The sequence below is a fragment of the Zeus faber genome (assembly GCF_960531495.2).
Source record: "Zeus faber genome assembly, chromosome: 5".
Classification (NCBI taxonomy): domain Eukaryota; kingdom Metazoa; phylum Chordata; class Actinopteri; order Zeiformes; family Zeidae; genus Zeus; species Zeus faber.
This window is the reverse complement of record NC_137192.1, coordinates 16,743,862-16,804,864: the sequence shown is the minus strand read 5'-3', so window position 1 is coordinate 16,804,864 and position 61,003 is coordinate 16,743,862. Positions and strand designations below refer to the sequence as shown.

The window sequence follows — 61,003 nt, the reverse complement described above, 5'->3', positions numbered from 1 at the left end:
ACACTATATTTGACATAATGTGGTCCATAGTCTTTTGATCAACGTTATCATGGACAGGTCAGTAGCTAATCTCCCCAAAGGCGGACCAGTTACCTTGCACACATTATGAGCAGCGAAGGGTTCAACGCTCACACATGTTAAATCCACGGTACCGCGGTCTTCCAGCAGGGGGCAGACCTTCACCCTTTTGGGCAACCGAGCCACAATCAGCGACTGCGAGAAGCCCTGAGGCTGGGAGAAAATAAAGGAGGATCGGAATGGAAAGATGGAAGAGAGGGTTCAAATGAAAGCGGGGCGGGGGTGGACCCAGGGAGGTGGAGGTTTCGTTTCTACAGTGCAATGACTCGGTATGATAAGATTCGAGGACCCGTCCTTTCACAATTCTCCGCCACAATACCGACAATACTAAAGTGCTGATTGTTAGAGCCCGTGGACCGGGCCTGCACGCCCGACTTAGTTAAGACAACAGAAACAAAACGGCCATGACGGAATTGGACACAGGTATTTGTAAACAGAACTTCCAAGAAACAAATGTGTGGCTATGGTACATGTGCAACATAGTACTTATTGTATTTTCACACAGTAGAAACTTAACCTTGCTCTTGTATGCATTCAGTTAAAAAAATAAAATAAAGCACTAAGAAAAAAAAAAAAAATTTTATCTGACTGACTGCCAAGCAAGCGTGTGCTTTTTATTTTCTTTTTTTCTTTTTCTTTTTCTAAAGGATTCCAGGTTTAAAATACTTCTCAGCGTAATTTAATGTATAACTGATTTAACTATGAGCACAAATCTTTAACCTGGCTTTTAAACTTTTTGTCTTATTCATAAATCCCTTTTTCCATTTTCCTTGGAGGCAAATTCTTATGTTTGTCACCCCCCCCTCCCCCCCCCCTCCCCTCTTTCTCATCTCATCTCATCCCCATAAATGTGAACGAGGGACCCTGGGTGGCCGCCGTGGGGCCAGACTCATGCGCCAGGGTCTCATTCAGTAGAAGCTCAAGCAAAACGAGGATCAGGCAAAGGAGGGGACGTCGCCCCGCTGCAGCCCCGCCGGGCGTTAGGAGCGGTAGTCCTTTTTACTGTACGGCTTGTTCCCCAGGATGCTGTCCACCTCGTGGGTGATGGACGACGACAGCTTGGGAAGAACCTGCAGCGACGGGGGGAGAGAGAGAGAGAGAGAGAGAGAGAGAGAGAGAGAGGGCAACGTGAGGCTCTAGTTGGAGATCAAAAACATGTAGTCTACACATTAGTGGAGGAATATCCCTGCACGCTTTTTGTATCCAAATTACATTTGGAGCTTCTCAAGAGCGTCAAGTTATGTGTGAAAGATGAATTTCCTTCTTAAAATGTTTACAATACTAATTGTCAAATTCCTTAGTGTTCTAAAAAAATATATGTACATAAATACAGTCCTGATCATAAATAATAGGGCACACTTTCTCTGTCGTTTTGGCTTTCTATGCTAAATGTTTCCATTAACAATCAAACAATTAACATGAGATTAAAGTACAAATTATCTGCTTTGATCGAGTATTTACGTGAATATTGATTAGATCATTTTGAAATAACCCTTTTCATGCATAGACCTTCTTCAGTAACCAAACGTATTTGCAAAGACGACAGTTGTGTTCAAATAAGGCATCATTTTTATTATTTGGTTTAATTTTTTTTTTGTGTAGGTACAATGTTCATGAGGCAAGATGAATTTAAGTCACTTTCCCTGGTTGGATTTCTCCTCTCATGCATTACGTCGCTGCACGCACAGCAAAATGTTTTATTTTTGTTTAATCAAAGGTGTAGAGAGATGTCCCTTCAGGGACTCCTTACTTTCATCTCATCCTCTCCTCCAGTTTTACGTCTGAGGGAAAGTCACTGGCGTCGTGGCAAATGCACGGCCGTGAATTTATGTAAATTGTCAATTACATGCTTCCTGTTTACGACTAATTTGGATTTATTAACACTCACACTTATTTACAAACAAATTGCATCTCACAGAAGGGTCTTGGAATACAGAGTGAGGATTATATTTTTTTTTACGGTGACCTGATTTGCGAGCGCTACAGTTCTGTTCCACTTCGACTCCGTCACAGTATCACGTAAGAAGTGCAGCGCCCGCGGACACTGCCATTTACAATATGAACTATCAAATAATATGCTAAAGAAGATGTGGCATATAGAGTGCACACATGGATGCACATCCAATTAGTGCAGCCATACACACACACACAGAAAAAATAAAACACAAATAAACTAAAGGAAGGAAGAAAATTAAAGACAAAAAATGATGACAAAAGGGTCATCCTTACATGGAGGGGAGATGGAAGTGATTCACCCCGGGCCACGCGTGATGCGCTGGGGAACATAAGCCCCTGTTTCTCTGAAAATCCCATTAAACGAGTTCATCTTATCACCAGAGTGCGCGTCCAGCCCCCCTGGCGACACACACTTCCCTGACCTTATTAAACTGTACAGTGGAGCACCCAAGCATGGACCCGCTAAATACCCCCGAGGCCACAAGAATTTCTGTGCATGAATGCTGACCAATGGAAGGAGGTCAGGTGACATTTTCTTAAATGAATAGTCGAGTTAAGTTTGTGGATAAAGAGCGAGCGGCTCCGGCTTTACCTGTATTGCTCCGATGTTCTCCATCAGCTGCTCGGTGTTGGACGCCCCTAAAAGCACAGAGCTCACCCCCTCGTTCCGTAGGCACCACGCTGTAGGAGAGCGGCAAACGACAATGACGACCCCACCCCGGAACACACACACACACACACACACACACACACACACACACACACACACACACACACACACACACACACACACACACACACACACACACACACACACACACACACACACACGGTGAAAGAAAACCCACAATGCACTACAACCGTCCACACACTTCGCATGAGGCGACACTTCTCCAAATGTAACTGTTTTATCAAATTACTATCAGATTATATTATTACACACAGGCCTCCATCTATAGTCTACATTTCTCTAATAAAGAAAGACACAAATAAAGCTTTCTGCACAACATTCACTGCCCACACACAAAGTGAAATATCTATACGGAGCACCTTGTAAAATACCCAATTGAACATCGCTGCGTACTTGGAAAGCAGAGAGCAGCATGCACAGGATGGAGAACTTTGTGTTTAGAAATAGAGGGGTTATAATTCTGCAGTGGTTGGAGAGTTTCTAGGAATATAATATATTGGCGTTATCAGCTCGGGGAGTTTCCTTTGGATCTGGGTCTGTATGTGCATCAAGAGGGTTCCCTCAGTTCACTCAGGTTGTTGATATTACAGAAGGTGCGATGTTATGTCATTCAGCACCCACGCTAAATCCATTATGCTGATTTACACCACCTCCACCTGACTGGCCAACCCCAGGCAGGAGGGGGTATTTCATCTTTACTTTTTACTCAATATAGTGACTCTAAAGTTGTGTGGAATGGCGTTCGGTGGACATAAATCACCGTGCGCCGCTCACCAGAGTGCCAGTGGGATTTATTGTAATTGGGAGCGACTGGGCTGTCCACTAATGGGCTGTGAAACCGAAATCTACGAGCCGACCCCTGCGTTACAGCCAGGGTTGAAAAGTCTGCCCCTGATCCAAACTGAGATACGACGGAGAGTCGCCGATTTACTCCGTGTGTCCTTCATCTCTGACGCTTTAAAGTCCTCCTACGGAACGGGGATCTTTTCACTCGCATGTTCCTCGCTAACCGGCCGTAAATCAATATCGCCTGCTGCTTTGAGTTATGGACGACATTACACACTGCTGCTGACGCTGGGAAACGCAGGTACCGACGAGACAAATGTGTAAAGTGCAGACACGTCCCCGGTCTCACCACCTTTCTACGGTTTACATCTTCTACACAGATTGTCTTACATGGACTATTTGTTTTTACTTTTATTGAGATCAGCGGGTCTCAACTGGTGGGACTGGATCCAAAACCTGGTGGCACAGGGTGTGTGTATATGTCGACGTCTTCTAAAGTCTACGCATGCAATTCTGTGCTTTTATTTTCAAACACCGGTGTGTGGCCATCATGACTTTAGAAAGAGAAACCTAGGTCACTGAGATGATGATAACAGGATATCCCTGGAAAAATATAAATATAGACATAAAAATCTGTAATAATAATAATTATGATAACTGATTCAGTATAAAACAGCACAACTTGTAATTGTCCCACAGCAGTGCCATGCAGCACACACAGTCAGACACTGTGGCAAGATCTTGTTTAGTAACGTTCATCACTACAGGCGGTTTCAGCAGTGAATGAGGCGTCTATTTATGGTAATGATGTCATATCATTGTACAATTATACATGTATCATTGTACAAAAAAAACAACTGTTTTTTTCCAACACCATCATAAAGCTGTTTTCCAGATCAAATTAAATGTAAGCAAATCTCAGATCCTCACTTCCATTTATTTACCTGCCAATTTCTCTGAAAGAAACTATAGATCAAGACTAACTATGGATGACTAACTAACTATGATAAAACAAACAACATTCAGCAACCACACACACACACACACACACACACACACACACACACACACACACGCGCGCACACACGGCGGCGGCGGCGACAGTCTGGTCGTGCCAGGAGAGGGAGCTGAGAGGTAGAGGGACGGACAGACAGACAGAAAGAGAGAGAGCGGCAGCGTGTATCTGCGTACCGATGGCGAGCTGGGGCAGAGTGCAGCCCAGCCGCTCCGCGATTGCCTGCAGCTCTTTCAACTTCGCCTGCTGACGCCGGCCCTCCTCGCTCAAGATCTTGTCCTTCAACCACTGGTAACCCTGTCGAAAACACAGCACACCTGCTCAAAAACACGGCCCTGGCTCACACGGGTGCACCGAGGCTCCCCTGCCACCAGGGCGGCGCTTTTAAAACATGTGACTCTGTTCCAGCTGAGCTTTGAGGTTGGACGAAGACATCAATCTTTGAATCTTCTGTATTATTAGTATTATTCGCTGTATTATGTTTTGAATCATTCAAATTATACAAAGCGGAAAAAAAGTTAAATGTTAAGAAGGGTATTTGATCTCCACTGAATTACGCAACATTTACTGAATAAGTACAAATTAGCAGCTCAGACATCAGGATCTGACACAGTTATCAATATTCCAATACAAACAAACTAGAACAAATAGGATTGATCACAGAGGTGAAAATCCAAACAATCTATACAACAAACATCCACAAGCAACACTGCACTGGACGAAGGGTTTCACCATCTACACAAGTGGCCGACTACACAACTACACAACACCACTACACAACACGACTATACAATGGAAAGCACGGTGGATAAAGGAGAAGACTCAGGTCCAGACGCAGTCACAGACACAACATGCCACAAATTCACAAATGAGAGGATACATGATCGTGACGTCTAGTCGCATGTGTAGAGTCTGAGTCTGTTGGGAATTACTAGATCGATTTTTTGGGGATTTTGCGTGACTACTTTTTCAACCGTTTGCAATGTTTACATTTTAAGGGTTTGTGGGTTCATATAAATTCACAATGGTGGAATACAATAATGACAAATGTAAAAGGAGCCATGAATGGGGGATCCTCAAATGGTTGCAGTGATCAGAACTCAAAACAGGTAACATTCTGGGTTCATCTTATGCTTGGATGAATACAATTTTTTGTCATCATGAAATGTTCCAATTTGTTTTATCAGGTTGGGTTGAGTAGTTATAGCAGATTTTTAAATTAGAGTTATACGGTTTACACTAGCCAGTGTGGGTTTGCAAGTATGTGTGTGTGTGTGTGTGTTGTGGGGGAGCACAGCGACAGTGCATGTTATAAACATCGCACCGAAATCACACACAACACAAGGGGACACCGACTTGTACAACCTGAAAGACACAAGAAAACAAAACATCCACGTTACGACGACATCCAGTAAAGATGAGTGTTTTGGGTGGAGGACTTTCGATACAGATAACAGAGGGGTGGAAGTGGAGGGTTGGGGTGGTCTACCTTCAGAGAGGCCCGGGAGTAGGCTGGCACCCCACTGTCGTATTTCCCTGAGATGATCCCACAGGCCAGCGGCGACCAGGTCATGGCCCCAACACCTGGTAAGATGGTAGAGAGGAAAAAGGAGATTTTGGATTCACATCAACACCGTATCTCGCGTTTCCAAAAGGGGACTCAACCCTTCCATCTGGACACAACCATAAAGCATTTGATGTGGTCATTTGTTTAGTTTCTGTTTTTTTTCTTCATCTTGAGATTATACAATCTTGAGGTGTTGACATTTCCAGAATTGTATTTGAAGGGGGTTGAAAAAAACCCAACCAAAACAAAAAAACCCCAACATGGTTGTTTTTGATAGTTAAACTATCAGGCTCGCAGGACGACGCCTGTGTTCGACCAGAACTGTTTTAGGTGGTACTGAATTGGGCATTTTTCCTATACACAAATAATTTGTACAAGTATATATATGAGAGACTTGACTTGTTGTACTGGAGCACAGTCAAATTGGTCGTGACGTCATTCCCAGCTCTGACCTCTGAGGTAAATGGGACGCAACATAGCTCTTCTGTCGGATCCGTCTAGATGGGTGAGCCTTTGCTTCCCACGCCCATCAATGAGCCTTGGGCGCCCATGACCCTATTCCTGGTTCACTGGGTGTCGCCGGTGTTCCTTGGACCACTTTTGGTAGATACTAACCACTGCATACTGGGAAAACCCCACAAGACCTGCCGTTTTGGATATGCTCTGACCCAGTCGTTTAGCCACCACAATTTGGTCCAAGCCAAAGTCTTGTCAAAGTCACTCAGATTCTTATGCTTGCCCAATTTTCCTAATTCCAACAACCTCAACGACTGACTGTTCACTTGCTGCCTAATATATCCCACCCCTTGACAGGTGCCACTGGAACGAGATGAGCAATGTTATTCACTTCACCTCTCAGTGGTTTTAATGTTGTGGCTGATCGGTGTAAAGTGGAGGTGTGGCGATGAATATGGACATTCAATTAGGTCATTTACATTGAATGCGATATACCAGAGTATAAGTACAATTGTTCATGTGTCATAAATATTACCAGTAGCTTAGCATCGCTGGTTAACCGTGTGGCAGACAGACGACGGAGTTGAAAACACACCAGATTTATTATAAAGAGTGGGCAAGCTGGAACAAGCCCGGCGCAAATGGACACACATCATGACAAGGGCTCCTTTCTTGTGTGTGTGTGTTGCTCGTTGATTGGTCTAACAAGCAACAGGCATACAGCCACACTGACTTTTGGCACAATTACCTAGACCCAAGACAGGTGTGTCTGCTCAAACCACATTACCCCCACGCCACAAACTGTTAGAGTCCGATAATCCATGCACTAATGCTTGGGTAACATATACCAGACAGCAGAAATGTAACAGTCCATAGCCTGGGTGGTGGTAGTCTTTTGTGATTTTTTGTGCTTTCCTAAGGCATCGAGTGTAGTAAATGCCTTGCACAGGGGGGAGACGGCAGTGGATGATGGGCTCCGCTGTCTTCACCACACTCTGGAGGGCCTTGCGATCAGCAGCGGAGCAGCTACCGTACCAGGCAGTAATGCAGCCAAAGAGGATGCTCTCAATGATGTACCTGTAGAAGTTCATGGGGGTTTTGGCAGACATGCCAGACTTCTTGAGTCTCCTCAGGAAGTATAGGCGTTTTGGAGACATTTTTAATCGCCAAGTCCGCTTGCTTGGACCAGGTGAGGTCCTCTTTGATGAACACAGAGGAACTTGAAGCAGGTCACTCTCTCCACTTCAGCTCCATCGATGTGTATGGGTTAATGACCCCTCCCCTGCTGCTTCCTGAAGTCCATAATCATCTCCTTAATCTTGCAGATGTTGATAGAGAGGTTGTTGTCCTGGAACCATGTTGCCAAGACACTGATCTCCTCTCTGTAGGTAGTCTCATCATGAGACCCGGGATGGTGGTGTCGACTGCAAACTTGAGGATGACGTTGGAGCTGTGTGTGGCCACACAGTCATGCGTGAACACGCCATACAGAAGGGGGACTGATTACCTAGCCCTGAAGGGCTCCAGTGCTTAGTGTCAGTGTAGAGGAGGTGAGGTTACCAATTCTCACCACCTGGGGTCTGCCTGTGAGGAAGTCCAGGATCCAGTTGCAAAGGGAGGTGTTTAGACACATGATCCTGAACTTGGGAACAAGCTCTGCAGGTACAATAGTGTTGAACGCGGAGCTGTTATTTACAAACAGCGTCCAGCATACAATATGTGTATCCCTTATCCAGGTGGGAGAGGGCGGTGTGTACTGACATTTCATTGCATATATGTATGATCGTATGTGTGTGTATGTGACAAATAATCTCTTGAACTTGAACTTTAAGAGCGATGGCATGGTCCATAGATCCGTTGAGGCGGTATGCAAATTGAAGGGGGTCCAAGGTGTCAGGAAGGGTGGAGCAAGGCTTGGGCCCTATGGTTCCAAAATGGGGTTACACCCTCAAATAAAACTGATGTGGATAACAATGTACATGTGCTAACCACTGCTCATTGGTAAATTATCAATATGCCTCGTATTCTTTTTAAGACAATTGTAAAACTGCATTACAATCAAAGATCATCATTTACATTTTTGCAATTTTTAGTTTTATGTTATAAGTCTAATTATCTCTGATTGGTGACGCTCACCTATCTTATGGAAGAGCTCGGGCAGCTGGACCTCCACCTTTTCCCTCTGGAACATGTGGTACTCCGCCTGCTCGCAGATGGGGGGGATCTGGTTGAACTGGCGTGCCACGGAGTACGCTTCCTGCAGCAAAGATGTGGAAGTCACGATTAAAAATCACTCCGCACCGGACTCGGAAAGCGCGTGCAGGAAACACTCATCAGAAAAGAAAGTGAGCCTAAGTGTTTCAAAATATAATTGCTGGTAACATTACTGTGTCCTGTGATTAAAGCAAAGCAAGACAGATGTGTCATACAGAAGACTTTAAGTGTGTGTGTGTGTGTGAGTGTGTGTGTGTAATCAGCTGAAGGCAGTCCCACCATTATCTCCATGGGGCTCCAGCGGGACGTGCCCCAGTACATGGCCATGCCTTGGTTTATCACATGGGTCATTGCTCGCACCGTCTCTGCAAACACAACAAATACAGCACACACACACACACAAACACACACACACACACACACACACACACACACACACACACACACACACACACACACACACACACACACACACACACACACACACACACACACACACACACACACACACACACACACACACACACAGATGTCAGAGAAAATGAAATATGGCCGTCGTCCTCTTCCTCCTCTTCCTTCTATGTTTGTCCCTAATTTTTTGTATATTCTATTATTGGAGCGTATAACGTAGTGAGTGACAATCTTCCAAACTCGCTTCTCATTAAAAAGCTTGGGATAACAGTATTCTCCAGAAATGTCAATGGCCACTGATTGTTTTTTTTTTGTTTGTTTTAATGCATTACTGATCATTCTGGACATTACTACCCATTCACAATGTGGCACATGTGCAGGGGGCACAGCATAAGCCACGTTGAACGAAAGGTGGCAGCCCTATTTCCGCCTTTTTGCATGACTGTAGTTGAAATTATTTTAGATGGTTATACACACCAATGGTTTCCACACAATACACAGGGTTTTCTAATAGCTTTACTAGATTCACTGTTTCAGAAAAATAAACGTGACAAGATCTCAAAATCAAAACACTGCATCCAGTCTTCTCACACATTGTTTATCTTGCGTGTCTTTTCTTCCGCCCAGCTGCTGCTCCTCCCAGCTTTTGACCACCACTAAAGCACAACGGAGACATCGGTGGTAGAGAGGGATTGTATAACTAGACAGAACAGCAATTTGGCTTTTTGCCCCATTGTTTGCTGTCCTTTGGCTACTGCCAGACTCGAAATATCCCAGATGGTTACACTGGATTGTAAGGCATAAACAAAACAGTCTGTATGAACTGTGTGTAATCATCAAAGGCAGATGGGGCAGAGGCGTCTCCCCCCCTCGACATAATCTCCATGAAACAGCACCTGCTCCTTCTGGAAGAGATAAAATCTCCAGTAATGCCACAGAGGTGGGCTTGGAACAGAGCCAGCCTCTGTAGTAACATTAATGTTATGGGTTAAAGGGATGACCCCCGACCCCAGTCTGCCCCAAAGAGGGACTTTGACACTAGGGCAGATGGATCTGGAGTGTCACCAGCTGAATCCACACACGGCGCCATTAAAAAAAGGTCTCGTGTCTCCAGCGTCTGTCCCCAAACCCTGTGACTCAGAGCAGAAATGTAGGAATGCTGCACTTCTGTCATAAAAGATGCACATCTGGCTCCCGAAAAAGGGGACCGTAATGTGATTTTTCTGCACTGTGAAAGCACGTCTGGGAGGTTCTAAACTGCGACACATAAAGAAGTGTTGACGGAAAGAGACACAGATAGGTTTAGTGAGAGAAAGATAGAAGGATAAAGCAGGAAAAATAAATACTTTACCTTCCATAGGAGTATTGGGGTCTGGCCTGTTTGCAAAAACAACATCGACATATTCCAGCTGCAGTCTTTCCAACGACGCTTTTAACCCTAGAAATGCACATTACAGTGACGGTTATTCACTGGAACACCAACAGCCTAATTAATATACTGAGATCTGACAAAGTTCTATCTTAGAATACTCTCAAATCAATTAAACTTTAACATTGCGTTATTCTACGTCCTCAAAATCCTCCCCAAAGTCTTTTCAGTGTTACAGATAATCCAGAGGATCTGACTTATTGGAACGCCACCATAGCGTCCCTGGAGCCAGGGACTCATTAGGAAGCGTTGCTGGAGAGTCAGCCATTAACTTTTCCTGCATAACTGCTGCTTACCTTCTATAATGTGCTTTCGAGATAATCCTCTCTCAGTCTCAGCTCTAAAAACAAAAATGTAACGTGCGTTATGAACAACTCAAGAAAATGTCACTTTTTGTCACTGATAACAACAAAGGCTGGTCTCGTGCTCCATTGTGTGCCCCTCCATGATGGCCACCCACGAAAAATGATATGATAAATGTTTCAGCTTCGCCCCGGAGCCCTTGACAATGTATCATTGAATTGCACATGATCGCATTAACAGGAACATCGGATCCTCCATCAGAGGCCTGGTCGCCAGAGCCAAGAGAGAATTTAAGAGAGGGGTCATTTGTACTCATTTGACGACGCAAATAAATCATGATGGAACTTACTTTCCACCCCAGAAGATTTTCGTTGTTATTACCAGACTGGAACGTCTGAAAACACAAAACAAAGAAACACATTTTTCGACACCTTGGCTTTAAAACAGTGACAAGTTCGAGCAAGGGTAAATAATCAAGTGTCTGAATTGTGCAGATGCAGGCTGTAGTCTGGAATGGATGGCTGGAGGAAGAAGCCTGTGCTCGCTCTCTCTAAAGCGGTAAGGGGATACTGTAAGTCGGCTTGCCAGAATTGGGCAAGTGACACCAAATGGGCGACACAGTATATGTGCCCAAACGCCAATCCAGGATGACAAGTAAAAGAAGCACTCCGAGATGATTAATTATTCAGCTTCTTTGAGCAGCGACACAGAGTGCTGGCATGGTGCGGCCGCCTCTATTCATTTTTTATCTCCTCACCTTCCCCCCGCTGTATTGCCCAGCGTCAGCAAGGATGGAGACGATAAGGACGACCGGGAGAACGGAAATTAAAAAAGAAAAAAAAACAAAAACAATAAAGATACACGGAGGCAGCATACCTCCATCCTTTCTTCTTGATGATGTTTCCGAGCACCACCTCGGACCTGAAAGAGAAGGAAAAGGCAACATTGGTTAAAAGCAGATACTTCTGCAATGCAAGTGCAGCAAACACCAGCTCACGATGCATATATAATGCATGAGCACCAGTCTGGCACCGGAGCTTTTAAATGAGCTACAGGGGCAGAGTAAGTGGGTGGTGCTGAGGTGCAGCAGCCCCGTGCCACTCATTAGCCACAGGGGGGGGGAGCTAATTATGGCCGCCATGGGGCCCATTAAAGCTTCGGACACAACCGGTCGGTGGAAACTCCTGCCACCGCTCAGTGATAAATAAAATCAGTCTCTTTCACGCGGCGTGACCTATCGTGGCTGCGCACAGCTCGCACAGCGGGACCGGTGGCTCAGCTATCGATCTCAGTCCCACCTCCAGCTCTCCGCCTCCTCTTCCCTTCATTACCGTTTCAGTCTCTGTCACTTTCACCCCTATATCTTCACTTTCCCTTCAATACCTCCACCTCCTACATCCCCCTGTGTGTGTGTGTGTGTGTGTGTGTGTGTGTGTGTGTGTTTGTCGGGTACAGCTGGTTGGTAAGGAGAGCAGAGCTTAAGAGAGCGGGGCAGGGCTCCAAGTATTTCAAAACCAGATGTTACTGACCCTGCCTTCAAGAACCGTGTCTCCTCTCCTCCATAAATAGATTTCTCCTTCTCCCTTGCAATCGGTGTATCACAGTAATGGTAATATATGTGGACGTGTGGCCCTGTCTGTCCTATTAGAATAGCATGTCATGTCCTATGTGTGACATGACGTGTCGCGCGACGCAGTCGTTACACCGCCTTCATCCTTGATAACATTCATGAACATGCACTACACTCTTTTCAAAAGTGTTCACAATTAAGATGTATTAATTAATGTGTAATTTCAGATTCAGTTAATAGCACGCTAAAGTGAATAGATGGTGATGTGTGCTGAATCAACACTGCCGCTATCACTGATGGTTAAAGGCAAACTCTGGGGTATTCTCCCTTTTGTTTTTGGTCTGAATCTATTTAAAGATGACACCAATCCTGAAAAAGACACGAATGTGGGGTTGAAATTGGGTTGCATTGCGTTTTTATCCGTACGCCGCTTTGGTCTTCAGCTTAGCAATAACACCATTTTAACAGCGAAAAAGCATCCCCAAAACATTTTTGTTTTAGTCTCAAAATGGGTTGTGGAGGCAGAGGATTTTCACGGTGAATAGTTTCTTCTTATCAGCAAAGATTGTCTGTGAAATTAGAAATGGGGACACAGCCTGGGTTTTAATACCTTTGATGTGTTAATCAAGTCTTAATACTATATTATGATATAGGGATTGAGTACATAGACCAGCAGCACTGAGTGTATTTGACCAGTAAACATCAGATAAACACCACTGTGAAGCCACACATAAGGCTAAGCCACATCCCGGTGCCTCCCAAACACAGCCTGGACCTGAGAACTAATGCAAGGTACGAGATGAGATTTCATGCTTCTCACACAACAAGACTAAATGCACCACTGTAGTGTGCGAGAGAGGAAAAACAAGCAGAGAATAAAACATTTAAATACAGCAGTTTTGCATCACCATAAGCAAGATAACTACATTTATTTTTTTTATTTTTGTCCAGTTCAATGACAAGACAAACCCATTGAAGAATTGGCCAGTGGACAGTTTAGTTACGAAGACTACATAACGCTCTCATAGGATGCCCATTTGAATGGTAGTATAATTTTCAGAGCAGCTTCAAGATCATAAGCCATAACTAAGTTATATTATTACATATTAAAATAGTATTATTAAAAATAAAATAAATAATGAACATTTAAAAATAAGATTAAAATAATAACATATAAAAAAAATTCAAGATTTTTGTGGAGCTCGGATTTGAAAGCTTTTTTACGTTTTTTTATTTTCCCTCTTACAACATTAAAGGTTCCAAAGTTATCAAACCATCCCATGCACTGACCTACACAGCTCTGCAAATCAGGACATTGCACAGCACCCAAGCTGAATCCTTAGCATAAAAGCTCTTTACATCCTAGGATAGAAAGTGCTGGATTTGTTCGACTGGTATTTCTACGCACATCCACTGTAAGCTCCTCAGCGCCGCGTTGCAGAGCAAGCTGTCGGGATTAACACCTGAGTAAGACGCTGCATTATGACAAGTTGTCATGGCCATTTGCACGTGCCCCGCAGATTTTTCCCCTTCTGTAAATCTGCGATGCGGCATCACAGTCTGTAATTCTCACACGTGTCAAAGATCAACATTGTTCTTGTTTTATGGCCGGAGTCAACAGCGAGCATTGCACAATTTGACCACAGGGTGCTGTAATGTAAAGTGATGTTTGTTTGCCAGAGAACAGCTGCCGCAGCGGTCAACATGGAGCTGCTGCTTGTCCTGTTGTGTTCATGTGTGATTTTATTTTAATACATAAGATATTTTTAAGAATGCTGCACTTTGGAATAAAAATGGCACAACTAAATCCTGTGCAACATTCTTGGGATTAAAACAAGACTCTAGAAGCTGCAGGCGTAGCATAATCCCTTCAATTGTTTCCATCTATCCAAGCAAAACAAAGCTTGATTAATCCACACAGAAATAAAACAAAACCCTTATCTGGAGGAGGTCCTGCTTTCTGATGAAGTTAATGAGTTGGAAATGTTGTGAAAGTATGTGAGCAAATTGAGGCCAATTCTTTTTAATTTTTGACTCAAACATTCGACCAGTTACACGCGCTTTGAGATGAAGACCGACCTTCCTTCGATTGTCTGATCAGGTCTAGACCCCGTGTTTATGTCGATGAACCTGCAGGTCCCCACGCCCTCCAAATCCAAAACAATTTTTAGAAAATATTGTTTGCTAGTTGTGTGTTGTTTCACAAGGAAGCCGCCGGAGGCTGCAACACGAGGGAAACTGTAACGATGAGCACCTTCGTTTCACCTTTGACCTCAGGGGTTCTGTCTACTCAATCAGAAAATAAATTAATCTGATTAGAACTTCCAAATATCCCCAAAGCAGTGGTGTTGGTGTGTCTGCTAGGCAACAACATGCAGGAAGCTGCACTCGTACGGTGCACAATAGATAGTGAATGTAGGCGATGCAATCACACTTTGAGACAAAATGTGGGATTTTACCTTTTAATAGTTTCGAATGGTGTTCAGTCACACGTCAGGCTTCCATTTTAAAATAGATATATTGGCAATCTACAGCACGAGCCAATATTTACACTCACCTGAGCACATCGGCCGTAGCTAGGTCACTATCTTTTTGGCACCCGGAGCATTTAGAAGCCGCCTCTCGCTCAGTTGGGCGTCTGATTACTAATACAAGTCTAATATCAGTATACTCACTTTCCAGCAGCATAGACCTCAGCCGTGTCAAACAGATTGATGCCATTCTCATAGGCCAATGTCATCAGCTGCTCTGCCATCTGTTGGGAGAGAGGCGGGGAGGGGAGACGCTCAGAGAAAAGGGGGTGACAGGGGTTATTGGATAACACATATGAAGTGTGACATATTTTTCAATTATTAAGCCTCGCCCATATGCCTTGCGCTGCACGACACGCCTCGGCGACTTGGCAGCGAGGCGTGTTATATGGTTGCATGTTGGTTATCTGGCCGTTTTCCCTTTGTTAATATGTTTGCTGTGCGAGCAGGAATGGATGTCCTGTGTGGCCCAGGAACACTGGATCGTATGGGGAGAATTTGTGAATGTTTGACGGACGGAAGATAACAAAATCCGTCTGCGCTCACCTCGTCCGTTATCTGTCCGCCGAACGTCACCCATGTCCCTGCGCAAATCGAAAAGGAGAGAGCAGAAGGTAAATATACATGTGCAGGCACTAAAGCATGGGTAAAATCTAAACCCACCATGTACTTCTGAAACGTGGGGCTACTAAACATTTTATGCACACATCCTGTATCATATACTGCTCATTTATCCTTCATCGATATTGCTTTCATTTGGGAACTGGACCAGCAAGGCATCCATCCCCCCAGTAGAAAAAAATTTACATTCTTTGGACTTTGAGATATTTCTTTTAAGTATGAAAATGACTTCTGTGATGAGTCACCTTAACTTCACATGCTGAATGTGTTTGGCCAGCATCACACACACACACGCACGCACACGCACACACACAACACACACACACACACACACACACACACACACACACACACACACACACACACACACACACACACACACACACACACACACACACACACACACACAGATCGTGCGTACCTAATCCTAGGCAGGACACCCGCAGGCCAGACTTCCCAAGGTTTCTGTCAAAACAGAGAGAAATACATTAGCATTAATGTTAAATTGATATGGCAAAGTTTTGTACTATTTTTAGACCAATGTTGGGAGGGACTGATACAACACCTAAAAAAATGAGAAAAGAAAGAATAAGAACCCCATCTGTCTTTAATAGGTGGTGTAGCTTTAGCCATGACTGCAGTGGAGGATTACAGTCACAGAAGCGGAAACAGTGGGCTTGTGTGGATTTCTACACCAGCCATCTATCTGCTCTGACACATGTAGGATGGGTGCTTATGGAGGGTTGTAGGCTCATTTGTTGCCAAGAGGAACCTTCTGTCTATGACGATGTGTGTGCCGTTTCATGCAACGGCACACAACCAATGTCACGCTTCTCCTCGGCACACCAGGACACCCCAGACACCCCTGCAACTCAAATCCCTAACTGTGAAGCAGAGGCTTGGCTCCTCAAGACAACTCGCTCCTAAAGCTGGCATATCCAAGTCTATCACAGTCCAGACAACTCTCGGCTGTCAATCACAGCTTTGGATGGTACATTCCTCTTTTTGTGATGCCTTTTTAAAGTTTCCAACACCACAATACATGGGATCCCAGTTTAAATCAAACATCCATGGGTCTAAGAGGGATTCAATGATGGAAAATTATTGACCATAAATTACAAACCTTTCACAAAATATCTTCAATTACAAACTGTTGCTATGTGCCAACAGAGTTTTTTTTATGTCCAAAATGGTGCACTGATTCGCATGGACCTGTTGTGAAGACTCAAGTTGGCCATAAATATGTGGGATCAGAGATGACATAACCGGGGTGTAGGTGTAAAAGTGAGCGTGTAAGTATGGGTGGCTGTCTAATGTACGCCTTTTTGTCCAAATATAATTTTTAGTCAGTTTGAAGAAATACAATCAGAATATGTCAAAAAAAGAGCGAAAGAGACAGAAATATCTGCAGGAGAGAGAACATATGCCTTTGTCTGTGTGTTTGTGTGTGTGTGTTTGTGTTTGTGTGTCTGTGTGTATGTGACTACATGTGGACGTGTGAGGAGGATTATGCCTGTGTGGGTGCCTTGTAAAGCTATTACACAGAAAGGCTGCTGGATTGCTCTGCCGATGAGAAACACAAACACTTTTCATTTTGCTAAACAGCAAGACAGTTCAAGAGTTACACTTGTGGTACTGCGCAAAATAAACAGCCTGATGAGTCCTCTGCTTCATCTACATACTGTATCTACTATATCAATAGGGCAGATTACAAAAACATCCTTATAGCTGCACTGTTTCTTCTCTGAAACACCACGGTTGCGGGTAACCTCTCTCAGAGAGGATGTTGTTAACGAGAACCCAGCGACTTATCTTCCGCACACAGATATGGGTGAGGGAGCGATCAGAACGCCTCGCGAGTCCCCACGCTCTGCTGGGGTGTAGAGGGAGGCACCGTAGTGGTGACAAGGTTAACACAACTTCCCTCAGGAAAGACTGGCCCTGATCTACAATTAGCCACCTCTTAATTGCTTTGGCTGAAATGGCCCCCAAGGGAACAAGTGCTTAGAATCTAAAACAGACAAATGCTGCTTACTGACCAACAATTCTTCCAGCATGTTTTGATAAAGAAAAAAATATTTACATTAAAATTCCATCTGCTGATATTACAACCTCTCAAAACCATGAACCATGAACTACAGCGCAAGCTTGGTGCTTATTCACGCATCTGGCAACTTGTATGCTCATGAATGTTGATGTGTAAAGTGTATACAATAAACTCAATTCTTCCAATGTGTAAAACCTCTGTGCCCTGGTGTGTTACACCGTTAGGCCTTTTGAACGAGCAAAAAAGTCTTGGATTGTATGTGAGCATGCTTCAACAATGAATGCACAATACTTGATCACTCGCCCAAACACAAAGGTAAGGAATTGCGATATCAGAATGCACAGCCCTGCCCTTGCTTTTGTTCTCTCTGTGACGAAGACCCTTTGTCAGCACTGTATTGTGTTCAATATTTAAGAGGCTGGCCTTGAATACTGCATGGTGGGTTGCTGCCCGTGACCCTACGCTGTCAGAGCCGCAAGCGGGCCGGAGTCAGGTTGCAACTGAGCTTCAGTGGACATGGACCGCAACAGAAAGGTCACATGACTGTTCAATAATGGACAAGTGAGGTACAGTGCAGCGGGAGGACATTCGGAACCGGTGACCATGGGATTTACAGGACTTTTAATGAGCTCCTCTGGCCATGTCAGCAAGATGTCAACAACTTGGGTAATAGGGTTGGTGTGGGTCTATATTGGCCACACATTTGAAAATGTTACTGCAACACTCGAACAAACAGCCTCCGACAAGAGTCCATATATTCTAAATATAATAATGAGGGGATCCCCTTTTGTGATTTCCCCTCTGTAATATTATTTATATATTATTAGGGCTGTCAAATGACAACTGCAAAATTGAAGTGAATGCAATTAATCTTGCGTGTAATATTGATATCTTATGAAAGGCATACACCCTAATTGTGTGACTCCAGCAAAAATATTTAGAACTGTAGAGAATCCTATATTCCCAAAATCCATGATAATAGATTCATGCAAAATTATATCCAAGTGTAGTCTGGTGCAGACTTGCTAATGATAGTGCCTTCACGGTGTGTTTCAGTTTTAAACTGAAAGCCTGAGATCAGTAGTTCACCCTTCTTCTTCTAGATCACCAGTACTATGCGATGTTATACAGGTGTGTGATGTGCATGGATGTACAGTATAGACAGGGCAGTGTGGTTTGGTCTTGCAGGATTATCTCTGTACAAGCCCTAGAAGCTGAAAGAGGCAGCACAGGTGTTCTTAGTGGGACCCATGCAACTAATTTATTGATCATAATAGTTTATAGGCATATTGTATCATTATTCAGAACTCAAAATATATTTATTTTTAAGGCAAACAGAAATGTTTGCAAACCGTAACCTATTCCATGGATGGCTGCCAATATCATTACCATCAACTGAGCAAATACCGTATTTGTGGAATGGTAATGAGATGATGGGAACAGTACCAACAACCTGTAATTGACTGAAATAGATGTTTGCCAGCTTCCTTAGTAAAAAAATGTTTGCCAGATATGAGGACTCAAGTTACAGGACTTTGTGACATTTCTGTGACTTGGTCTTACAGTAACAATCACTTAGTTGAGACTTGATTTTCAGGGATTTGACTTGGCATGACTCAATATTTTAATTGTATTGTTATTGTAATTAATTTTTTGGTGTGCTGTCAACTAAATAGGATTGTAAGCCGCTGTAGAGGAACATGCTACGCGGTGTGTTGCGTTTTGACTATACCAACACGTTGTTGCCACACACTCGCAGTCAAATAATTCCCTGGAGAGGCTGCTGGGGGCATTCGATGGAGACTGTGTACAGATCATGTCATGCCAGTGTCAAAGATAATTTCCCTTGGTGACAGTGTGTATGCTGTTGGGAGAAAGCACCCAATAACAACCCGTAAGAAATGTTGTGTCAAAATGTCAAAGGCAGCCACCTCCAATTTTGTGAGTCATTGCAAAAACACTTAATCAAGAAAAGTACATTGAGATGTGCGGCCCAGAGTGATAATAAGTATGTAATGACCTGAATGAAGAAACAAATTTAATGTACAGGACTTGCGCTTTAGAACAAGTTTCAATCTTTGTTTGTTTGTCACATCCATTTTTGTATTTTCCTGACCACATTACAGAATATTATTTAGTAGGCATTTTTGTCCAAAGCGCCCTAAAATGTCCACAGTAACTTACGTACTTACTCAGTCACTTCTTATTGAGACTAGGCTTTAGATATCCACTACCAGTCTGGAGTCATCACATTGTAATTAAATCAAACAATTTTTTTATTTAGCTGTGAATATCTCCAAGCTGCATTAAACATTTATCTTACAAATTGATTCAAATCAATATTTCGGAATTACTGGAAGGACAGGTAGGCAGATACAATTTAGATAATCAACTGACTGCCTGGATTACCTGAGCAATGCACAGGGAACGGGGAGCCTAGTGGAGAGCAGGAAAAAATAAAAATAAAAAATGTGGAAAGGCAAAGGTAGAGGGAGCAAAACCTCAAAGACGACATAATTGTTCAAGGCCGGACCGATATATCGGTAGGCCGATATTTGGGTTCTGAAGAACTATTGGTATTGGGTGAAATTTTACCAAAAAAGGGCCAATAAAGGTTATAATCGACAGTGGCTAGACCACGCAAGAACAGATTTAGAAGCCATGAGTAGAAGTAAGTAAGATTCTTATAACTTTCAATGCTAAACTAATTCTTGAATTAAGTCATATTCACCTGTTGACATTTAATTTTAGAGAAGATTCAATGTAATCTTGGAGAAAATTAAATAACTGTTAAAGGATTTTCAGGGTTGATAGTTAGCTAGTGGAGAAAGGGCGATCAGTGATAGGCCTACTATAACATTAAATTAATCTCTGCTGCGGTTTTAGCCCTAAAATTAATTTTTTTACATTCCCTACTCTCCCCCAAGTGAGTAAAACGGTAATGGGTCTGCAAAAGTGTCCCAAAAATGTATAAAGTTGATGAAATATCTCTGAGGGCTTTCACTTAAGTGTTTACAGTAGGAGCCATTTGAAGAGGGCTGTCCCAGCTTGCAACTGGCTTCCAGCCAGTTTCCAGCCAACTACCAGGAGGCTCCCAACTGGCTGGAATTTACCTTCACAAAAACACAATCACATTTCAGATAGAGATTTCAGTTCACCCTTTGATAATGTCCTTTGAACCTTGACCAGAGGTCATCTTTCAAAGTTCAACTGTTTTTTTTTGTCATATGAATGAGAACAGGTCTTCATGCTTTATTTTAATCTACATGTTGCGCAGCTTTTACATTTCAAAATAGAAGCTGTTTTTTTATTTACATTTTTTTATTATAAAGTTCAATAGCTTTGTCATTAGAGCACTCAAACTAAGTCGATGTAAATATAGTTTCAAGTTTATTGTCAAATTCTTGATAACAACGCATCATTGAGCCAACTCAACTTTACAAAATTAGTAAAATAAGGGCATATTAGTGATTCAAATAAAACAGTATTCAAAAACAAAATTTAAAGAGTATTTAAAAAAATCTAAAATGCAAAGGGGTAGTGTAGTATAAGAGTATAAAAGTATTTACCTAAAACAAAGACAAAATAAAATGCAGACAATAATGACAGTGAGTCAACTTGAAAGTGGACATCTTAAATAGTCGTGGGCCATAAGGGTCATACTGAATGGCAAGATGACACAGTGTTGTAAGACAAACACTGCAATGTACTACTAAGAGGTGAGACAAAACAAGTATGCAATGCAATACTTGATACATTAAAGTGACTAGTGGGAGATACAAACAGCACCTTTCCTTCATTTTCATGTGGCCAAGTGTGTGGATTTATAGGTTCTAGTCTTTGGTCTTTTGAACTCAGAATGAGGGTCTTTGAACCATAACATTTTTATTTTACTTAAAATAATTGTGAAATATCACAACAAATGTATGCATTGAGGCTCTCTCTCTCTCTCTCTGAGAAATGCCCCCCACCCCATTTAATAGATTGATTTTCCAAATTCCAGAAAAAAAAACAATGGCACAATCAAAACCAGGGACATAATAATAATTTGTACAAATGTTAAAGACACTAAACAGTATATGGGACATTCTATAAGATTTTATCTATCTATTCTATTATCTATCTATCTTCTCAGGATTGTTTGACTGTTGATACAGTGTAAACTCCATAGTTTACTTCACAGATTAGTTGCCAAATAGTAAATAAATCGGTAGCTATTGGTTAAGAATTATTAAGAAATATAAAGAAGTCCTGTATGATAGTAAACTGAATATTTGATTTCCCCTCTACAGAGAGGGGGCCATTGGCTCGGTTGGGAATTTTCACCACTCAGTGAAAAGGGGGTTTGATGCTCCATTGGAAAGTCGAGATTTTCTTCAATGGGTCAGCGTTTGCATATGTATAGGTTTGGGGGCTTACAGACCTGTTGGGTGACAAGAGGATCGGCCCTTAAGTGCAAACAAAGAGATAGCCCAAGGCATTATCTGTAGCCTGCCTTGGTAGTCACTCAAAAAAAGCGTACGTGGCCATTACACACACACACACACACACACACACACACACACACACACACACACACACACACACACACACACACACACACACACACACACACACACACACACACTCTTTTGTCTCAAATAGGGGTGGGAATCACCTGGGGCCACACAATACGACGCAGTGTTTTCGCACCGAACAGTGGTGGGGACTCCCTGAGGGGAACTAGGACCTGGGGAGGTCTCCGACAACTAGACACTGGCACCAGTGAAGCTGATGTGACGTCGTACAACGGGGTTTCAGCATGAATTCCGTGTTGTATTTACTGCTTAACTTTCACTAATTTCACCATGCCAGTCCACTAAAATTTGTTTCTGAACAAATTTGAGGAAAGAAATAATCAATCCAGTTGCTGGATCTTCACTCATATTAGTTCTACAAGATATAATTTAAAAGTTTGTAAAACACCACGTTCGCTTGGGGATTTTCTGTTTCATTCAAACAATTTCGTAAAATGAAAAAAATATATCTACAATAAAAATACTTTTTAAAATGTTATATTATTTTTCGTGTTTTTTATTACTGCTGAGTGCACGTGGCCTGGTCCCCACCCAGAACGATGTGAATCGGCCGGGTGAATCAATCCGAGGGACCGTGGTCTTAGGTCGGGACCCATCACTGGCATTTCCATCACTGAAGGTTCCTTTTCTGCCGGTCGGTCCCTGCCCTGGAGTAGGAGCTAAATTAGTTGCTTAAAACGGAGTTCTAAGAACAACGATCGTTCCTATAGTAGTTCCTGCAGTGCGGACACAATAAAAGGGACTGTTTCTCCAAAAAAGTCCTGAGAACTATGAAATAGATTCCTGCGGTGTGAAAACACATGATATGGGGAGTTCTGCGATACATTAAATATTGCGATTAAATTTGTTGCAATATTTTATAATTATTTTCAGTAAAATAAGATGACATAGAACATATCTTATCGCGTGGGTTATGTCATCGAGGGGGATATCATTACAAGCAAGAGCCGAGCAGGGACCCAACAGTGACCCTGCTCGGCATGGGTCAGCCACACCCCAATCACGGATCTGCCTGGCTCCTGTCATGTTCCAGCTGCTCCAAGTGGCTCTTACTGTAATCTGTTTGAATGGAACCGTTGTTGTTGGGAACTTCCAACAGTTACTGATTTCTGTCCACAAAGACAACGTGAGGCAGTCCTCTTTGGACTTGCATTTATTTGATGACAGGTAGTAAATGGCCACATTCTTACTTTTAGAATAAAATAATAACACGCAACAAGTGTATCATTAATGATCCCTCCGTTATACGCATCCTCCTCTAACCATGAGCCATCAGGGCTCCTATATTTCCCATGATCCAATCTCTTAAAGCGACAGGCCCTGTCACTACCCAATCTGTTCTGGAATTGATTTTAAAAAGACAAACAAAAACACAACAGTAACAAATGAAGATGATGGATTGAAGAAATAAATAAATACATTTTTTTTTAAATAAAATACTTTTTTCATTTTAGATTTGTTGGATGAACGTGTGTGTACTATGCCATTAAGGACACCGGAGAGGGTGCCAGTGCTTTTTTTTATGATAATTACTTGCTACTGTTATTTTTAGTTAAGAATTTAAACTGCTCAAACTGATTTTAGTCAAGTTATAGTGAAAATATTTTAATCTATCTATGAATAACTGAATTTTTGCCCCTTAAAATTGGTATCTGTGAGAAAAACAATCCATATTTTCGGGCCCTACAAATGACAGATGGGGTCACAGAGCGATAGGGAGGCATTTATTTGGATTCTCACGGAGCAGCATTATTAATACAACCTCCCTGACTGCTTTGACAAAAACAAACAACACTTGTCCTACCAGAAGTCTGTGCTGGCTGCAGCTGGTTTCGTCCCGATTTAGGTTTATGTAAAATTTGACAAAGTCTACAAGAATGAAACGGTGTTAGGGTGTGTGACGGAGAGAGAGGGATGAGAATAAAATGGTCTGCACCACCTACGTGCAACAGAACAACCACCTGAGATTCAAGTTTGCACAGGGTGTATAACCCTTTCCACACCATGCTCCCACATACACAAAACAAAAAGCCCGGCTAACTATAGGCTTACTATAGATACACAGAGATTCTTAAGACACAGATCCACAGTAACAGTATCAGTTTAAGTCAGTTATCAGTGGTAGGGTTTGTATTCCAGTACTGGCAGATGGGCTTTCTAGGAGGGCTTCCCTCAGACAGGATCAGGACCATTGTCTATCTCTGGGAGTATTCACAATTCCCAGGCAGGTCAGCCAGCATCCCCCAGTGATTGAAAATCTTCTTTGATAAACTAAAAAGCAGAGATGGGGAGGCTTACTACAATCTAGACCCTCCTGAAACCATAGAACCTCACTGACATGCCCCCTAACAGGGCACCATATAAAAGCTGCTAGTCAACCAGTGCTTGTTGGAAAGGAATGGATTCCAGTGACTTGGTTGGTTGTAGTCACTGCTGGGATTAGCAATCCACAGTGATTGACCTGTCAACATTATTGAAAAATTTTCCTTCAAACTGCAGGCATAAGTTTACATAGTCTATATGCAAGCAGTTATGGCATCCATGGTGCAAATCAGTGGAAAAACACAAGGCTAGCTAGTTGCTAGGCATACTGTAGGTAATTCACCATTGTGAAAACAACCCAGAAAATTATTTTATTTAAATGTATTACAGGATTACACTTAGTGTATGGATAAAATAATGTATTCCCACCCAGTGGAGATTAAGGGTTCCGTTCCCTTACAAAGCATGTCCAATCACAGTAAGCCAGACACATTTTGGTCAACGCAAGGCAGCCAAGAAATCATATTTCTTTGCACGGAAGCATGAAAAGCAAGAGCAACTTAATCTAAATGTATAATATCAAATGGCTTGTAATTCAGCATAAATCACGGCAAACACATGTATTTCTCATGTGAATTACCTCATGTGAATGACTTGCAATTTTAACGTTTTTCAAAATCAGCCCAACACAAATTGAAGTGCGAATGGCATTTAATAAGGTTAGCTGATATCTACGAAAGCACACACTGTGTGGACTATAGCACATACACAGTTTGTTAGAAACAGGAACCATCTCTAGTAATGTTAATAAGTCAAAATTATGCTGGTAGAGACTCTTAAGTCATGCCATTTAAATGAAAACAACCCAACCTTTAAAACAAAAAAGCATAATGCAAAGGGAGAAGAACATTAAGTGTGGCAAAATGTTGAAATCAAAACCACTAAATGCTCTTTATTGCAGCCTTGCAGTGATACGACAGGAGTGGAGTGAGGTGTTACCAACTGCAAGATGAAGGTGCCACAAAGAGGCACACACTGTGTTATTGTGAACTTGGCAACCTGTTGTGCCAATGGGACTATTTGCATAATCTTACAGTAAACAAATGTAGGCGCTCAGATGACTTTGCTTGACGGTGTGTTACATTTTGTATTGGCTTTGCATGAATTGATTTTAAGATCTGCATGCTACATAATTTCTACATCTCATACTTACAATTTTAAATGTATTGCTGCATCACAAATTGCATACATAAACATTTATGACATGACAAACTATTTATGCATAATTCAGACACATCTGACCCATTGTTAATGGCTTTAGCAATCATTTACAATTTAAAACTGCTGTCCATAACTCAAATGAGGAACTAGGTTGACAGAATTCAGATCTCTTCACAGAGCATTTTTACATGTATTACAGAATGTTATGCATGGAAATAACCAATTTCATTGCATAACAGGATTAATCACTGTAAACAAGCTACATCTAATGTTGCTATATTAACTCCAGAAAATATGCATGTCTACAGATACAGCGCAGAGCCGACTATGGGGAGATGAAAATTATTGGCTGAGAGCCTCATAATTAATACATATAGGCCATTTCTACAGTTTACAGAGAACAGAGAACTGCAATAGCAAACATGCAGTGTAAATTAAACCCCATCAGCCAGGCAAGGAAAGAACAGCCGTCTTTATTTTGTTCTTTAGCATAAAACAACTGTCTCACTTGCTCACAGACATGCTTATAGACACATACACAGTCCCCCACCCACCCTTCACAGTACCTTGCTGACACACACACACACACACACACACACACACACACACACACACACACACACACACACACACACACACACACACACACACACACACACACACACACACACACACACACACACACACACACACACACACACACACACAAATAAATGAACCATGTTTCTGTTTAGCTATTCCTACCAACATGCCCAGAGCAAGCAGATGGTGAATGTTCTGTGCAATTTTCTATGCAACTTGAGTGGCTACTGTACACGGTTAGGGCTATAGTGTCTAGATGATACAATATAGTGTGCAGTGGATAATTCTTAGTGTTTCATAAAATAGTGGTCAGAGTGTACGGCTGCATTCACACACATACAGCTTCCAATGTCACTGTACTGTATGATTCATAATTCAAGTAGGAGTGCAGGCATTAGTGAGATGGTTCACTAACCACCCGAATGCTCCAAACTGTCCTATCACGCATCCACACCACTGACGCCCCAAATCTCGCACAAGGGCCCATTATTTTTATAGCACGACTGCGTATGCGTTGTGCTCAAGAAACAGGGTATTTTTTGCATTATGTTCGGTTTCATTAATGAGACTTGAAATTTCCCACTGACACTGAACACCTAATTCCTCCAAACTTATGAATACAAAATAAAAAATATTAAAACGCTCATGCTAATTTGCAACTTAGAAAGTAGTCAGTAGAAGTATGAATCCAAAAGGTCTATGCTGCATTTTCTATACACAACTTGTTTACACTTGGCTGCAGTCTGGCTTTTTGCAGACTCTCCCAACCTACTATCTCCGGTTGTACCAAACGGAGATAGTAGGTTGAATTAGCTTAATAGGTAGTACTTCATCTGCCTGTTGTTGTTGATATGTCACAACTTCAAACACAGAAAGGAAATTTCAGTCAGCTGTATCGAGGGTGTGGTTACTCATCTTCACAACTAACGGTGACCCACCAGAGCCATCAGCAATCATTCTGACAGTCTGAGTCAAGGCCAGTTGACGTAGAACTACGCCAGAGGAAAGGAAGAAGACTTACATGGGCACTGCAGTAAAAAGATACAGCGCGCAACAGAGCAGAAGGACAAGCCTATTCTTGCCAATAAAAATCCATGACCGCCCCCCATGTTTTGTAACGCTCAGAAATTAACACCAACTCGTATGCAGTTCACTTTTGAATTTAAGGAATAACAAGAAAATCAAAAGCACGAAATGAGCACTTTAATTCAAACCCATTCAATATTTTACTGTGAAGCAGCTAAGTTCCAATATGAGAGCAAATGAACTGACTCTTGCGCAGGGACGTCATTCCCATAAGGCCACTAGAGGAGAGTTGATACAGAACCTTGAAAAGCAGAGGGCTTATGGGATTGACTCTTCTTACTGCCCCGTCTACCCATTCTCACGGATACCTGCCAGAGTGGGACTACTTTACATAATGATAGGCCATTTTGCGTGCATCATTAATTCAGTTCTGACTGAAGCCATTTAATCATTCCTTGGAGGCGGCACAGGCTCTCACAGCCAAGCTTGATGATTTTAACCAGTCATGTCGTGTAGACGCAATGTCACACTAAGGAAAGGCTCTGTATGTGGTGAGCCAGGCTGCCAGGCGGCATTAACTTAAGCTGCAATGCTCCTTCGATACCTTGGAAAGATGGCCAATTTGTTGGTTGCCTTGGACTCCCAGGAAGGTCAGCTCTAGACAAGCTGCACCTTGGCCCATAGGCTTACGCTTGTCAGCCTTGACACAAGCGCAGAGCTACCAATGAGGGAATTGAAAGTAATCTGTGCAAATGAGGGTGAATTTACTAAGTACGCATGCACATGCATGTTTTTTCAGTATGAAAAACTATGGATAGTTTATTTATGTACAATGTTATTTCTATCCCATCTGTAACCTCAACTAACCTCATTTGTTTGGGAGGCATTCAAAACCAAAGGACATGATCCAAATCTCAAATAATTTTGTTGAAATGTGAAATTAGAAATGCAATAGCCTGCCATTGCGCTGGCATGACCTCACTTCAAGAGCCGCGCTGTAGAGATACACACTGACAAAAACACAGATTACTCCAGCCTGCTTGCGGTGCCCGCAATCGCACTAAGCTCATCTATCTCTCTCGCTTTCTCTCTCTCTCTCTTACAGACCCATCAAAAGCCATATGTTTTATCCTCAGCATTCGCATCCTTTTACATCACATATTATATGCATGGAAATGCACATCTACATAACCTTTAATGCCCATTACATCCATTGCAGGAATGACCCACATGAGAGTGCCTGCATTTTATTATAAATTGTAGTGCTTGATATGAGAAATGAATAAACAGGAATTGGCCTCCGAGCTGAAAATGACTTTTCATTAATTATCATCATCATTCGCAATCATGACGGTCCATCAACATGATTAGGCCGCCACTAGCAAATCTGACATGAAGGATACAATTGTGCCAGGCAATTTAAGGGAGGACGCTTTGTGTACTTCTAACATTCTGAATAAATTTGTAAGTATATTAACTTTCAACCGATTCTTATTAATTATAACGGCATACAAGCCCTTTCATCAGCTGAGCCCAGATGAAAGCACAAATATAAATGAAAATAATAATCATCAGTATGATAGGGAAATGAATAAGACCAATATTGAAATTAAATGTTTTTGGAGAAAGTACCACCATGCCAAGGGTCAAACATTTTATTCACTGCAGCAAGGCAGTTAATGATGTCTTATTAAATCATTCTATACAGTAATATATTGATTTACATAAAAGTAATTATATTGCAAAATGTAGTTGTGTTCAAACTATATTTGAACTACATTTTGCACTATGTTATGTTAAACATATCTCTATAGATATACACACACTGTACAAGAAAGAAACTGTAAATATTAAATACAACAAACCCATAAAGATAATGTCATGCTCTTATGTAAACTCTGATATAAAAAGAGTCAAGTAAATGTTTGGTGAACAAATTGTTTGGCAAACAATTAGTCACAATATGACAAATTGTTTTTTATGACTAATTGTTTACAATTAGTCATAAATTTAAACTATTTGTTTAAATTTATCTTAGTGATATTATCACTAATCACACTAGATTTAGATAGATTGACCATAGAGTTAGGGCATTATTTATATATATATATATATATATATATATATATATATATATATATATATATATATATATATATATATATATATATATATATATATATATATATATATATATACACACACACACAGTTGAGTTTTATCAACTTATTAATAATGTTCTTGTTTTTGTGCATTTAGCATGTGTTTAATTATAATTTTAAAGTCTTGAATCCTTAACAGTGGGATTTGTTATTTAGGCATAAGAAAGGTGAACCTGGATGTACTGTATGCTGCCATAAATGTTTTTGATCTGCACAGAGTTACAACGATGAGGCTCTTCGCTGAGCGTGCCCCTACCTATACTTCATGCCAGTCCTCATGCTCTGCTCGCTGGAGGAGGGCATGCTCTGGACAGACAGTTGTCCCAGACTGCGAGCCACCATCGCCACCGCTCTGAACTTGCTTCGGGTGCCAGTGTTCGGGCTGTTGGCATTCTGTCGGTTAAGGCGGTCCTCCGTGGTGCGACTCACACCCCCGCGGTGGTCCGTGCACACCAACGACACCTGCATCCTGGCCGCTGGTCTGCCGACCCACTTCCAGTCGGTCTAATTAAAATTCTCCGCAGGCTAAATCAGGTACGGTGGACTCCCAGAAGTTGTAAGCGTAAAGTGTGAAGATCCTCTGGAGAGAGCAAGAAGTGTCAGTCTGTAGGACGCCGCTACCTTGAGCCCAGCCTCGCAGTCGACGTTGGAAATCACTGCACAGCCAACGTATTGACTGTCACGACGACCAGGAGGAGAGAGGGAGAGGAAGGGGGAGTGAAAGATCGCTGATCAGGTGAAAGCAGACTCCTGGTCCTGTCAAAGGGAATCTGCCTCCAACTACAATGTTACAGCATCAATGCGTCAGTGGGCGCGAGTCTCAGAGTCCAACACACAACAGCTCCAACGAACATAAAAACTGATCCAGCAAAAACGCACAATAAGATGATACAGAGTCAAACACGGTCTAGTGTGAGGTTCTTTGAATATCCTCTCGCAAGCTCCTTCTTGACTTATCTGTATACCCGACTCTCGCTTCCTCAATTAATCAAAAACCCATCAAAGGCAGTCGGACAGATTTAGCATCTTGCAATTTCCTCTTAAGCCGAACGCAATGCTTAGATAAGCCTCTTGTTGCCAAGATTTAAAACGTGGAGTTGCAGACTTCCATGCAAAGAGGTGGAGAAAATCAAACATGACGCACAATTCCAAGAGGTTTCCATCCCATCCAGCGAGTCTGTCTCGCCGGCTGTGCCGGCTGCCGAATATTCCAATTTGTCATTCAAGGGGGCAACCTCATATTCACTTTGCAGCCCTGCGCTGCTGCCTGGATTAAACTTACATGTGTATGGCTTGCACTAAACACAAAGAGCGGCAGTGCACACACAGGCAAGGCAGTGGGAGGGGAGAGAGAAGGAGGGGAGGGAATGTAGTGGGAGGGATATGAAGGGAAGCTATGAGGAGTAATACTCGAGGGCTGCAGGGAGAGAGAGAGAGACAGAGAGAGAGAGAGAGAGAGAGCAAAAAAACCCTCTATTTTGAACATGTGGTATCTACTGATTCCACTGGCACAAGCACAAAAAGCTGGAAGACAAATTAATAAACAAAACAATTAAATAAATATTAGTAACAATAATAATACCAACAACAATAATAATATTGAGAGAGAGAGAGAGAGAAAGAGAGAGAGCAAGCTCTCGCATGGGTCAATTCATGAAATATTTATTATGGAACTTTATCTGCTCAAGTATGTGTCAATGGCACCTTACGGATGAGATGCAGATGTTGTGAACCATAACAGCTCCCTCTACTGGAAGGTGGAAACAATAAAAACAAAAGTGGTTTATTCAATTTTGTCTCATCAAATCACCACATTACAAGTGAGAGAAACAAGCACCCAGTTACTGCAGTATCTTTTTGTTCCGCATTTAAAAATAAAAAAAACAAAAAAACTGTGTTGTACTGAAAAAGCATACCTGCTGAATGCCTGAACTAAACCAAATATGATAATGGTTTGCTCTTTAAAGATAATAACATAGTATTTATAGATCGCAGAGAATGTGGAGGAGGCATGTGCGTGGAGTAATACAATACTGAGGCTTATCTGAGCCGACCAGCTAGTGTGCCTGGGAAATAATTAAAAGAGATGCCATTAGGAGCAGACATGGAGTACGGCCATTGAAAAAGCAGCATCTATCAAAGGAATTCAACAGGCAGGCTGGTGCCAACTGACAACCGTATTCTTAGAACAGTGACCTTCTGCTCTCCGGGACATAAATAGAAACAAGGATGAAAAAAAAATAATCCTGATTGAAAGCAACTGAAATCTAAATTTGATTTTGAAGTTTTCACAACCCTGAACTTGTGTGTGCATGCCTGCGTCTGACGGTGCGTCCCATTAACGGGCACCAGTGGGGCGGTGGTTGTGGTGCTGAATTAGGTCGATGGGGAGCTGAGTTGGCAATGATGCCATTCTATCCACCCTCACTTTCTCTACCCTCTGTCCAGATTGATTCAGACGTGAGCAGTCAGGCATGAGGGCAGCAGCCTAACCTGGTACCCGCCTTGACCCCTCCACCCACCGCGCCTTTGAAGCATTTATAAAAACACGCACATACTCCTCCCTTGCGGCCAACGCTAGGGGAGACAACACCTCCCCCAATCAGCTCTCCTTCCAGGGCCCCAGATGGTGACATGAGTGAGTACGGAGACGCAACAGAGGCTGAGGACGGGGGTTCTGGCTTCTCCGATTGAGTATCAGCCTTGAAACCCACACCAGCCCACGTACCTAGCTTAACCAAAACACCAGCCCTGCAGTCTCGCTAGGGCTAAGGAGCTCAGGAGCCAAACCACACTTGAATCTTGAAACTCTCTCAAACGGCAATAGAAATGTACAAGCAACAGCTTTGTTGCTGTATCCAATCTAGAACATCGAAATATGTATTTATTGCTGCACAATGCACTAAAATACCAGCACACATCATAACGCACACTAGTAATCCATCACATAAATTAATCAATAGCCCGACTGTTTCTGATGAATTGCTTTTTGTGGGATTTAGTCCATCCCATTTCCAGTCTCTAGCCTATACACCAATCAGCCACAACATTATAACCACCACTAATATTGTGGAGCTCCCCCTCGTGCTGCCAAAACAGCTCTGACCCATGGAGGCATGGACTCCACAAGACCTCTGAAGGTGTCCTGTGGTATCTGGCACCAAGACTTTAGCAGCAGATCCTTTAAGTCCTGGAAGTTGGGAGGTGGGACCCCCCATGGATCGGGCTTGTTGTTCCAGCACATCCCACAGATGCTCCATCAGATCGAAACCATACACCGGCCACCCACATGATGTAGAAGAAAACGTGATTCATCAGACCAGACCACCTTCTTCCATTGCTCCATGGTCCAGTTCTGACTCTCACATGCCCACTGTAGGCGCTTTCGGCGGTTGACAGGGGTTCAGCATGGGCACTCTGACTGGTCTGCGGCTACACATTCCCATACGCAGCAAGCTACGATGCACTGTGTGTTCTGACATCTTTCTATCATAGCAGCATTAACTTTTTCAGCAATTTATGCTACAGTAGCTCTTCTGTGGGATCGAACCAGACGGGCTAGCCTCCGCTCCCCATACACATTAATGAGCCTTGAGCGCCCATGACCCTGTCGCCGGTTCACGATTGTACTTCCTTGGACCACTTTTGGTAGGTACTAACCACTGCATAGCGGGAACACCCCACAAGACCTGTCGTTTTGGGGATGCTTTGACCCAGTCGTCTAGCCATCACAATTTGGTCCTTGTCAAAGTGGCTCAGATCCTTACGCTTGCCCATTTTTCCTGGTTCCAACAAATCAACTTCGAGAACTGACTGTTCACTTGCTGCCTAATACAGTATATCTTACTCCTTGACAGGTGCTATTGGAACGAGATGAGCAATGTTATTCACTTCACCGGTCAGTGGTTTTAATGACGTGGCTGATCAGTGTATAATGCCATACATGTATTCCATCCATCAAACTGTATGACATAATTATGGCATACACTAACAAGATGGGTCCGATTGTTGTAAACAATCCTGGCTAGCATGGCAAACTATAGAAATTATGTATAAACCATTACAACCTTGATTTCTATCTCATGCACATTGTGGTGTGGGGGTGGTGGTGTCATGACGAGGGCTCCTCTCCTGTGTGTGTGGGGGGATGGAGGTTTTACCTGTTGCTTGTTGATTAATGTAACAAGCAAAAGGCACACAGCCACACTGATCCTGGGCCCAATTACCCAAGCCCGGGACATGTGTGGCGGCTCAAACCACACCACCCCCGCACCACACACATATTCGGCCAGGCACTGTCTTCGTCAATGTTGGCTGGTGCTTCAGTGAATTTCGGTGAAAATTTACAAAAAAAAACAATGTAACAAGCTAACGAGTCATACGTAAATAATATCCAGAAGTATACACATAGTTGAAGCATGTTGCTGCCCTGCAGGGCATATTTAGCAAAATATTTTATTTTCACATAATAAATGTTGACCAATTAAAGTGTGTACCTGGTCACCGTGTAATAAAGCATGACCAAATATGTCTGTGAAAGACAGGGAAACAAAGATACATCCGTGGCTGCTTGCACACATTAAAACAATGTTTAAAATAACACTTTGGATACACTGTTCCTAAACAAGCGTACCATAGCCCGCCAATGTACGTAAGTGTTGAGGTCCATTACTTCCTCTTAAAATCAAATGAATCCATTTCCCCCCCTCGCACTTCATTTTATAGAACTGCCTTTCCTAGCGCAATCTCCGTCCCCTTGCCGCGATTAAGTGCCCGTTTTGTGCTTATCCAAAAATCTACTGAACGGCTACAGTCCCCCTCGGACATTCAATCACCGTGAATGAGTGCAGCGCTCTGATAGGGCCCTGTGCTACGCTCAGCGCGCGGGGGAGGGAGAGGGGAGATAAGCTGCAAAGGGAATATACACGACACACAATGGTGCACTGTTACAGGTAGACTTCTGTGACCACGACCACAGCTGAGTAGAAATCACAGGATCTGAGGGGGGTGCAGGGAAAGAACCGAGAGACCGAGGGTATGGCACGGGGAAACACAAATACGGAAAAACCCTTCTGTAGCGAGGGCCAATTGTGAAATTCCTCAACGCTGGAACTACACCAGGCGCCTCGGCATGGGTCGAGCGAGGCTTTTTACCGCTGCGCCAACGCGCCTGGTCTAGCTCCAGCGTTAACATTGTGTTTGTTGCGACAGTGTTTTCAGTTTCTATGTCTTGGCCTGAGATTATCTTTAGAAGTACAACTCATGATGTGTGCACTTTCCTTGGAAGAATGATTCCATGGTTTTCCATATTAGATTTTGTTTTCATTAAATCAAAAATAAAACTACAATACATTTCATGAATTTAGAACACATGCAGAATCTTAATACTTACTAAATTGGTACCTGAGAATTGTGATGTGTCTCGAATCAAGGGGTCCCTGTTGATTGAGGCTGAGCATGTTAAAATTCTGTCAAAATCATAGCCTCCATCCATATCTCTCTCCAATCGAAAAGAGTGGAACAGCTAGTAGATCACACACACACACACACACACACACACACACACACACACACACACACACACACACACACACACACTCTACCGATCTGATCGACCGGCGTTATTCAGCGCTGTTCCGCGCCCCGGTAAAGTGAACTGTGTTTCCCCATGTAATCTAACGGGAATATTTAACTCCACGGTTTAACATTTTTCTACTATTTATAAATCCAACTTGGTTTTGAAAATACGTTGAGAGATAAAAAAACAAAAAACAAAAAGGAACACGAATCTGGAAAAATCTCATCTTCCTTCAAGAATGTTTTTTCCCCCCAATTTATTTGGCTGCTCCTGGCGATTTTTGAAATGCGCGAGATGGCGAGTTTTGCAGTGGTGAGAGACACACACACACACACACAGACACAGACACACACACACACACACACACACACACACACACACACACACACACACACACACACACACACACACACACACACACACACACACACACACACACACACACACACCCTCGGCTTTGTCCACCCCTTATTGTCCCGGACAGCAGAGAGGTTTGCAAATCAATAAAGCCACACTGTAATGAAGCCTCATGGGAATCCCACAGCAGAAGTTTGAGCAAAGCCAAGTGACCTCCCACCCAAAACCTCTAGGCCCCCTATTCACCCAGGAGCACCACCGAAGGCAGGGGAGGGAAGACAGCTCTGCTAATCTACGGAGAGTGGAACTCTCGACCACCACGGCACTGTGGGTAGCAGTCATGAGCAATGTTCCTTCACAACACAATCACGCCAGCATCAGTTCTAAAAATAGCCATTCGTGTCCTGCATCAATTGTGCACAGCAAGCCTAGATAAAATACAATGACTGCCCTAAGCTACTAAATAAATACACCAAAAGTTGAGATTCGTTGCCAGCTACTGCTTAAACTATTTGCTTTCAGGGGGACTGTGTCTACCTCCATGATGCTGAGAAAGGCACAAGGGCTGGCAGCCTGTGTTGTTGGGGCGCTAGATGTGTCCAAGCCAGTCTAGCAGTCAGTAACTGTCTGGATGGGTGGGGGCGACTGTTGAGATGCTCAGATAGCAAAGATGCCTCAGAAGCCTGCAATCAAATAGCGGTATTAAGATCTTAAAATAACTTGCACTCAAAGCCGGGTAAATAATCCATACTCCACCTAAATATAAAACTCAAGATTAAGTTTTGGTGTTTCCCCATGCCTCGTACTCTCGCTCAGCACAACACCTCTGCCTCGGCTGCCGTCTCTCACCATGAACGTAAGCTTATATAGCGGCATCAGTCCAAGGCCATGTGATGTGACATGCGGCGCCCAATGTTTGTGCTGGAACGCAGAGACATGGCGGCGCTCATGACTCGCGTTTCGTTGGCCAGCTGTCCGGGGCAGGTTTGGGTTTCACTGATTGAGAGTTTAATTGAACAGAATTAGAGAGGATTTGAGTGACTGAGTGAGATGGATAGCTGCCCCAAACGGCTGGTCTGAGGTTGGAGGAGTGTTGTGGGATATGGAAGGTCAGTGTGAAAAGAAGACGACTTAAGGGAGTCAAAAGACACCACTGGAAAGCATCTGTCACAGTGCAGCCTTATATGAACATATGTTGCATGGTAATGGCCTCTCAACCTGTAATATTAGTTTGTGGCACCCAAGCACTGACAGCCTGCTGGGCAACGTACAATTGCTTCCTGTGCCTGGGTGTTTCGTCACTGAAGCAAAAACGGAATTGTGACAAAAAGACAATAAAAAAAAAACCACTACTGGGGTATTATCCAGGCTAAAGCTAATTAATACAGTACGTCAGCAGAATCCAGGAGTCCCTGAGACAACAGTGAGTCGAGACAGAATGAGGGGTAAAAGGAGAGAACAGAGTGATGCAGACAAAAGTCCCATCTGCGAGCAGCAAATTGAATTCTCCAGTGAACACGATGAAGAGATTCCCTGCAGACAGCAGGGCTCAGGAGGTGCCGTCCCTTCTGCCGTCCCGACCAACAGACCAAGAGGGTTTAAATCAGAGGGCTGGGAGGGAATCCCAGCTCTTATGTAACCTCACCGCAACAGTGTCTCTCCGAATCTGGCTGAGAAACAAAAGGGGGATTCTTTATGGAGTAGACGGTAAACAAAACAGAATAACTCTGGTACTTCAGAGTGCAGACGAATGGATGGGGACGAAATCTTCATTTTGTTTTTGAGCGCTCCAGCACAGAAGCGATCTGGCAGGAGATCAGATTCAGCCTTTAGGTAACAAGGTGTGACCAACTGAAACAGACTGAACTACAACAGATCCAGGAAGCATAGTACACTCACTAATCCAAGAAGGAGAGACTCCTAGAGTCAGGGGCGCAAAACAGAATAATCTGTCTTGTTCCACAGAATATAGCTCTTCTTCATGCCTGTGTGCATTCATCCTCCCCAACATCCCATGAACCGTGGGGACCTTTGTCACAGCTGACTGTGTCCAGGAGGTACACACTCATCACCCTGTTGATGTGAATAATCATCACGGATAAAAACACATTGATGACATTTTGTAAGAGAAAACAATCCACAGCCAAAAGGGCAATAAAGCAACAGTCAGTAAGCTTCAAAGAAGACCTGTGTTATTGAATGATCCATCACTTTGTGGTTAACCTTGGAACAAGTGCCTTTTTAACCACAGACTCAAAGTGTTGACACAGAGATTACAGCCCAGGGGGGTCGAATCATGGACGCGAAACAGCTGGCTCCTGTTTTTCATCAGCCACTTATTAGGTGACCTTTCATCGCCTGTATACATGTGTGTGTCTGTGCCTACTGTCACATGTACCTGTGGAATGTATTAACGTTAGACACCAGACGCCCTGTCACATGGTCGGCTGGGTGCTAACTATGTGTCCTTCCTCTGCTCTACAGTTACCGGTCGCAATCTCCAAATTCCTGACCTCAACATTCAGAGGTCTCAGTGGCTGAGCCGGTACCTCCCATCACGCATCAGCACCTTGACATGACATCTTTAAATAGCCGAGGGACAACAGCATGAAAAGAAATAAACAGCAGAGCGCTATAGCTCGCGTTATATGCAAGGACAGCACTGCCTTTGCAGAGACTGATGGCATGATGGAGCGACGGAAAGGAAATGATAAAAGACAGACTCATAGAGGGAAAGGGTGGAAGGTCAAGTGATAAGAGGAAGGGAAAGCACCGTGACTCTGTCCAGTAATGTATTTTCGACAAGCGATGCAAGTGCTCCCGGTAGGGACTGGAAGTGGATCCAGTGCGTTGAGGGCGCGCGGGGGTGGGGGGGTTACATGTACATGCCCAAAAACAGCAGTAAAATGGAAACTGTAAGAGGAGCAAGTACAAGGGAAAAGAGAGATATATCATCTGGTCCATTAACTGTGTGGACAGATTGAGGCAAGATGGAGTCAGGGATAAAGATAACTGTGGTGCCAGTGAACCATGAAAATTGCATATTCTGCAGAAAAACAAGGCATATGTAAAGTTAAAGTCCTTGCAAAGCCAAAATAAATATGCGTTCTGAGTTTGTCACACCTCAGAAAAATGTATTATTACCCACCCGGACCAAATTTGAAGGATGAAAAAAAATGGTTTCAAAATTGTGAAAAATAAACAAACAAACAAACAAACAAACAAACAAATAAATAAAATAAAATAAAATAATAAATAAAATAAAAAAAGAGGCAGTTCCCCTGTTCTGAGACGCTGGGGGGCGTGTCCACTGAAGACCCCGAAAACACGGCCAATGGCATCAATCACGTCAAACGTTTACATTGGAGTACATTGCATATTTAAATGTTCTGCTGAACCCAGTCCTGTCTCGCGTTGCTCACCTCAAAGCCCAACTGTCCGGTGGGTCCAACCAGGTCGGGGCTCTGCAGCCTGCCAACATGCCGCTAACCAAACCCTGTGCGGTCAGACCAACGGAACGGTTCCCATTTGTTCTGGGCACCATTACTTTGTAACACTTATGTGTTTAGAAACAAATCACTGAATTCACTTTACAGTGACAAACCAAAAAGGACAGTTACCTATACGACATAAGCTGCTTTCACACATGAACTCTGGACATTGTCCGGATAATCAGGTCTGGACATTCTCTGGGGTTGCCCTTTCACACATTGTAGCACACAACTGGAGATTGTCTGTGTCCAATGCATTCGCACCTACTGGAAATACTCTGTTTGGTTTAGGCGAGGGGCGGGGCTGGGTAGAGCGTGCAGGAGGCGAGACGTGACACAGTAACGCTGGAGAGTTTTAAAGCACACCCAAGATGGCGGAGGGGGTTACCAACTTGTCTTTTTGAGTTGATACTCCAAGTATTTGGAAGTATCCGCATTATAAACAAAAGAGTGGAAAGGAATATAAAGGAAACCGGAAAGGAGTACGGAGCAGCTACGCTTCGTGCACGAAGATCCGCACAAAGGTAAATAACTGGCACATGATAGAGACGTCATTAACACGCGAGCCGCCCACTTGCTCGCTGTGAATGCTCCAGACCATAACCTGCTCTGTTCACACGTACCACTCAATCGGACATTACACAGACTTTTACTAGGGTGCTGGCTGGTCCGGTTAACGTCCTGTCCAAGTGATTCTGACATTTTCATTCACACATACAGCTCATGCGGGTCATGTCCAGATAATTTCAGGGTTACAGTGCATGTGTGAAAGCAGCTTTAGTTTTTCCAAGTACATGTTGTTATTTGTCTCTATGTTTATCGGTCTCACATGTGGTGATTCTCCTTCCTACTGGGGGGGGGGGATTGGTGGCGGTCTTGTATAATAAAAAAAAAAGCTGTGCTCTTGTTGTCCACAGGACAGAGTTGTTGCAGCAGTTCTTGATGATTAATAAAGAGTGGGATTGCAGGTTGAGAATTTTAACTCCACTTTCGGATTAACTCTGTCTTGGATGCAATGGCATACAAACACTCTGTGTGGTATGCCAGGCATGATGACAGCACAGGTTTAAAAAAAAATAAAATAATAATAATCTTTATCACAGTATTTGTGAATTTGATGTGATTAATAAAGTACTATCTTATCCTATCACAGTGCCCAGGCAGCTGAATAAAGCGAGGCCGATTGCTCTATTTTTGATCAATAGGTTGGGTGTTTTGAATGGTACACTTCTTTCTACATTAAATTAGTCTCTAAGCTTGGACCAACTGGATATTTGTTTAAAGGGTTTGATCCCAGTGCTCACAATCTCTCAAATCAAACTGACAACCACCTGTCTAACGTTACACTGTTGGCTGAACAGTGTAAAGTGTTGTGTTCTCATACAAATTGCGTATTCATGCACATTTTTGCACATTAATGCAGAACAATAAAATACTACCCACTAAGATGACTCCATAGCCCAATGAGAGATTTTAGGAAATCAAAACATCATGTATTATTCAATTTTAAAACTAGACAGTTTGGGAAATATATACAAAGAGTTGTTAAGCACAGCAGGATACAAAGTGACAACAGCACAATTCCCCAGCCTCGGTATCTAAAAGGCTCGGGAGAGCGGAGGGGACTCACTACCTCCTGTCACTACTCGGTATTCATACAGTACAGAGCAATGGCCCCGCAGCCATGCACACCACACAGACACCCACACACACAAAATTAACACAAATGTTGCATAAAGTCAGAAGATGGGTCCACAGGAAGAAGGGAGCAAGGGAAGGGTTCAGAAAGAGTGCTATATTTACAGATGTAACAAATTAAGCGAGCTTGACTCATCAGTTTGGTAAATAAGAACATGCTCCTAAAACTATTGCAGAATGGTACCATCTGTACTTGGCTGAAGTCGCATTCGGGATTTTTCTTGAGATCACCTATCAGGGGCCAATTTCATTACCAAACTGATGTTTTGTATAAAGTTCACCAAAAATACCTTAAACTTCTGAATGTGTTCTTACGCCACCAAAGGATGCAGTGATTGGTGATGTGGCTAAGTGGATTAGACCTGATATCACAGTATTTCATTTAGACAAATGAACTTACGCTCCAATGGAGGGAAACTCAAAGGGTGTACTTTCAAAGAACACAAGTCCTATTGGAGTATCAGATATTGATAAATGGCCCGTGACTTCAACTAAATTGTCCAGCATTAGAGAATTTACATTAAGAAAACATACCACAATACGACCCCTCAGTGAAGTCACCAAACAATCACTTCAACAGAATCGCTGGCTGATACTACTGTAAATACACAATGTATTTGCAAGGATTTTTCAATTGTTTTACACTACAATTGTCTGTCACTTTTGGACTGAGGTGGAATAAATTATCTTATGCATCCAACTAAAAATACAAGATACAATACAAAATGGATCTGTCCTCAATTTACGGTTCGACTCATCGCCAAGTGAATGAATAGCATATTCATGGCACCATACTGACAGGAGCCAAGTTCCCACCCCTTTTTAACAAGCAAGCCTGTCAGATTTCCTTTCACTTTAAGGAACCGGGGAGGCTACAGATTAATCTCAGGGACTGGGGGCTAACTGTAGCTGAACTGACAGGGTCTTCTGCCCACTAGGTATGGTGGGGAAAACGAAAACGTCACATGACGCATTGCTTCTTCCAACATGGCAGGGCACGTTTTTTTTTTTGTGTCCGCCCATGCTTTAGCCCCTCGTGTCACCCAGCATCAACCATCCTAAAACGAAACTTTATTTGATGGAATCAAATTACGGAATGCAAGATTAAATATACAGTATACATCCATTAGTAGTGACAGGGTCTTCTGCCCACTAGGTATGGCAGGGAAAGCGAAAACGCCACATGATGTATTGCTTCTTCCAACATGACAGGGCACTTTTTTTTTTTGTGTCCAAGCCAAAACTTTATTTGATGGAATCAAATTAAGGAATGCAAGATTACATATATACCCATTACTTTTATATATTATATCACATATATTCCACTCAGTCACTGAACGTCCATAATGCTAAGTCAATGCCTAATTGTTACTTAAATCTACTCAATCAAACCTTTTCTAAACCAATCAACTTCCTCAGCTTTCATTCTTACAGAAAGAATATACAACTTTAATTATGCTATTTAAAAAGCCATGTATCCCAACAGTTTCATTCAAAACTGCTCGCCAATGATTTTAACAATATTATTTTGGCTTCTTTCTTTCAGAAAGGCAGAAGAACAGTAACAATCTCAAATGGGTGAACTGCAATTTAAAAAGGCAGTAAACTCGTCCAGAACAATGAGAGGGGATGAACTGCGAGGTCCTTGGCAATTCTCACCCCTTGTGCCGACGCTCTTCTTCTGACTAGTGTGTTCTGACAGCCTGTCAGGACAGGGCCGGCCAGACACCGCTCCAACATGAACTAAAGAGGTCATCACCGGAAAAAAAAAAAGTCATTTCCGACCATTCAAACATCATCTCCCTCTTCAGTATGAAAAACATAGTTCCCTCATCTCTGCAGCTCCTCTTAGTGTAGCACTACTGCCAGCTAGTGGGGTGAAATAAAATAGACGTGCAACTAAGTACAGTATGCAACTAAAGCCAGTGAGCTATTAATTTGCTAAAGTTAAGCCCTCGCTTAAAGAAAAGTCTTTACACAAAAACCTCAACTTGAGAGAATTGCAACAGCAAGAGAAAGAGTAGGAGAGAAGAAAGAGAGAACATAATAGAAAGAGTACAGAGAGAAAAGAGAAAGACTGTCTTTATACTGTACATACCAGTGAGCAATTTGATAACGCTATGTTTATTTTCATTAAATACAAAACAAAGTGTTAAATTGTTTGCGTTGCTTGAATTGTTTTAGTTTAGTTTTCAATTAAATCAGAATCAGTTCGTTAAAGACCACATAAAAACAATATAAAATACAGAAGACTAAGACGAATTAAAAGTTTACAACCCTGTAGCTGTGAGAATTGATAAGTGACAGTTGGGCCAACCTCGAGTGGTTTTCCAATTTAATAGGAAAATAACTGGGGGTTTGTGGGCCATACAGAATACTTTGTCAATGAACTCTAGTTACAGTAATGCTAATAGATAAACAGTATTTCTACATGGAATGACAGAGTCACGTGCATCCCCTATCTTTCACTTTAATTGTATCATGATCAATTTGAGACAGCAACCAGTCCATACAAAAAAGTAGGAAAAACAAAGTGCAAAAAGTTGCATCTTTAAAACCAGGGAGACATGGGGTGTCCATATCCACAAATGTAGAACAAAAAAAATATATATAGTAAAACAGTATCCATCACACTAACAGTAAGTAGGCCTGTTTATAATTTCCACACTTTCAAGCAAACAAGGTGCTTTTAAAACAGGTCCGTATCGATAAAATGTTATCGATGTTTAATGCAAGATGAACATAGTAAAACAGTAGCCATCAGACTAACAGTATATGGGCCTATTCATGATACTATCAAAAACAATTGATTGTTTTGACTGACAAACTGACTGAGGGTATCAGGTGCGGAGCAGGTCATGACTGCGGGTCCTGTTGCCGCCACTCTGCAGCGAGCGATCTGATGCTGTGTTCAGTGGGAACTTGGAAAAAGAATTCGGGCGTGGTCAGCCATGAAAAAATTCCAAAGGGCAGTATCCGGCCTGTAGGCCGCTAGATGAATAGGCCTGGTGTAGGCAGAAGGTAGAAATGGGAATGGCAGACTTAACAGTAATGTGACCATTGTCACCATCTAGTGGCAAATATCCATTATTACTTATGTTAACAAGTGGTCATTGACAAACCTGGGTGTTATTTAAAACCTGTCCACATGACAGGAACAGAGAGCTATATTTACTCTAAATATTAATGACATCCGAGCTGAAATCACCTTGAAACTTTCTGCCTGCATGAGGGCTGCCTTGCATATATAAAGGACTAAGGGAAAGTTAGTATGATGTCATCACATAAATCAATATCACACAAAATTATCCTCTACAGACCCCTATCAGACCAAAGAGGACTTCCTGTATAACCTCACCAAAACACAGCTAAAGCAGCCTCCTTCACCCAATACCTGGTCCTCTCAGTCAGGGGACACAGACACTTTGAAATTAAACACCAACTCAGCAGCTCCCATGTGTACAGTGGAGAAGCTCGATAGAAATTATGGAAATATGGTCATTCATCCTTTTTTTTCTTTTTTTTATGGCACATTTTTAAGTTTCCAACCGTGAAAGGGCATGATGATTAATGTATTTTACAGGATGAGGGTTTGGCTTATCCTCGATGCATTTATTCATTTGGCTGTACATTCATTAATTTATTTATTTGGAAGGGCTCGTCTCGGTGACATAAGGGACCACTCGTCAGGTCTTTTTAAAGTACATGCTATTCTAGAGGTGTAAACCAATAGCTGCTTTAATTCCGCTGAGTACTTTCATACTCAGAGCTATGTGTGTGTATACTTGCCATGTCAAAACATAGTGTGTACAGTAGGTGCACGTACAGTAAATGGGTATGTAAGGGCACAAAATCAATAACGCTCACCATGCTGTTGTGCCTGTTTCCATCTGACCTAACTGAGGAAGAAACCAATCAATTAATCAATTGATATCAGTGTCAATAAATCGGGATTAGAACTCTTCCCATGACGCAAACAAACACAAAGAAACGGTTCAAATGATCTCAGTCCACACACAGATGCATGTGACGGCAACACTGCAGCTCTGCCCCTGCACGTTGCAACTGGTGATTATGTCGTACGGAGCGACCGGAGGCGGCTCGTAGTGGCGCTCCTCCACCTTCCTAACCACACGTCTGAAATAAAGATGAGTTGGGACTCGGCGGTTCCGTGCTTCTCCTGACCCAATTGCAACACTAACTACATAATTGCAACCGATCAGGACACAAGTGCAGGGCTGGACATTAAGGCACGTCCCCTTGCCCAGGACAAGTGGATTTTTTTGTGGGGCAAATGGAAGAGAAATTTACCCGCTCCACTGGACAAGTTAAAAGTCATAAACAAAAGAAACGCTCGATAATTTCGATGAAGTCTTATCGATGAAGTCGGATTTGTTCATTTATAGAAGCGTTAGACAAGTGGAAACAGAAAAAGCCAAACAATTTCATCAATCAAAAAGCAGCTCTTCTTGTTCACTTCCTACTTGCGAGTGCTGTGCGATATTCATTATATAAAAATACTGTTTAGCATTTCATCTCCACATTTTCACCCCTACTAGATGTATTAAAAAAACAAACAAAAAAAACCACCAAACAATATAAACTTGCCAGTTAAAATGTCCCGTAATAATGCTTATACAAAATGTAGCCCCTCCACCTCCCTGACGGCACGAATGAGACAGGCCAGTGGTGCACCTGGCACCCACACCTCAGCCGGCACGCGCCACTCCTCACTTTCATCTGTTTCACCCTCTGACTCGCGCGTGCGAGCCGATCTGCCATGCCCAGCACATCTGGTACCTACACTTGTAGCAGGGGTCCGACTGTTATTGAAACGTGACCGACAAGGTGCAAATTTGTCCTGTTCAAGAAATTATTTTCGGACACCTTGTGGTGTAAAAGTTTTATAACAGTGTTTTACGACAGTGGCGTAAAAGTGCAATTGCACTTAGAAACTGTAGGGGCACTAAATCCCAAAAGTTACATAGTGCTACCTTAAGTGTGTGATAAGGCAGCTCTTAGGAATTACAAAATTGCTCAAATAAAAACTACAATCGCCACATTGCATTTCAGATATGAGAAAAATTAAATAAGGAAAGCAGGTCACCTAGGGGCTTATCTGAACATTCATTGGTATGGGTTAGTTGAACTGTTTGTTCGTCTGCATTCTTCAAACAAAAAATAAAATTATTATTGTCAGTTTAATGTTAATTATTGTCGTTTTTACCCAGACAAGTGACTTTTGTGCCTGGACAAATGAAAGGCAAATATACTTGTCCAAAGGACAAGTGCCTCAAAAAAGTTAATGTCCTGAAGTAGACACCAACCTGCCGGGTTACCCTTCAATAGGTTAGACGGTACTTCAGCGGAAAACAAATACCACCGGTTAAACACAATACTGCAGACAAGGGATACTCGCATCCTGGTAAGTGAGAGTGAGAGAGAGAGAGACAAATCTGAAAATCCACAGGATCAGTCACAACTATTGTACAGTACAAAAGCCTCTGACCTTTACCGTACACTAGAAAGCACTACTTTAAATCATTACAAGTCAGTGACTGAGTTTTCCAGCGCGGGCACACCATGGTCAAGATTATGTGCCAGCATTGATGACATGTAACACTACCCGTTCCTCACAGCTGTACTTAGCTGTACCTGTTTCCAGCAACAGCAGCCATCCAAAAGCTGCACTGTTCTCGCAGCTCTCACTTCAAAACAACAGCAGTCAAGCCTGTGTGATGAAAGCCATCCATATCAATGACAAGAAGCTTCATTAGTCCAAATAACAGCCGCTAGGCCTGAACAACAACTTCAGTCTTCTCATCAACAAAGCTCAATGAAGCATCCTTGATCTTGTTCCCTCTTTGGCCAATACATCACCACCGCTATTGTATAATTGTCAACAGTCGGACGACGGTTCAATACAGCTGCTTAACTACAAAATAGGAGAGCACTGCCAGTGCAGAAGAGAGACAAAGTCCGACCAAGGGGAAAAGGAGAAAGTTTGAGCAAGTTAAGTTTTAAGGGGCCGAGTAAATCCTTATGGAACAGTCTGTCCTTCCCATCTAGTTGGGCAAATATGCTGCCGACCTAGTTGATGAAAATAAAACAGGAGCCGGTGCATTAGCGTGAGAGCAGTTTGACCACTGGAGATAGGCAAAACTGTACTGATATTGGGTGGGAAAAAGACATCAGCCAAGATCGTGTTCTAATCAATTATTTTAAACTGTTATTATTTAACAGTTATTTGAACGGTCAACTGTTATTTCAAATGAATTAGCGTCAATACATAAACAAATGGATAAATCAATAAATATATAAAGACCACTTATAAAAAAACAAAACAACAACATATTTTCAAGCGCTATACCCAGCTGCACTTTGTCCACCCAGGTCCAGTGCTGTCCCCACTCTGAAGAGACTTTCCCTCGAGTTCCCTAGACCTCTGCCACCATCCTGGAGCGCTTTCCAGGTCTTCCCTCCCTCTTACCTGTATTTCATTCCTGTCTGATAGGACACACACTCCTCCATGGCCAGGCCGTTCATCTTCAGGAAGTCCTCCATGTTCTTAACCTGAGCGGCCACCCTCTGCTCCCGCAGCCTCTGCAGCTCCGCTTGGTCTGTGGGCCGTGGCAGATTCAGCCCCTGGTCCGAGTGGTAGCGGCTGATCCCGCTCCGGATGCTCTCGCTGTATGACATAGACAGCATCTTGCCGCTGCCACTGCTGCTGCTCTTCCGTACACCACTGCCCGGCACTGCCGGTTTAGGAATCTGCAGGGTGTCAGGAGGACAGTAACTAGACGTTCTCCTGCCGGGAGCCCCCCGGGAACCACCGGCGTACCCCCCCGCAAACATCACCCCCTGCTCCGCCTCCCGACGCCGTGGCAACCCGTGCGGCGCAGAGCCGGAGAAAAGTGGGGGCGCCTGGACGGAGGAGGAGCCGGTCGGGCACAGCCGCCTCCTTAAATAGCACCCGCTTCCACAAAAAAACACAACTCCTCTCCCGCTCGGGGCAGCACACAGCCATGCATCCTGTAATCAGAGTCGTCCAACACCGCCCAGCACCGGCCGGCACCACCCACCCCTGACAGCAACACAACGGCAGGTACACACGGACAGGCAGCATTCAGGTGACTGGCTGGTGATTAAGTAGCAAGACCAGAGAGAGCCAGAGAGAGGACACATGCCGTATGCGTCCGAATCGGGGGCAGAGAGAGTAGAGGGAGCAGCATTCCAGCATGCACCGAGCACCAATTCAGGACAACATATCTGTTATTTCTGATTCTTAATTTGGGCCACTTTAGATTCCACAAAACTCTCGCTGGACAGCCCATCTACAGGTATGAAACACTCACTGACTGGGGATCGTATACAAACAGCAGATCTAAGGAGCACATTGTGGCGAGGTAGTTCTTTGAAGTTTGCATTTTCTAATAAATAAATAAATAAATAAATAAATAAAAAAGTCGCAACTCCAACTATCAGGCCTTTATCGTTCTCCAAGGAACAGATACCTGTTCACTGAGCTCATGTCTATGTCTTACAAACGGCATGGAATGTTGGAAAACGACTGGATGGTATACTTCATTCCTGTCTGAGAGGACATGTACTCCTCCAGGGCCAGGATGTTCATCTTCAGGAAGTCCTCCATTTTTCTTAACCTGAGCAGCCACCGACTGCTCCCACAGCCTCTGCAGCTCCGCTTGGTCTGTGGGCCGCGGTTGACCCTGGTCCGAGTGGTCGTGGCTGATCCCGCTCCCGATGCTCTTGCAGTACGACATAGACAGCATCTTGTCACTGCTCTTCTGTACACCACTTCTAAGTTCCGATAAATCGACTTAAGTAACTCATCCATTAATTAGTTAGTAATTAGTAAAGTAATTAGTAATATTAGCCTGAGCTACAGCAGAATGATTTAAAAATAAAAAAATAAACGTGATGCCATCTGACATGTTCAACCTTTTACATTGTTGACAGCATATACTATTTACATGAAATTATTGATTGCGGCTCCTATGCGGCTCCTTGCATTCGGAGGTGATATTGTATTCACATTATCAAGTTATTTTACACAATTCAAGGTATGAACTTGAAATCATGAAATTCACTTTACAGCATTGGTTACCTGTAATGAGTTTGAAGGTACCAATTCAAATTCCAGATATCGATGTGTCATCATAGTCTACTACGTACCCCCATCCAACAAAAACATTTTGAAACAATACAAAGAGAATACAAATTCAATACAAACCTTGAATCATTTGCTGACAAAGTCCCTTTCCCCAAAGGATCAATTCCTCAGCATTAGATCTCATAACGTGTTTTGAAAAAAACACTATATATTCTTTATTATCAATTAATTGCATAATTTCTCCATGATCTGAATTTAAGGCAAAACAAGCCCAACATCTCCCCCATCATTACAAAATTGTACACCGTAAGCTCAGAATGTATCGATCCTCAATCTACCGACTAATGCACCGACAGAACAGCACTTTCCATCCGTCTCTTCCGGCCAACCATAAGAGCTTCCATAAGAGACCACCATAAAACCGTCTAATATGAAAATACCGTACAGTATTCGTACATGCACATACTGTATGTGGAAAAACAAAACAAAAATAAAAAAAAAATAAAAATAAAAATGATTTAAGAAATCTCAATTTCAGAGAAATAATGGACATCCATTAGGACTGACATCACAAATAATACGGTTGAAACCATTGCATTAAATGGTTGAATGCAGCTTGTCCCTTCAGTTCCTCCTAACTCCTAGTGTAGTCTTCCCAAAATGCTGGTCCCCCCCCAATAGAGCGCGAGCAGACGAGCAGGAGAATTCCAGGCGAGGCAGCATGCGCCGGCTGCAAACCACACACAAACCAATCCCTCACTCACACGGCCATATATGCGGTGCCAACTCCCATCGCATTTTTGCTCAAACTCACCCTGTTTCCCGGGGGTCGGCTCATGAGAGAGGGTCCCGGGGTCCCAGCCTGCTCTTATAGACACCCACTGCAGCCTGCCCTGCTACGGGTCCACCCAAACTGGGAGTGTCTTACAAGGAGACGCCTAAACCAATTAGTGAATAAGAGATTGCATCCCTTCCCGAGACCGCCTCCACCCTCCACCCTCCCACCCTGCCTCCAATCCATTACATCCCTTAACTGTCTGGGCCATGCTGTAGCTCCACCACCTCCACCTCCTCCACCGCTCCCCAGGCCGGTTAGATCTTGTGGAAGAAATCCATTTATGTCATTTAGCGGCCAGGCTTGTTTCTGCTAACCGCAGCAAATAATATCAGCCCTGAATTATTCACTAAAGCTTTTGCGCTAAAAGCCTCTGATTGTTGTTCCACAGGAAAGAATACTAAGAGGTCGAGGCAGTAATGAGGTCCTGAGTGTTGTGTGCACATGAAACACGTCAGACACAGACACACATCATACAAACACACAGAAGAAATAAATCCGCAGAGCGTCGTCAGACTTCCACAAGCCAACGCTACACTTCACCAAACTAGACTTGAAAACCACATTGGTTTTCTCAAAGTCATTTATTTTGCATTACAGTTGAATTTAGGTAAAGTTCACAGGCGTGTTAAAGAAAACCATTGTATTGCAATTTTGTTATTATTAAAATACAAAGAACAAAAAAGTAGCCATTGCAAATGTTTAACATTTTGCAATAGAATTTACACACACACACACACACACACACACACACACACACACACACACACACACACACACACACACACACACACACACACACACACACACACACACACACACACACACACACACACACACACACACACACACACACACACCTTTTCAGTATAAAAGTACTGTATGTAGTGTAATGTAAAGTGACCTTGAGCCGACATGACGTCCACATACAAGAAAACCAAACTCATCCCATGAATTTTAAAGACAACAACAGGATAAGGTTCCAACCCTTGCATAATGTCTGGTCCAGAGAAGCAGATAGTTGGATGCTTTGCACTTTAAATGAACAGAAACGTGTGAGGCGCCAAGATAAAAAGCCAATAGAGTGCACATTACGGCCACATCCTCACCGTCAGGAGTTATTATAAACAGATCAGCAAAATAAAGCCACATCTAAGCTCATAAAACACGGTCCCAGTCTATAGCACCGACAGTACAGGACGGTGGACATAAGGACATGTAAAGAAAATGTATATTTGTATAACTTTCCAGCACCACCCACCCATCAAAATTTACTTGTATAAACTTTGATTCGCCACCAGTAGAAAATGTATTCTAATTGCAATTTATTATAGGCGACAGAAAGAGAAAGGGAAGCAAAAAAAGAGTGACAAATAAAAAGAGTGAAATAATGCCGGTTGTATATGGCTATTAGCCACAGCATGAGAGTGAAAAGTTTTGCAGATAACCTTGCAACAAACTCCATTAGCACCCTATCAGGTATAGCTGTTAGTGCATCGCCAGCTAAACAGTAGAGGCTGTTTTAAATGGACGTGCAGTCCTTGATGACTGAACAGTCCATCTCAGCAACGATGATATATTTACCAAGTGTTTTGTAGATATATGGTTTCATAAAAATGACTTAATCATGAATAATTATTAATAATAATGGCTCCAAAACTATTCTTATATTTGTATTGTTCTATTGAAGATGTTTTTTCTTTGAATTAAATGAAGAACCAATGAAACTGAAAGGGACCACTGTCATCGCCATGCAAGCAAATACAAACCTAACCTATGGAATCAAGGTGTGTCAATAAATATAGTGCAATATTTAATATGTGTTTCTAAAACTGCACTGAAATATTAACATCCAATAGAAACCAAAGTTAATAAAAATCTCAAACTCAAGAGAACGTGATACGTAACCCCCCCCCCCCGCTCAAATCATGAGCATTTACTTTCATAATAATAATAATTATTATAATAAGAAATATAACTGCAGGCAGCAATACACGAGTCCAGTATCTACACCAATTATTTCCTGATGCTGCGTTCGTGCTTTTGCTCGTCTATACATCAGCATTACTGCTAAAACGAGTTACAATTTTACAAGTTCCCATTGAATGCAGCAGATTTTAGATGTTACGACTGGCTCGAATGCCACAACATAAGGAGGGACACGGCAGCAGGTTTGATGCAAAGAGAATGCATTTATTTACAAGAAGGGGCAAAAGAGATAAATTATCAAACAAAAAGCTCCGCCGACTTCAAGCAGGTAAGACGATACGCACACACAGACTCAGTTTTCAACCACGACAGACCGATGGAGTCTATAACACGCAGCACGCATGATGAAAATGGCAACCAGAGCCACAAGCTGCACATAATAGAACAAATTGAATGATGTCACAAAGAGTCATGCTCAACAAACTCATGTTGCTCTACCACCTGACCGAAAGTGTTGGAACCTTCGCATATTGGTGATACACGAACGTTCTGCTACTTCTAGTAGAATTTAATCGTTTTTTCCACTAATTCCTGCTCCAAATGTAGATGGATGGATCTACAGATTGATCAAACTTGAACCACGAGAGTCTGAGATGTCCTGGTTTTAATGAGACCTCAACCGTGACTGTGGGTCCAGCAGTAATCTAAGGCCAGACACTTCTAGCCTGAAAAATGCCAAGGAGAATAATAATAATAAATACACAGCGTTCCAAATTATTATGCAAATGATGGGGTTTTTTTTTTGATTTTCCTAAATAGTCAATGCAAATGACATTTGGTATAATTTTCAAGTCATCAACCGTTAGGGTATAATTCAAATACTATTGAACAAATCTCCCAACGATAACAGTATTTTTTTCAAAAAAAAAATCTCAAAATGCACTGTTCCAAATTTAATGCACAACAGAGTTCCAAAACAATTTCTAGGTTGTAAAGAACTGAAAATAGTCATTTGTTGAATTTGCAACATTAGGAGGATTATTTACTGAAATCAAAAGCTATTTCAATCAAAAACATCTTAACAGGCCAAGTTCCATGTTAACATAGGAGCCTTCTTTGATATCACCTTCACAATTCTTGCATCCATTGAACTTGGGAGTTTTTGGAGAGTTTCTGTTTGAATTTCTTTGCAGGATGTCAGAGCAGCCTCCCAGAGCTGCTGTTTTGATGCAAACTGCCTCCCACCCTCATAGATCTTTTGCTTGAGGATGCTCCAAAGGTTCTTAATATGGTTGAGGTCAGGGGGGGATGGGGGCCACACCATGAGTTTCTCTCCTTTTATGCCCATAGCAGCCAATGACACAGAGGTATTCTTTGCAGCATGAGATGGTGCATTGTCAGGCATGAAGATGATTTTGCTACGTAAGGCACGGTTCTTCTTTTTGTACCATGGAAGAAAGTGCTCAGTCAGAAACTCTCTATACTTTGCCGAGGTCATTTTCACACCTTCAGGGACCCTGAAGGGGCCTCCCAGCTTCCTCCCCATGATTCCGCTACCTCCTTGCTGACGTCTCAGCCTTGTTGGGACATGGTGGCCATCCACCAACCATCCACTACTCCATCCATCTGCACCATCCAGGGTTGCACGGCGTTCATCAGTAAACAAGACTGTTTGAAAATGAGTCTTTATGTATTTCTGGGCCCACTGCAACCGTTTCTGCTTGTGAGCATTGGTTAGGGGTGGCCCAATAGTAGGTTAATGCACAACTGCAAGCCTCTGGAGGGTCCTACACCTTGAGGTTCATGGGACTCCAGAGGCACCAGCAGCTTCAAATACCTGTTTGCTGCTTTGTAACGGCATTTTAGCAGCTGCTCTCTTAATCCCATGAATTTGTCTGGCAGAAACCTTCCTCATTATGCCTTTATCTGCACCAACCCGTCTGTGCTCTGAATCAGCCACAAATCTCTTCACAGTACGATGATCACGCTTAAGTTTTTGTGAAATATCGAATGTTTTCATACCTTGTCCAAGGCATTGCACTATTTGAGGCTTTTCGGCAGCAGAGGGATCCTTTTTCTTTCCCATATTGCTTGAAACCTGTGGCCTGTTTAATCATGTGGAACGTCCTTCTTAAGTAGTTTTCCTTTAATTGGGCTCACCTGGCAAACTAATTATCACAGGTGTCTGAGATTGATTTCAGCGATGCAAAGAGCCCTGAAACACAATACCATCCATGAGTGTAATCGAAAAACAAAAAATGTAATGTTTAGGACACTTAAATCCAATCAAACCAAATGCATAATAATTTGGAACACAGTATAGCTACAGGCAGCAATACACACGACACCAATTACAAATTTTTCGAGTTCCCATCAAACGTAGCATCAGTTTGTGCTGTTGCTCGTCTCTACATCAGCATTACATCTAAAACGAGTTGCAATTTTCCGAGTTTCTGTTGAATGCAGCAGCGGCTGACGTAATGACGCAGTGATTTCAGTCCTTTTGACATGCAGAATTACTAATGTCTTTATCCTAAAAATGAGAAGGTGTCTGTCTACTACCTGTAGTCCACAGAGTCCTGCCTCACGGTGTCTGTGTGGAAGGAAATCGATCCGTGTGGAAGTTCCCAACAACACGGTTCCATTCAAACGTATTAAACACTGTATGTCCCTCAGAGGCATTTCATCAACTTTTTAAACCTTTGGGACGAAAAAAGAAAAACGGACACGATTCAGACCCGTAGCTCTGGAGCTGCAAACGAACTGCATGTGTGAGGACACAAACAGGGAATATGTTTTGAACTATTTTGGACTCCTACAGTTTTTGTGTGTTAGGACTGGCCGCAAAGGAAGAACATGGTACCAGGTTAAATGTGAACAAAATGCGTTTATATTTCACAAAAAGCACAAAAGAGATCGTCACCCCACAGACGTCAAGCAGGTAAGGTCACACACACACACACACGTGCGCAGTTTGCAACCACTACAGAGTGATTGAGTCACTAACTCACTCCACCACCCCATCAGTTTTAGGGTGGTTTGGCTACTTCCGGTCAAAAAATTATTTCCCCCCTGCAAATTCCTGCTCCGAATGTGGATCTCGTACACACACACACACACACACACACACACACACACACACACACACACACACACACACACACACACACACACACACACACACACACACACACACACACACACACACACACACACACAGTTTGCAACCACTACCTAGCGATGGAGTCTACACCAAGCACCTCGCACGATGCGAATGCACACCCAGGGTCACAACCTGCACATATATAACTATATATAAACATATATATAAACAAATTGGATGATGATGTCACAAAACGTCCCGCTCCACAAACTCATCTCGCTCGAACACCTGACGAGAAGTTGTAGAACCTTGGTGTATTGACGATCGGCGAAAGTCCGGATAATCAGGTCCGGACATTGTCCGGAGTTGCCCTTTCACACATGTAGCACACAACCGGAGATTGTCCATGTCGGACACGTTCACACCTTGAGATCCTTTTAGCCCGAAAATCACCGAGATCCAAAATAAAAAAACGCAGACACAAACAATAGGGATCCGAACAATAACAATAAGAGTCGGACCCCTGATAGTGATGATGATGACGTTGGCAGACAAACAGACAAAACAGATGAGTACCTGTAGAACTGAAGTTGTCGTTTCGGGCTCCCATAGCGAGCGCTGAGGCCGCAAGAGGAGAGAAGGGAAGGAAAGAACTGAGGTTAATACGAAGCAAAAAGAGGAAGAGTTAGTACAAATAGAAAGATAGAAACACGGAGGAGAACACAAACAACAGAAACACAAAGAAGCGTGTCTTTGTCATCCATTGTCCGTTTGATATCTAAACAAAGAACACATTTCCTTGCAGTGCATTACTTCACGGAGCTACGCTCTGATGAAAAGGGAAAGAGAGCCGGTCGTCTTTCCGACAGCGTGGCCGACAACCACTTGGAAAAGCCAGAGAGGAAGTTGAAGAGTTGGCTATTGCACCTTTAAGTAAAATAATGCTTCATCGATCCCCAGGGGGATATTCAGGTGCAACAGCAGCCAAAGTCGACAGAATGGATAAACAAATAAAAGAAAACACAGAGAAGCACATACACACATATACTGTATATACAGCGCACGCACACAATACAATGCAGCATATAATTCTAACTGCAGAAATAAATACATTAATAATAATAATAATAATAATAGGAAATAAAGAAAATTTCTTGGATATGATGGAAAAAGACAGGCTAAGGGAATGCCATTAGTGAAGTCATCTAGACAGATAAATGTAACAAAGAACTACGACATAAAGTATGCTCTAAATTATGTATCACATAAAAAAATATATATTTCAAGCGAGTTTCAATCATTTCTCAGAGGTTTTCATAGAGCATCTTTCACAATCATAAAATTTTGCAATTCATTATTCACCCCTAAGTAAACGTGCATGTTTAAGAAGTAAATCTGAACAATAGTTGAACTGAATTTATGCGTAGAAATTCAATTAAAAGAGGGTAATAACTCTTCTTTGTTTATGCTTATATTTAGTGAAGCATGTTCATTTCCGTTCTCTGACTGGTTCATTCGATCACATTTCCAACTATGACATATCAAAGAGAGAGTTGTTGCCACGGTTGCCATTAAGTGTGACAGACTTCCTTAAAACATTACCCGCTGTATAGGTTATCCATCTCCATCCAGCAACTCATACCAGTGATTCCTCCACAATATACCGTATCAAACCCCTCTATCACACCATTGTTGTGATATCTGTTGTCCTCTTGTCAAACAAATGTCCACAAACCCTCCAGGTCAAGTTCTCTACTCCCACTGTGTGAAACCATCACTGTCTGTGGAGATGGGAAAAGCAACACGACCAGCAGGCTGCACAACATCCCGCTTATTATACGGCTACTTTATGAATAAATTTATACATTTAAACAGAATATTGATTTGAAATTAATTCATAATTAGTTTGCCTAGTTTCAGAGCTTCTGCTAAGAAAAATAGTCCACAACAACATAGAAAACCATTTGCCTGACAACAAGAAAAAAAAACAAAAAAAACCCCTTGCCCTATATATGACTAACCTATTTTGTCTTATTAATGTGAAATTGGACATATCCACATCCTTCCATTGTAGTGTCACAAGATGGCGCCAAAAGCTAGTTTCAGCATTACCAAGGGAACATACCGTGGGCGGAGTGGCCTGCGAGTCCAGGCTTCTAAGTGGTTGCTGCACTATTAACAGAGCAGCGGCCATTATTCGGAAATAACTGCCCCCATTGAACAATAAGAATCAGGCATTCCACGGAGCCGTGCACGAGATGAATCTAAATCCGTGCAGCATCTTGAACCGACCTGTAGATCATGCCGGGCGAGCCGGTCTGTCGGAGGGAGAGGCGGGCAGGTGAGTCAGTGGTAGATTCGGGATACATGGAGGCAGGAGGGTGGGGGTGTGGCCAGCCTGCCGGGTGGGGCTTCTCTTGTCACAGGCACCACCGGGTACAGTCTCGCAACAGTCAGGACCTCTGAGGGGGCAGAAGGGAAAGCAAATGAGTCATGTCAATTTCACTTTCATTGCAGCCGTCAAAACAAGACAGTTCTAACTTGTCTTCAGCGTGACCATAACATCACGGAACTGCCTAAAAATGTCCCAAACACTCGCTTCTGTGAAAAGAGAAAAGCTGGCAGGAGATGTATTCGTTTGCTTTATTTAATCTAAAGGCTGAAAATGTCGGCCTTATAGAAATGGGCCAACATACTCCAAAGTGTGTCCTCAAAATAGCCTTAATGATACATACAATTATTATCCTTAAGTATAAGAATCATATTCTGTCTTTGTGTGTCTTTTATTCTCCATGTGTGGCTCTCAAAGTCTCGCGGTGATCGGTGTAAAGTTCGGCTGAGCCATTCCCATTGACAGCGTCATTACATTATCTTTTCCAAACAAGCTTACTGACCATCAGTGTCCCTAAAAGGATCCCAAGCAGGAAACGATATCCAGCTCGAAAACACAACATAGTTTGAAAAACAAGAACACAACATTTGAAACGACGCCCTAACGCGACGCCGTCAGCAGCGAGGAACGAGGCGCACTTTGTTAAAAAAAACAAAAAAAAAAAAAAACGCAAACAAAACAAAACAAAACAAAAACAAAACAAGATGGCTGCACACGCCCGCCACTAGATGGCGTCAGCTTCTCAATGCGCGGACATGAGTTGAATTAATCAAATCCGCTGTAGTCTCCTGGGGCCAGGACTTCACGTTTTACCGTCTTTGCGGCGAGCGTGACGGAAGCCCAGCGAGAGCAACCAGAGGAACTGGCCGCTCAGAAGATCGAATGCAGCGAGACAAGGAAACAAATACAGGGGGAGACCGTGACAAGACACTATCAGAAGGGGAAATCTCAGTGACCAGCCTATGCCTGCAGCAAGTGTGTGTGTGTGTGTGTTTGTGCGTGCGTCTGCGTGCGTGCATACGGCACCATAGCTGATCCTCTGCTTGAAGCAAGTTTTATCTATAAATTATTCAATAGTCTGCCCAAGAAACAGGGCACCGTTGGAGAACATATAAAGGGAGGGGGGCAGTGGGCGACTTGAGGGAACCAGAGTGAGGAAGAGAAACCAAACAGAAGCTATTAGCACACATTAACAAATTATTTCATCAGAGCATGCTCACTACGGCCTAAGTCGTCGTGGGACGCCGTCGTTTGTACCGAACTCGACCGAATAAACAACCAAGGCCGAAGAGGGCTGCGGCGGCACGTTGGCGGATGCGCGCGCGGTTTTTTTTTTCCACGACGACAAAATCGCCGCCACCAAACAGCGTCGGCATGTGCTGCGTCCGTAGCCGCGATCCTTTCAACTCCTGCTATCAAAATGTATAGGAGAGCTGACGGTTTTTGAAAGCTGCGGGTCATGCGCCCATTCAACCTTCCAGGCTATCAGGAGACCCTTCTTCCTGTAGTAGCTACAGCAACAGAAACACGGCGGTGGACGATCGAGTGCGGCGGAGTAACCGTCTTGCTGATATTTGTGAGACATAAACCACATCACTTCCCTTGCAGTCGTCCCCCAAAATCTCGCCGCTGAAAGCAAAGGGGTCTCACCATCTCACACCAGGTTAATGTTGTGTTTATTTAGGACTTACAAATTAAACTTATAGCACTAAAAGGAAATAAGTTAGAATTGTACCCGAAAAAACATCAAGATAAATAAAGGACAAAGGATCAGTAGACAGCAATTGAATCCATCTTAGGCTGAAAAGGTGTCCGAGGCAGCACAAGCCTATTCCACCAACGGCTGCACTCACGTGAGCGCTGCGACTCGTAACGGGCATCGTAATGGCAATGTGAAGGTGACTCTCTCCTCCCATCAATCTCCGGAGGCGGCGAATAATGTGTCCGGTATTCCCAAGGACTCATTTAAAGCTCCCCGCCCATTCATTTCAATCTCAGTGTCAGGGAACACCGGCCATTCCCCGCTGTGACCCAAGTGATGCTGATGGCATGGGCTTGATGGGAAGGAGCGGGGTTAACATGTCACTGAGCTGGCTGAAAGGACACACGGGGGGGGGCTGTGGAGTTTCGGTTTAGGGATCAGGTGAGTCATTTCTCCGAAGCGGTTAGTGGTATACAGTATATGGACACCAAAATGATGATGCTATAAAATAAATTGGGTACGGGTAAAAACGTATCAATATTATTTCCATCACAAGAGAAAAATATATCCATGTAAAAAGACAGCACTGACAAAGCTACATCCAATGACTTTTGGGATAAAATATAAACTCTTAAATGATAAGATTAACGTTTGGATTTTCTGTGAACTAAACACTTGGAAAATAATACAGCCGCACCTCACAAGTACTGTAGTTGTGCTGCAGTTACTTCTGAAAAAAAAAAACATAATCAAAAGCTTTAAGCAGGGCAACACCTTTTTGCCACTAAATACAGGAGATCTCCATACTCTACAATGGCATCCTCTGACATTGAAATGGCATAAACAGTGTCTCACATCATTGGGTAAACCGAGCCTACAGTGCGTCTAGCTGTGTAGTGTCTCAGGTTGCTGGTGCAGGGCTCAGGCCCGCGGTGTTCCACAGCGCCTGCCTGCGATGCCTGTGGTGCGCTGCAGTTTTTCGCGGACGATGCTGCTGACTGCAGCAATGCGGTAACGCTGTAGATGGGGCCTGGGCTCCAGTTTTGGAGAGTTAGAGAGCTCAGATTTACAGCTAATGGGCCAAGGTGCACTTTGCAGATTGAAACTGCAGAAGGAGTGAGACGAGAGGAGGGGCAAAGCGAGACGAGAGGAAAAGAAGGGGGGAGAAATTCAATGCCATTGGAACAACTATCTTCCAACTGGATTTGTTCAGTTTAATCTTGATCCAAAAAGTCAGCAGACTTCAAGGCAAATCGGATGGAGCAAGAGTACAGCTCTACGGCAGTTATTAATGGGAATAAAAGTTGTGCTAATCATGCTACTTCTTGGGTATTTAAAACGAGCTGGACAGTAGTTCCCTCAACACCGTCTACAAGCGTGTAAGTGAGTACCTGTTGATTTTATTATGATGTTATTGAAGTGATCAATTGCAATGAACACACTCTTCAATCCAAATATCTGATGACCGGAAATCTATTGATAAACAATTATTTTTCAAACAAGCCAAGTAAACGCAATCTCGGAGGTGTCCCAACAGGAAATGAGAGAGGAAATGGGGAGGGCATCATACAGTATGTCAGGTTGAGGGGGGTGATAGGATGACATAACCGCGTCTTTACAGTCGACCCCCATGCAAATATTAGCTGGGTCTCTGCCTAACAACATGCAAAAACTGAGTCACAAAAGGCTGCTCTTCATACTTTCCATCCATGAATCCACCCACACCCAGCCTGAGCCCTTTCCCTCTTGAGACACGGCTTACGTGAGCAACGCAGGCAGGCAGCTCTGGCCTGGAAAGCAGAGCACCGTTTTGTGCACCGGCAGCTGCAACACACACACACACACACACACACACACACACACACACACACACACACACACACACACACACACACACACACACACACACACACACACACACACAGGCAGATGGCTCAGAAGAGAGACAAGGACTGCCGGGGATATCCTATGTGAGAGTTCAGTCAGGCAGAGGGACCAATGCTTGCCCAACCTTGCTCTCAGTCAAGCTGCAAGGGATGCTTTCGGGATTCTCCAAAAGGCTGCTTCCGTGACGTTCATCCAAGGACGACGGTCGAGAACGTGTAAAAAAAACCCCCCAAAAAACGTGGCTCTGTGTCAGCGCGTCGTCTTAGATCTTGTGTCAGTACACAGGCACAGGTAGCGGGTTTGAAAACGGTCTCTTTTAACAAGCCTTAATGAGCTGTGGACCGCTCCTTTATGAGGAAAGCAGGGCAGGTCAGCCGCCTCCGACCGAAAAATAT

At 43.0% G+C, this 61,003-nt stretch overlaps 1 protein-coding gene across 6 annotated transcripts; it reads right to left on the bottom strand.

The window, feature by feature from the left end:
- Positions 1-1,037: 1,037 nt before the first annotated feature.
- On the bottom strand, positions 1,038-57,045 carry kcnab2a (potassium voltage-gated channel subfamily A regulatory beta subunit 2a; the record flags this gene model as incomplete). 6 transcript variants are annotated; one of them, XM_080000557.1, is made up of 15 exons in its annotated part: positions 1,038-1,148; positions 2,627-2,715; positions 4,703-4,823; positions 6,016-6,110; positions 8,686-8,806; positions 9,043-9,128; positions 10,526-10,612; positions 10,900-10,943; positions 11,256-11,300; positions 11,783-11,827; positions 15,152-15,231; positions 15,554-15,591; positions 16,050-16,093; positions 55,204-55,245; positions 56,920-57,045. In XM_080000557.1, the coding sequence occupies 15 exons, from the start codon at positions 56,994-56,996 to the stop codon at positions 1,059-1,061; spliced, it is 1,104 nt and encodes a 367-aa protein (XP_079856683.1). In that variant the 3' UTR covers positions 1,038-1,058. The 6 variants fall into 6 exon arrangements, with proteins under 6 accessions (XP_079856683.1, XP_079856681.1, XP_079856684.1 ...); XM_080000555.1 differs by lacking the exons at positions 55,204-55,245; positions 56,920-57,045 and adding exons at positions 47,120-47,400; positions 49,575-49,598; XM_080000558.1 differs by lacking the exon at positions 55,204-55,245.
- Positions 57,046-61,003: the final 3,958 nt, after the last annotated feature.